General features: G+C 36.8%; 3 protein-coding genes across 11 annotated transcripts in view; 1 reads left to right on the top strand and 2 right to left on the bottom strand.

The window, feature by feature from the left end:
• Positions 1-4,804: 4,804 nt before the first annotated feature.
• sowahaa (sosondowah ankyrin repeat domain family member Aa) lies at positions 4,805-7,401 on the bottom strand. The gene is made up of 2 exons (XM_068216140.2): positions 6,108-7,401; positions 4,805-4,954 (listed from the first exon to the last, which is right to left on the bottom strand). The coding sequence occupies exons 1-2, from the start codon at positions 7,330-7,332 to the stop codon at positions 4,944-4,946; spliced, it is 1,236 nt and encodes a 411-aa protein (XP_068072241.1). The 5' UTR covers positions 7,333-7,401; the 3' UTR covers positions 4,805-4,943.
• Positions 7,402-8,007: 606 nt separating this feature from the next.
• On the top strand, positions 8,008-54,169 carry septin8a (septin 8a). Its single transcript, NM_001115117.1, is given in 10 exon segments — positions 8,008-8,110; positions 30,157-30,271; positions 33,506-33,701; positions 36,584-36,770; positions 42,178-42,339; positions 43,207-43,303; positions 45,333-45,501; positions 49,114-49,246; positions 50,559-50,728; positions 53,528-54,169. Coding segments are annotated over 10 exon segments (1,263 nt in total). The 5' UTR covers positions 8,008-8,080; the 3' UTR covers positions 53,532-54,169.
• A 1,328-nt stretch (positions 54,170-55,497) lies between these two features.
• The window catches only part of ccni2 (cyclin I family, member 2), a 21,927-nt gene continuing 5,335 nt past the window's right edge, over positions 55,498-72,089 (bottom strand). For 2 of the 9 annotated variants that reach the window (XR_012396968.1, XR_012396971.1), the window contains exons 7-10: positions 61,030-61,248; positions 58,529-59,402; positions 57,115-57,952; positions 55,498-56,784 (exon numbers count right to left, since the gene is read on the bottom strand). Coding sequence is in view for 3 of the 9 variants with exons in the window: in XM_003200904.7 (XP_003200952.1) it covers positions 59,154-59,402; positions 61,030-61,248 (468 nt within the window). In the remaining 6 variants the exon portion in view is untranslated. Of the gene's footprint in view, positions 59,403-60,993; positions 61,249-72,089 lie in introns of those variants that run through there. The other 7 variants (XR_012396967.1, XR_012396970.1, XR_012396966.1 and 4 more) reach the window with 4 other exon arrangements.

Consider the following 72,089-nt stretch of genomic DNA (forward strand, 5'->3'; position numbering starts at 1 on the left):
GCCTTAATCCACCAGAACCATCTTTCGGGACATTTTATTGCAAGTGTAATAATTTTTTTTATTTGGGCTCAAGTGTCCTTAATTAACACGGAGGAGGCGGGCTTTGTGACTTGTACTGCAGCCAGCCCCCAGGGGGCGATCTAACGGCCGAGACCTTCACTCAAACGCAGGCTTGCGGCACACTTGTATTAGACATCAAATTGACGTTGGTTTGAGATGTTGGCTAGACGTTGAATATTGGTTAGACAATGCCACAACCCAAAACCAACCAATCTATGTCTACTGAAGTAAGACGTTGATGTTGTATGGACGTTTGGTTCATATTGCCGGCAATAAGTCAGACTTGTTTCCAGTGCATGTTGGTTGGGCTGCCCTTTGTCACCAATTCTGTTCATAATTTTTATTGACAGAACTTAAAAGTGCAGCCTTAGGCTGGAGGGGGTCCAGTTTGGGGACAGTATCTTATCTCGGCTTATCGTCGGCTATTCGCAGACGATGTTGTTCTGTTGGCCTCATCGAACATGGGCCTTCAGCATGCACTGGGGTGGTTTGCTGCCGTGTTACGTGGCTGGGTTGAGAACCAGCACCTCCAAGACCAAGGCCTTGGTGCTCCACTGGAAAAAAAGGTGGTTTGCCATCTCCAGGTTGGAGGAAAGTCCTTACTCCGGGTGGAGGAGTTCAAAAGTCTTGGGGTTGTGTTTACGAGTGAGGGAAGGATGGAGCGTGAGGTTGACAGGCGGATTGGTGCAGCGGCAGCAGTAATGTCGTCGATGTATTGGTCAGTTGTGGTAAAAAAGGAGCTAAGCCGAAAGGCAAAGCTCTCGATTTACCGGTCAATCTACATTCCTACTCTCACCTATGGTCATGAGCTTTGGGTCATGACTGAAAGGAAAAGATCTCCAATACAAGCAGCCCAAATGAGTTTCCTTCGCAGAGTGGCAGGGTGTGCACTCTTATATATTGGGTGAGGAGCTCAGAGTAGAGCTGCTGTTCCTCCACATCGAGAGAAGCCAGCTGAGGTGACTCGGGCATCTGTTTCGGCTGCCTCCTGGATGCCTACCTAGGGAGGTGTTCCAGGCATGTCCCACCGGGAGGAGGCCTCAGTGAAGACCCAGGACATGCTGAAGGGACCATGTCTCTCGGCTGGACTGGGAACGCCTCAGGATCTTCCTGGAGGAGCTGGAGAAAGTGTCTGTGGACAGGGAAGTTTGGGATTCTCTCCTAAGACTGCTGCCACCACGACCCGGCCCCGGAAAATTAGTTGAAACTGAATGAATGAATGCCACAACCTAAAACCAACCAAAAATCAACGTCAACTGACATCAGTATCAGACGTCAAACTGATGTTGGTTTGAGATGTTGGCCAGATGTTGAATTTTAGTTAATGCCACAACCTAAAACCAACCAAAAATCTTTGTTTACTAAAGTAAGACTTTGGTGTTGTGTAGACGTCAAATTATGATGTTAAGATAATGTTGAGGTTAGTGGCACAACCAGGGCCGGAGCAAGCTAAACTGCCGCCCTAGGCAGAGGTCACGCCGCCCTCAACCCCAATGTGCAAACGAAAGTGACCGGTTATGAAAATGAAGTGAGGTGTCGCGGACCTCTTTTCTGCCGCCCTATGCGTGGATATAACTGAGGATGCGCGGGTGCTGAGGGAGGGAGGTGTTGTGGACACCGCGCTCTTTATTCTGCCGCCCTATGTGTGGATATAACTGAGGACGCGCGGGTGCTGAGGTAGGGAGGGAGGTGTCGCGGACACCGCGCTCTCTATTCTGCCGCCCTATGCATGGATATAAGTGAGGACGCGCGGGTGCTGAGGTAGGGAGGGAGGTGTCGCGGACACTGCACTCTATTCTGCCGCCCTATGCGCGGATATAACTGAAGACGCGCGGGTGTCGCGGACCTCTATTCTGCCACCCTATGCGCGGATATATCTGAGGACACGGGTGGTGAGGGAGGTGTTGCGAACATAACTGAGGATGCGGGTGGTAAAGGAGGTATCACGGACGTCGCCCTCTCTATACTGGCGGCCGCCTAGGTCACCTTAATGGACGCGCCGGCCCTGGCCACAACTTAAAACCAACCAAAAATTTAAACGTCAGCTGATATCAGTATTAGACATTAAATTGACGTTGGTTTGAGATGTTGGCTAGATGTTGAATTTGGGTTAATTAACACCACAACCTAAAACCAACCAAAAATCAACATCTAGACTTTGATATTGTATGGACGTCACATGTTGTGTTAAGATGATGTTGGGTTTTGGTTAGTGTCACAACCTAAAACCAACCAAATAACTCCTCAGCAGAACAAGAGTGAGCTTTATACGGGCAGAATCTTTTTAGGAGCTTAAATAAAACTCTAAATAGTTTGTACGTTTTTAGTCAAGGCTTAAAATGCAAATTTGATGCATTAGAGTCACTGGTTTTGTAAACAGATACGGCCTCTTATATAATACATCCACTATAAGACAGAGAAAATATAAATTTTCAAACCATATAAACATCCCTTCCCGGAGATGGGTTGCAGCTGGAAGGGCAACCGCTGTGTAAAACATATGCTGGATAAGTTGGCGGTTCATTCCGCTGTGGTGACCCGCGATTAATAAAGGGACTAAGCCGAAAAGAAAATGAATGAATGAATGAATAAACATCCTAACATTTATATATTAATTAATAATATAACCAACGGGGGGGCGACACGGTGACTTAGTGGTTAGTACTGTCGCTTCACAGCAAGAAGATCGCTGGTTCGAGTCTCAACTGGATCAGTTGGCATTTCTGTGTGGAGTTTGCATGTTCTCCCCGTGTTGGTGTGGGTTTCCTCCGGGTGCTCCGGTTTCCCTCACAGTCCAAACACATGCGCTGTAGGGGAACTGATGAACTAAATTGGCTGTAGTGTATGTGTGTGTAAATGAATGTGTATGGGTGTTTCCCAATACTGGGTTGCAGCTGGAAGGGCATCCGCTTTGTAAAACGTGCTGGAGAAGTTGGCGGTTCATTCCAATGTGGTGACCCCTTATGAATAAAGGGACTACGCCGAAGGAAAATGAATGAATGAATATAACCAACACTTATAAAAATGACAGGGTCAACAATTTGTGTAAATCTGCTGAGTTCTCAGCGAGCACAGATTCTGTGTGAGCCTACAAACACAAGACTAACCACATCTGCACAGCTCACATGACCACACACACACACACACACATTCAGTTCTTCTTCAAACAGCCTCACACACACACACACACACACACACACACACACACACACACACACACACACACACACACACACAGTGCAATTCAGTACAAGCACAAGATCAAGAGTAATTCATTTATCAATGTGTTTATTGTGACAAGAAACAGCGGATTTGACATATACATGTATTGTGCATGAATAAAAAAAATAAGCTGTTTATGATTATAAAACTTGACAGAAAGGACGACAGATATTTATTAATTTTAATATCTACTGTACATCAACACTTAATTCAGTCATAACACAATACACTGCAGCCACTGGTGTTCGTTAAGGCTGCGTTTATTTGTAAAACAATACTGAAATATTATTACAGTTCACCATTTTTAATAGCTATTCTATATTTTCATTATACACTCATCGACCACTTTATTAGGTACACCTGTTCAACTGCTCATTAATGCAAATTTCTAATCAGCCAATCACATGGCAGCAGCTCAATGCATTTAGGCATGCAGACATGATCAAGACGATCTGCTGCAGTTCAAACTGAGCATCAGAATGGGGAAGAAAGGGGATTTAAGTGGCTTTGAACGTGGCATGGTTGTTGCTGCCAGATGGGCTGGTCTGAGTATTTCAGAAACTGCTGATCTACTGGGATTTTCACGCACAGCCATCTCTAGGGTTTACAGAGAATGGCCTGAAAAAGAGGAAAAATCCAATGAGCGGCAGTTCTGTGGGCGCAAATGCTTAGATAGAAAGGCAACAGTAACTCAAATAAGCACTCGTTATAACCGAGGTCTGCAGAAGAGCATCTCTGAACACACAACACCTACTAGTAAGGTGTACCTAATAAAGTGGCCAGCGAGTGTATAACACTGTATTGTCCAGAAATGGTGACTGAACGTGTGCAGATGTTCGTTTTTAACATCTACATCAACACTTTTATCACACACATTTACAAATTACGCATCTGATGCATAAACAGTTGGAAATTTTGGCCTCTCTTGATGATTTAAATTCCTATAAATAACACACAGATTTCAACATATACCCCATGACTTACAATATTACATAATTATTCAGTTTCACGGGGAAAAAGCAGAACATCTTATTCAGTTATTATACACACTTTATATATATATATATATATATATATATATATATATATATATATATATATATATATATTCATATTTCTATTTAAAATCTTCTCATGTGTTGAGTAAAGACATTCCTGTAGCCCACTGAGAAGAAGCGTTCAATTAGATCAGTTAATCAGTTAACCATATTCATTCAATTACTATTGGCTTATAAATATTAACGCAGATGCTCCAAAATATTCCAGTCAGGTCACTTAATTAATATTCATGATCAAGCCTTCAATGAGGAAAACATTCAGTCTTCCAGCCAATTGGCATAGAATTTTACGTTGCATCATTAAAATGAATAATCATGATTAATTAATAAATCAAGACCCTCACCATAGTAACATTTGCAATTTCTCCACTAATTGTGGAAAACTATTCATTTACTGAAATCTTTAAAATGTAAATCAAATCAACTCATTAATATTTAATATATTAATTGATCAATATACTCAATAATATATTCATATTTATTCTATTTTGGAAGAAGCCATATTGAACACACTCCAATTACTATCATCCTATGAATATTCATTTCCATAATCATCCTAATTAATATTCATGGTCAAACCTTCATTGAAGAAATCGCTCGGTCTTACAGCCAATCTGGACACAGAATGTCACATTGTCTCATTAAAATTAATAATCAAGACCTACACCATAGTAACATTCTCAAATTTTCTAATTATAGAAAAACTGGTTATTTACTGAAATCTTCATAGTGTAAATCAAATCAACTCATTAATATTTAGTCTCATATTTTGTCATTTAAACAATGGTCATGTCTTGAGAAAAGAACATTTCTGGAGCCCAGTGGGAGTGTCCCGGAGGAAGCCTTATTGAACGCATCATCTTATGAATATTAATGAGGACTCTCCATAATCATCCAATCAGGTCACTAAATTAATATTCATGATCAAGCCTTTAATGAGGAAACAATTCAGCCAATCAGCATAGAATTTTACGTTGCATCATTAAAATGAATAATCATGACCTTCACCTTAGTAACATTCTCAAACTCTCCAGTAATTATGAAAAACTGTTCATTTACTGATTAATAAATTAAACTCATTAATATTTAATATATAAATTATATGCTCATTAATTTTTAATATATTTAGGAAGAATCTATACTGAACACACTCGTGAAATTACTATCGACTTATGAATATTAATGCGGATGCTCCATAATCATCCTAATTAATATTCATGATCAAGCTTCAGAGGAAAACGTAGTCTTCCAGCCAATCAGCACAGAATTTTATGTTGCGTCATAAAAATGAGTAATCACCTTCACCATAGTAACGTTTGCAAATTCTCCACTAATTATGGAATTCTATTCATTTACTGAAATCTTTATAATGCAAATCAAATCAGCTCATTCATTTTTAATATATTAATTTATCATTAATATATTAATATTTCATATATTTTAGAAAAAGAAAAACATATTAAACACACTCATGCAATTACCATGATCTCATGAATATTAATCTCCATAATCCATATTAATTAATATTCATGATCAAGCCCTCATTGAAGAAATCGCTCCGTCTTTCAGCCAATCAGGACACAGAATGTCACATTGCTTCATTAAAATTGATAAATCCTAACATACACCATAGTAACATGTATAAATTCCCTACTCAAATATGAAAAATTATTGATTTAACGATCTTATTTTTACAAAGTATGCTCATTTAAGGAAATACATTTGATGTCAATCGATGTCTATGTGGCACTGGCTCGTCCCTCTCACCTCTGCCATCTTCACCCATAGAAATAAACCTCCCTTTGGTCTTTTTCTTCATCCCCAGCACTGGATTTGCAGGAAAAAGACGACCTTTCAGGTGTTTATGCGGGTCAGAGTCATCCCTGACCTGAAGTGGCTCCTTGAAATTAGCTTTGGGGTCTCCGAGAAGCTCCCTCAGCTTTCCCGAAACCCCTTTTTGCAGGTAATGATAGGGTTTTTTCCCATAGTTGTCTCTTAGGTTCCTATTGGCGCCATATTTATGGAGTAGAAGGTCAATTATTGAGAGCTGATTGTGGATGGCGGCGATGTGCAGTGGCGTGTAGCCACCGTTAGACTTCCCATTGACATCCACAGCATGCCCACCTTTCCTGGAGAGCTCAATAATCCTGCAGACCATGTCAGCGTTTCCACATTTGACAGCCCAATGGAGAGCCGTGAATCCAGACATGAAGTCTTTCTTCTCCGCTAACTGAGCGTCCCTCAGGAGGAGACCGTACACTTGGCTCCAATGTCCGGCGGCGGTTTTTACTAGCCACTCATGGTCAGTGGAGTCAAGTAGACCATGATCAAGATCCCTTAACTCACTGGCTGGTTTGTGTCTTCTCACCTGTGGAGAGCTGGATATCAAGCCCGTATTTGTCTTTCTCGTGAATTGAGGTGAAGGTTGAAGCTCTTGTATGGAGTCAGGAACTGCTAAACGCTCCGGTGATGGCTTCTTGTTATGTGAGATCTCTATTTGAGGCATTCGTAAAGGAAGAGCGAAGGGTTTGCTTTGCTTAGGTGCCTCAGGGTCAGACTTCAGCGGTATGGTGAATTGCTTCGGTTTAAAGTCCACACTCCTTGATCTTTCCAGAGCATTTTCAATGGGAGAACGTGGTGTGGTGGTGTCTAAAGCCTTTGGTGAAGATCTGCTCGATGCTAACTCAGCATTTTGAGTAGTTTCTTCTTCCTCAAGAAGCAATCCTCCTTCTTCTCTTGGTGAGTTCTCATCATCTCTAGCTTTTAGTATATGACTGTAGACTTTCCTGAGGACTATATACTTGGTGTTCTCGATTTCTTTCACGACAGCGATGTTGTTGACAAACGCCTTGAAGAGATCTCGATTCTGCTTCTTTTCTGCTGGATCACTGCAGTTCAGTGTCTCTTTAAAATTGCTCAGGAGCTCAGTGTTTTTCAGCTTGCCTCCATTTTCTAACAAGGTGTTTAAAATCGCCTCTTGTGTCAAAGCCATTTCTTAATGCGTCCCAGATGTAAACATACCTTGACACGACGTCTCTCTCGGATTTTCTCGACGACACCTGGACTGCAGACACGCCCTCACCTGTTTTCCGGAATCTGTTCTCATTTACATAACAAACAAACTCAGACGTGGGTGTGGGCGGAGCTAATATGTGGAATATTTACTCCATTTTAGAATCATTCGTGAGGAAAAAATATTAGTTTACTAATTATATACAAAATAAGACTCACTCAACATAATTATATGAATGACAATAAAACACAATGCGTGTACAAACCATTTACACGTATGTTTGCCTCATTAAATCAAATCACTATCATTAAATCAAATAATTATTATTTGAACTTACATGTTTTTCTTTATTAACAAGATTTTTACGTCTTGAAAGAAAAACATTCCTTAAACCCAGTGGGAGTTTCCAGGAAGAAACCATATTCAGAGCGTCCACGCAATTATGAATCCTAGTACGACGAACGACATATTATGAAAATTAATCCTGACGAGTCAAGCTGAACCAATCAGGTTGCCTAATTAATATTCATGATTAAGAAACGTTCTGCCTTACGGCCAATCAGGCGCAGATTTCCATGCTGCGTCGTTAATATTAATAAATAAGGCCTTCGCCATAGTAACGTTCGTAAATTCTCCAGCCACAGTGAGCGAGTGTGTGTATGTGTGGACGGTGAGTGAAACGAAGGCAGCTCCCTTTCGCCTTATAAAAACACATACATTCCTCATCATGGCGGCCACGGATGTAGACATATTTTCTGTGAGTACCATTTTAACTCAATTCTCCCTTCCGGAAAGCCGTTTTCTCATAAACGTCCATAGGGTTTGTGTGTGTAATGAAAGACTAGCACGAGCGCTACGTTACTCCGGTTTAGCCCAACAGACTCTCCTTATTGAGCAGCACACAATTTATTTACTGATTTATTATGTGTACTACACATCAGATCAGCTGTGTTTTTGTCTTGATGAGTTTATTCTGACTTTACAGTAATGGCTTTCTTGTATGTTGTTTGTTGTGAACATCTCTTTATTTACAGTCGTGCACCACATTGCGTTTTACTATTGGTGTATTTCAGTAGTATGCAGATTTGCAGGACATGATAGCCTCTGAAATCACTAATTTATCACTTTGTTTTGATATTTTTTAGTGTTTTACACTTTTACTGTCCAAATTTCCTTTGAAACATCATTAGAATGGAGATATGTGATCCTAAACCTCAAAACCAGTCATTAAATATAAATTTTTTTAAAGAAATTGAGAGATATGTACACACACATCACCTGAAAGCTGTATAAATATATTTGTTTTTCTGATGAATATTTTGGAATATTTAGTTGAGATATCACCTTTAAAGTTGAACAAACTAGATTGTGGTAATGTTGGTTTTATATTTCGCACATTCGTTCTGTTTATTTACAGCTTTATTATGTGTACTACACATTAGGTCAGATTTGTTTTTGTCTTTCTGAGTTTATTCTCAGTTTACTTAATGTTTAATGGCTTTCTTTTATTTTAATGGCTTTTTCTCTTTATTTGCAGCCGTATACTAAATATTGCGTTTTACTATTGGAGTATTTCAGTAGTATGCAGATTTGTAGGACATTATAGCCTCTGAAATCACTCATTTATCACTTTGCTTTGAGATTTTTAGTGTTTTACTCTCCAAATCCCCTTTGAAACATTACTAGAATAGAGATATGTGACCCTGAACTGCAAAAACTAGCCATCAAGTGTCATCAAATGTACACAAGCATCACCTGAAAACTGTATAAATATATTTGTATTTCTGATGAATATTTTGGAATATTTGGCTGAGATGCAGCTTTCACCTTCAAGTTTGAACAAACTAGATTGAGGCAAAGTTGGTTTTATATTTCGCACATTCGTTCTGTTTATTTACTGCTTTAAAATGTGTACTACACATCAGGTCAGATTTGTTTTTGTCTTTTTGAGTTTACAGTAATGTTTAACAGCTTTCTTGCTTGTTGTGTACATCTCTTTATTTACAGTCGTACACTACACATTGCGTTTTATTGTTGTAGTATTTCAGTAGTATGCAGATTTGCAGGACATGATAGCCTCTGAAATCACTCATTTATTACTCTCCAAATCCCCTTTGAAACATCACTAGAATAGAGATATGTGACCCTGAACCGCAAAAAAACAGTCATCAAGTGTCCATTTTTTGGAAATCGAGAGATACACACATCACCTGAAAGCTGTATAAATATATTTGTATTTCTGATGAATATTTTGGAATATTTGGCTGAAATACAGCTGTCACCTTTAAAATTGAACAAACTTAACGTTTAATGGCTTTTTTGCTTGTTGTGAACATCTCTTTATTTGCAGCCGTATACTACACATTGCTTTTTACTGTTGGAGTATTTGCGTAGTATGCAGATTTGCAGGACATGATAGCCTCTGAAATCACTCATTTATCACTTTGCTTCGACATTTGTTGTGTTTACTCTCCAAATCCCATTTGAAACATCACTAGGATAGAAATATGTGACCCTAAACCACAAAACCAGTCATCTTAATTTGCCAATGGATATTTGATGTATACAAACATCACCTGAAAGCTGTATGTATCCATTTGGTCTTCTGATCTACACTATGGCTGAGATACAACTATTGAAACCTCTGACATCTGAGGTTTAAAATAAATCAAAATACAGAAAAAATGACCATTAAATTTCAACAAAGTATATTGAGGTGAAGTTGGTTATTTCGCACATTCATTCTGTGACAACTTGTGACAGTCTCCCTATATTGTTTACCATGGTACTTTGAATATTCGGTCTGAAATCACATGCAAATATAACTTGAAAACAACGTTATCACTATTTGACTGTGCAATGTTTGATAGTCATTGGCTGCTAATAAGATTTCACTATTTAGAATTTGCAAAGAATACATACTGAAATTATATTATTAAGAAGAAAGTCCAAATGTGTGAATGTAAAACCAACTTTTAGGTGCTTGCCAATGGGGTTGTAACAATATGACGGTCTACCACGATTTGAACGTGCACGATTATCATACCATGAACAATTGCATATCAACGGTTTTAACCCTTAAAGACCGAGACAGCCGCCCGCGGCTATAAATAAGTATTGCTCTTAAATGTTTAATAACTTTTGATCCGCTGATCTGATTCATACAATTCAAAGATTGGCATAAAGAAGAGAATTGTGCTGTATCACATAACATTCGCGGACTTTCAGAGGCTCCGGAATCAGTGCGGTTACGTCATCAAAATTTGACAACGCTGATTTGACAAAGAAACGCTCGTCACTGTGTCTCCGGACAAACCAGACATGATACATTGATGCATTGTCCCTCCTCCATGCCCAGATTGGTTCAAACTCGCTATATCACAACCAATAAGCATAGGTTTCGCTTTTGTTTGTGGACCAACACTGAGCTTTTTGAACAACACGGAATGAGAGATAGGCATACATTTATGCGCGGCTAAATAAAACCAAAAAAAAAGTTTTGCATGAAATAATTCTCATACTAAGTACTTTTGCATGCACAGCAGCACAGAAACATGACAAAACAGTGACACAGCAAAGACGAACTGCTGCTCTTGCTGTTTTCAAAAGACGCAAATGAAGGTGCAGCTGTTTGTCTGCATTGCATACAACCACATCCAAATCCATATCCACAGACAACCATATCCATGCTGGCACATAAAACCTAAGGATGTTCCATATTGAATCTAGTTTCGTTATGTAACTATTTATAGTATAGTAAATATTTATATCTATTTTTTTACTGAGGATTTGCACCATGTTTATTTGGACTTTATTTGGACTTTGACACATTATTTTTTTTTTCTTATTTTTTTATTTGTTCATTGTAAGTTGTGTTGTTTATAGTAACTAAAAATATATTATTTGGAAAAAGTCAAATTTGCTTCACTGTTCTATTATTTTGTAACATACCGTATACCGCGAAACCGTCAAACCGTGGTATTGTTTTAGACGATTATCATACCGTAAAAAATTCATACCGTTACAACCCTACTTGCCAATGCATATTACTAATCAAAAGTTAGAAAATTTTGAACATTTACAAAATATCTTTACGAAACATGATCTTTACTTAGATATTTTGGCATAAAATAATAATTTTGACCCATATAATGTATTTATTACTAATTTCTACAAATGTATACGTGCAACTTAATACAAATTTTGTGATTTAGTATCACATATATGTGTGCTATGAAAAGATACCTTCATCCATGCTATGTTTAGTAAAATTTGGGGCCAACATGAGGCTTCTCAGTCTATTGAGGTAAAGTTGGTTTTATATTCACACATTCAAACTTTCTCCTTAATATAATTTCAGAAAAATCATCATAAATCATATTAGCAGCCAATGACTGTCAAATTACATTGTTTAGAGTCAAATAAATAGTGCTAATGTTGTTTTCAAGTCATACTTGCATGTGATTTCTGACAGAATATTCAAAGCATGATATAGGGAGTGTGTCGCAAGTTGTCACTGAACGAATGTGCGACAATACAAACCAACTTTACCTCAGTTCTCAGTCTGAGATCACAGATAAGTGTGACCAAAATACTGATGATGGTCCCACAGTCTCAGCAAGACATTATTTGCTAATTATGACATCTTTGGTGTCGTTGAAAATTAGGATGATTGCATGAAGAGGTATTTTAGTTTGTTTTACATAAAGGGTGTTTTAAGTGCTGGTAATCTGATTCTGCTGTCCACCCCAGCAGGCTTCTTAACTTCCTTGATCTTTCTTAATGTCCTTAAGCATGACTTCCTTGGTCAACAAGCTTGACCAGAAAGACTGTGCTCTTTCTGTGTGACTTCAAGCAGATCTATACACACTCAAATGCATTTTTTTTGCTGCTTGTTCAAACTACTTATCAATAATGAGCTGAAACAGCACAATTCTTAAGCTTTTTTTTGGACAACCTAATTGTTTTATGTTCAATCTACTAATATTACAAAGATTTAATTGATTTATGTTGGGTCAACATGAAGGAAGTGTGTGGAACCCTGCATTTTTTTTACTTTGCACTAGTGTTTTCATGATTACCGGTATAAAACAACTACGGTAGATATTTTTGAATGTTATTAGTAGGGCTGGGCCAATAAATTATAAAATTTATGTCAATAACAATGATTAGCTCTGGGCTGTTGTACTCTATATTGATCTAAGAGCCAATCACACAGCAGAAATGTGCAACAATGGGCATCTAGAAGTGTATTGGTATTAGAGATGCCTTAACGTGCGTGTGATTTATTTTATAACAAAGCCACACAATAATATTGATAAATGCAATAAATATTTTATTTATATACCTAGTGTAAAACTCTACTATAGCAAATGTCGATCTTGGTATGAAAAAAATAATGTACTTTTCATTAAAGTAGTGTAACCCTTTCTAGTTTTTGTGTGTAGACTTGTATATTAGGGTACTGTAAAAATACTAAGAAAATGTCTCTGAGTGTTTTTAAACTATTATATTTGACTCACCAAAGTCACACTATGGCCAATTTCACATCTGTCACATCCAGGGCTTGACATTAACTTTTTTGATCACCAGCCACTGTGGCTAGTAGATTTCCAACATTACTAGCCACTCGCCATTTTCACTAGCCACACTTTTCTTGTTGGGAAAATATATTTTATATGCATAAATTTGACTTTCACATGCTAAAATTACTTGACTTAGATGTTGTGTTATGTCCACATGTCTTCTCATTCATTTAACTTCTTGGGCCCTATCATACACCCGGCACAGTGTGGCGCATGGCGTGGTAGTAGTCTTTTTGTAGTCTTTTTGTAGTTTCAGCTTGGCGCAAGAGTCCTTTTGAGGCGTTGCGCTAAGCTGTTTAAATAGCAAATGCATTAGCGCTCATTTGTGCGTCCATAGGCTTTCTGGTCTAAAAAGGAAGGCGTTCTGAGGCGGACCACTGGCGCGTTGCTATTTTGAGAAACTATAATAGATTTTTCATTAGACCAAAACAAACCCGGTCTAAACTCCAGCGCAGAGTTGCGCCTCGCTTACACACTGCTAAATATGCACAAGAGAGTAATAGGCAAATGTCTTTACATATGAAAATTTTTAAATATTAAGGGAATATATATAGGATATAATAAGAATAGATATAGAATATAAATATAAAGGATTAAAATATTACAAAACATATCATTTTCTAGCCTACATAAATATGAAAATTCACTGCTTTTATGTCTTCTTCATCTCGGGAGGCTTTTTCAGTTCATTCATAACAAATTTGGTTTTGTATAATGTTATTATTATTAGCAGTATTATTTATTACATCCATATTTATATTTGTTTTATTAAAAACAAGCTTAGATTTGCCCACCTGCCAGGTTTTAGATCATATGGGGCATGGCAGGTGTATTTGGAAATAACTCAGTATTTTGACCACACTTGGTCATTATTGTTCATTTATTCGTTGGCTAGAAATTAGAAATGAATTTAGAAATAGTTTTGAAACAAATCTTTGCGCTTAACAAACGAAATTAATTATTTATAGGCTAATCGATGTCTGTGCGTAAAGGTTTCCCTATCCAAGAGTGAATGTGAAAGTAGATCCATTATCTCTCATTCTCACGCAGTAGATGCTCTGTTAAAAAACTGCTAACTGTGAACTGTTTGCTTGTGAAATGCTCATTTTTTCCACTTAGACTTACTTTGCGTCCTGTAAATAGCGAATGCGCTCTTGGCGCAACGCAGCTGGGTCTTAAAGGGAATGGGAGATGAGACTCTAATTGGTTTATTCTCAAAACACACCTATAACTCATTAAGAAAATAAACTCAACCCTTTTAGCCCATGCGCCTAGGCGCAAAGCGGATTTTCTCGTCCGTAAATTAGCAAAATTGCGTTCTGACACGCCCTGAAAGCGTTTGCGCCCTGCGTTTTGCGCTCTGCGCATGGAGCGTCAAAATAGAGCCCCTTGTGTGTATTTTAACTTCTTGTGTGTATCGTGTATTAGCTTGCTCAGTGTACATAAACAAATGGGTTGTGTCGCAATGCAATCAGTTTTTATTTCACGACTTTTCAGGGCTCAAAATTAAGGATTTACCACATTTATCTCTGACCACACCAAATAAGAATTTCTTTGCCACAAATTTTTAATGTCATTTTTAATGTTTTTAATGTCAAATCAAATCAAGGAAAATATAGCGTTATAGGTGCACTTCTTAATTCAACAAAACTTTTCTTTAAAAAACATTCAATTTAAAAAAAGAATGATTGTCATAAATCTAAAATATGCACAGTAATCTGTCCAGGATAAAAGTCCCAGATCAGCAGTTAACAACACAAAAACGGGGAGTAAATCTCCCATTAAAGCAATGCTGTTGTAAAAAATATAATTAAACCATATTAACAAGAATAACTGTGAGCGAAAGAAAGCAGGTGAAACATACCGTGTTTATTAATGAAAGGATGTTCACGTGCACACAGTTAATATAAGCATTTTAATAATCTGTTTTATTTAATATAATAATAATTTAATTTAATTAAATAATTTAATTGTATATAATATAATATTTTTTATTTAATATATCTGTTTAAATTTTTTTTATCTTGAGCTCTTGAAAGCAGCAGGACTGTCTGTGGATGAACGATCAACGCTCTTTGTCCAGTCTATTTCAAAGAGAACAGATCGCACTAGTTGCTCTTCTTCTAGGCATGGTTGCTTTGCTTAAGTAAACGGGACGTGCGCATTTTAACAGTCATGCGCATCACATCACATCACCTATGTGCGCGAGTGATCATCCTCTCGTTCGTTATTTACCATCTTTTTTGCTGTTTTGCTCGCGCGAACACAGTTATTTTTGTCAGTCGTGCTGCTTATCGATTCTAAGATCTCATTTGCATGAATATTGGGTCATGCTTATTGTCGAACCCTGCTTTTAAGAAAACTACACTTTGTAGCAGATTTCCAACCAGCCAAAGTGGCTAGTGGAGGTGTCTGTCTTACCCGCCACAGCTGAACTCTACCCGCATTTGGCGGGTTGGCGGCTGTTAATGTAAAGCCCTGGTCACATCCATAACGGAAAGCTGTCACATCCATAACGCAGCTTTTTCCTCGTATATAAAAATGTCTAATAAGATAATATCAATCATGTTTGTTCTATAGAAAGCAACTCTTCTTCTTTTAATTACATTTTCATTTTGGGTTGTGCAGTTTAATTCACAGAAGTATGTTGTATTACTGTAAACTCTCGAATCTAAAACGCTTGTTTATATTCTTCATTTATAATATAAAATATGCTTATGGATTAATATTTTTCTGATCCCAGAACTCTGTGGTTAGATGTTTTGGAAATATAAGCAGATGTTTCAGTAAAATGTTAGCATATGCTTTCTCTGTGCATTTATGTTTTAAGTTTTCACTGCAAAAGTCACATCCATAACGCTGGAATTGCTCTATACACTTACATCTCTAAAGTTCCAGCATCTTCTCTGACGTAGCTGTGTCGTGAGTACTGTGCCTTCATTTTTGCAGCATAGATTCTTGAGAAATGCTTTGGGAATTCTTTTCCCATTCCTTAGTTTGATGAAGCCTTCTTGATTTGAGGGAAACTAGTTTGGGTTGGAGGAGGATTAGCTGATCATGCTTTGTAGGGCAGGCTATAGTAGATCATTAAATAACGCGTTGCTTTAATAAGTCACGTTTAGACTTTGAAAGTTTGAAGCCTGTCGTTTATTGTGTCAGGCTGAATGAAATGCAAAGCGTGCTTTCATAGTCGATGCCTTTCGCTTAGAGGTTTGTGTGGTTTTAGCTGCCATATTGATCAGCTGCATTGAGCTGTGGAGGTTCAATGTTAATTCTAATTACATGGACCAAGCTTTAAGGGGTAGTTCACCCAAAAAATTTCATTTAAGTGCCCTCATATTAATCAAGTGACTTTTTTTGTGAAATTTAATGGGCCATCCAGCTCAAAAAAATCCCATAGAAGGGCTGTATGTCCAGTAAAATAGTTGGCGTATTTCATTTACGCTTGGGATTGGGATTGGAATGCGAGTGGATAAAGGGTTGGTCATTGGTCAACTTCATTATTATATATTCAGCATATTTACTTTACTACACCTTCCACACTGAAAAAAGTGATTAGTTACTTAAAGCGAGTGCATTTTAAAGAAACAAATTGACTTTACAAAAATACTGTAAGTAAACCCATTGTAAGTTGGAACTGTTAATTTGACTTATTTTTTTTATAATTATGCAAATTGTATTTACTTTTTTTTTTTATTAAAGTAAACTAATCACTTTTTTCCGATACACATTTATTATACTTGTTTTTTTTCTTCAGCTTTTCTGTACCTTGCAAAATGACACTAACAAAACTAAATCTGCTCTTCCAGACTCCAGTGTGTCTTCTAAATTTAATACAGGCTATAATTGTAGATTTTATAGACTTAATGAAGAACCAAATATGTAATATTGTGATAATTACAGTAATTATTTGAAAACAGATGTGCTAAAATAGTCTGACACTGTAAAAAGCGATTAGTTGACTTTAAAAATGTACAGTTAGCATAATTATAAAAAGTCAACTTAACAGTTCCAAGTTTCAATGGGTTTATTTTCTTTTTGTAAAGTGTTTTTGTAACGACTTGTATTTCAGGATATTGGTTTACTCGTTTTAATTAACTAATCACTTTTTACAGTGCACAATACCTGAGATCCAGTGATTGGCTGACAACATTTTCAAATTCATTCATTCATTCATTCATTCATTTTCTTGTCGGCTTAGTCCCTTTAATAATCCGGGGTCGCCACAGTGGAATGAACCGCCAACTTATCCAGCAAGTTTTTACGCAGCGGATGCCCTTCCAGCCGCAACCCATCTCTGGGAAACATTTTCAAATTCCGAAAAAAAAAGTTTTACCCCTGCAATTCCTCACATTTTGAATCAGTGACTTACTCTTAGTAATTTTTACCATCTCATCTGTGCATTTTAATAAGATTTTTACCTATTTAAGAGTGATTTTAAGTGTTTGGAGGCCCGCCTTTTTAAAAATTGTATATTTTCATACAAATAAAATTGTATGAATGTTAATATTGTATTTATAAGATCAGGCTGTCCACTTCATAATTCATAGCTGAGATTGCAATATTTAGTTTTCTTCAACGCATTAATGTGCTTTGACATGGTGTGTGTGTGTGTGTGTGTGTGTGTGTGCGTGCGTGCAGGCGTGCGTGCGTGCGTGCGTGCGTGCGTGTGCGTGCGTGCGTGCGTGAGTGTGCGTGTGTGCGTGCGTGCGTGCGTGAGTGTGTGTGTGTATATTTATTATCTATATGTAAATACACACATGCTGGCATATATTTGTGAACATGTTTATTTATATCTAGGTATAAAATATACAGTAGAAGTCTAGGTTAGCCCCCCTGTTTATTTTTTCCTCAATTTCTGTTTAATGGAAAGCAGATTTTTTCAGCACATTTCTAAATATAAAAGTTTTAATAACTCATTTCTAATAACTGATTTCTTTTATCTTTGCTTTGATGACAGTAAATAATATTTTGCTAGATATTTTCAAGACACTTCTATACAGCTTAAAGGCTTAGCTTGGTTAATAATGGTTTGTTCTGTAGATTATCGAGAAAAAAGTCTAGCGTAAAGGGGCTAATAATATTGACCTTTAAAATGTTTTTTTTAATTAAAAGCTGCTTTTATTCTAGCTGAAATAAAACAAATAAGACTTTCTCCAGTAGAAAAAATATAATCAGGCATACTGGGAAAATTTCCTTGCTCTGTTAAACATCATTTTAAATCTATACAAGAAAATTGTTTTGTATAGTTTTATTTCTATCACCTATAAATAATATATATAATAAGGCTGTGAACCTGCACTGTTCTCACGGTTCGCTTTGGTTACGATTGTTATCGATTTGGTTCATTTCGAGTTCTCTGTGCATCGCCATGCATTGACCATGCTTTCCATACACAATTGTATTTTTTTGTTCTTCACAGCAATTCTTGAAGTAAAAATTGTAAATATATTTATATTTGTACAGTATATTATTTGCAATAAAATGTTATCTTAAACCTTTTTATCTTTTACCTTCTGTTTTTATACTGTTAACATGTACAGAGTATTGTATGACCTGTTCCTAAAACAAACAAGCCTGCTGTAGTCTGGTTAAGGGGTAGTTCACCCAAAAACGAAAATGGTGCTCACTATTTACTCTCTCTTAATGATTGTAAATCAAGTAATTTCTTTCTTCTGTGGAACAGAAAACAAGATATTTTGAGGAATGTTGGAAACAAAGCAGCCATTAGATATTCAGAGACCACAGAAGTCAACGGCTGTTTATTTCTCCAACATTCTTCTTGTTTTTAGTTCAACAAGTTTATTTTGGGTTCAAATTTCTGACCTTTTCATCATTCAGCCAAAACCCGATAATCCTGTTTTACTACTTATATATCTGATGCATTTCGCGAGAGGAGACATTGAGATGCACCCAATAAGTCCACTCTCTTTAAACAGTTGCTATTAGTGTACACTAAATCTCTTTTAGCAGTAGATGTAACATTGCACGTCTCTTTATTATAGTGTGAGTTTAGTTTGCTAAGCGCTGGACTAAAACAAGACAGTCCTGTCTAACATTAATTGAATTTATTGTATCATGCTCTAGTTTCAGGGCAGGGCTAATGTAGTTACTGTTAAATACAGCTATATGAGTTTCAGCATGAGTCAACATCCTGTTCATCTTGAGTGTCCTGCACATAACCACTGACATTAATACACACATACGTATTACAAGATTCGACATATGAAACTCGCTGTTTGTGACCAAGACTTTCAGGCTGTGACATTAATGGTGTGAGTTTTCTCATGCCTATTTATACGTTTTATAAGCTAAACTTGACACCTGTCTACTCGGACATCAAGTTTAAAGGTCTCGGGAAGTTACTTGTTTTATTCAATGCTTGATGTAATCTGAAACTCAAAGAGAGGGTGGGACAAAGAGTTGCTCCTCCCCTTTACAAAAACAGCCAATAGTGTTTCGTTTTAATCATAGTTTTGCTAGTGAAAAGCCAATGAGAAGAAGTCAGATACTAGAAAGCATTTGATTGGTCAAGAATTGATTAGAAACTGTATTGAGTATGAGGTGATGTGAATTAGAGCTGCACGATTCTGGCTAAAATGAGAATCGCGATTTTTATTTTTTTTTGCTTAAAATAAAGATCACAATTTTCTCACGATTCTCTATATGTAAAATAAAGGTATGGTAAAAACAAACATATGGCACAACATCGATAGTTATATTATGTGTAGGTCTACTGGTTTCATTAAATAATTCTATTCTACTTATAATAATTCTGATGTTGAATTATTATGTTTGAGATATATGCTTGAAATCTGTCAAATTAGACAAATTTATTCACTGGTAAAATCAGACATTTACCATTATCAGATTATATTCAACATTATATAGGCTAGAGTAGTTTTACTGACACTGTAAACATTTATTTTTATGCACTGTGGGTTCACTATGAAAGAAAAAACATATCAAACGCTTGCCGTAATCATAACTTTAATATGCGATATGATCATTTAAATGAAGTGCACACTTTCGGTTTCATTTTGACTGCTAAGTGCTTGTTCAGACTTCGCACGCGGCTCCCAAACGATCTCTCTGTGCCACAAACTGAATATTATTTACAACTGTATTACCTGTTACTCGCAACATATGCAGGTTCTGTTCACTGAAGTAGAGCGCGCGTGCACCCTCTCTGAGATAACAGCTCACGGTCAGCAGCTCATGTCACGTGTGATTTCCCGGTCGCGAAAACATCATTATATGGAGATAAAAAGGACATTTTTAGGTGAATTATACCTTATAAATACATTATGTGACTCTTTCAACATCATTTGGAGGTGTCACTGTCACTGAGCAACGTATGTGGAACAATGAAAAGACTCGTGCAGCCGCCTTTTCTTCTCTCCTGAACTTGAAAATATGATTGGCAGAATCGTAGAAATGCTGGATTAAGATCGTCTAGGGCTGGGGTGTCCACCCTCGGTCCTGGAGGGCCGGTGTCCTGGAGAGTTTAGCTCCAACCCTAATCAAACACACCTGAACCAGCTAATCAAGCTCTAACTAGATATTCTAGAAACTTCCTGGCAGGTGTGTTGAAGCAAGTTGGAGCTAAACTCAGCAGGACACCGGCCATCCAGGACCGAGTTTGGACACCCCTGGTCTAGGGCACAGGTGTCAAACTCAGTTCCAAAAGGGCCGCAACTCTGCACAGTTTAGTTCCAACCCTAATTAAACACACCTGATCAAACTAATTGAGTCCTTCAGGCTTGTTTGAAACCTACAGGAAAGTGTGTTGGAGCCGGGTTGGAACTAAACTGTGCAGGGCTTCGGCCCTTTTGGAACTGAGTTTGACACCCCTGGTCTAAGGAGTCGAATTGAGATTGCGATCTTTTAACGATTAATTGTGCAGCTCTAATGTGAATAAATATTGTTGAAACATTTACAACCCTAATTCAGAAAAAGCTGGGACAGTATGGAAAACGCAAATAAAAAAAGAAAGTAGTAATTCACTTCGACTTGTATTTCATTGCAGAGTGTACGAACACTAAATATTTCAGGTTTTGTCTGGTCAACTTTATTTTTTTTGTAAATATACATTAGAGTTGGGATCAATAGATGATGCCATCACGATGCTGAGCCGACAACCCCCTCATGCAAAACACACACTTAGCCCCGTTTACACTAATATGTCTTAGTTTTAATATGGCATTTTTGAACGAAAACGGTCCGCATCCACACTGTGTTTTACCTAGCATTTTTGAACAGCTCTCAGTCCACACTATACCACTGAAAACGCACATCATGTGACCACACACACACATAAACACACTCTGGCTTGCGCTTCAGCAGTTATATACGCACGTCTGAGCTTCAAGCAGTCAGTATGAGGTGCTTTGATCACTAAACCCCAGAGAGCAGTGCACGTCGGACAGTTTATCAAGGATGTACCGCTGGATGGGATTTCGATTTCCCTCTTGTACTTAATCATTTTAGAGAAAACCTCAGATACTGTTGGTTGCTTTTGGTTGTGCACCTTTTTTGGTGCAACCAAGTTTGTCAGCGCCATTATAACGACACAGATCATGCTGCCTATTTATGCCAGAGTCCCGCGGAAAAAGTGATTGACGGGGGGTGACTTGTTTGTAACTTATCTTTATTTATTTACGATTTGGTTATGGGTAGGCCCACACGGAATCTGCACGCAGATTACCACAGATTTCCGCAAATTTTTAGCCCATCAATAATTCTGTTTATTTACTTGAGTAAATGTGTGTAAATCTATATTGATTCAGTTTATCTGATTTATGTACAGTGCAGTCTTTTAGTAGATATATTATATGAGACTGGCTTTGTTTACCAAGTAAAGTGAATCTAATTGTATTTGCATTTTAAACATTAAATAAAAGTTAAAAAAGGTATTATTTTTTATTTCACATATTAAGGTTTTAGTTATGATACTCCCAAAATAATTACGCAGAGATCCTCAGATTTTTATCAAAATTCTCAGCAGAAATGGCAAAAAACATCCGCAGATTCCGTCTGGCCCTAGTTACAGATGATACAAAGACCATGCAGGTCAGGTAGTTGAAACGGTAGGCTACAAATAATAAATTCGTTATGATTTAATTAATTATTTATAAATGCCATCGCATTTTACATTAGCCCAACCCTATTCTACAACTTTTGCTGTCAGACTGGCAACACACTCCAAAAAAAAAAAGTTGCGACAGGAGCAGTTTAGGCCTCGTAATCAGGTAAATTGGTTAAATGATGTTATTTGGAACGGGTGAGGTCAACAGGTGATTGTAAGCTCTTTAGGAGCAAATATGGGCCGTGGATCGGCAGTTTACCATCAAATACATCAAAATATGGCCTGCCTGCAGTCCTGACCAGAGAATGTGTAGCGCATTTTGAAGCACAAAATGCAACATTGAAGACCCCGTACTGTTGCCCACCTTAAGACTTGTTTGCAGGAAAAATGAGACAAAATTACACCTGAAACACTTCATCACTTGGCATCTTCAGTCCCTAAATGTCTTTTTAAGTGTTGTGAAAAGGAACGGCAACATTACAAGTGTTAAATGCTTTACCATTGCAAAAACAACCATTAGAATATGTGTTTATTTTAAAAGAAAATCATGCGGAACAAATTAAATAACGTGTGTTTTATTGTCTGCAGCGAAATACAAGTCAAAGTAAGTTTAGAAATCACTACTTTCTTTTCATATTTCCGTTTTCCATTCCATTTGCTTTTTTCTGATTTGGGCTTGTGGGCAGAAGTGACAAACTGCAAGCTTTGGATGTCTATATTAATTTTAGATCTTCTAAATGCAAAATTGTGGAACACACTAGCTAAAATAGACATCCTTAAAACTAACAGACTGAAATTAACATCTACATTTTTAACTTAATGTCATGGGACTAGTGTTTTCACGAAAACTGGAATTCGATACCAGTCTACTGACATCTTAATAACGTCCATTCATTCATTCATTTTCTTGTCGGCTTGGTCCCTTTATTTACCCGGGGTCGCCACAGCGGAATGAACCGCCAACTTATCCAGCAAGTTTATACGTAGCGGATGCCCTTCCAGCCGCAACCCATCTCTGGGAAACATCCTCACACATTCACACACCTGTACCGCATGTCTTTGGAATGTGGGGGAAACCGGAGCACCCGGAGGAAACCCACGCGAAGGCAGGGAGAACATGCAAACTCCACACAGAAATGCCAACTGAGCCGAGGCTTGAACCAGCAACCTTCTTGCTGTGAGGCGACAGCACTACCTACTGGGCCTCTGCCTCGCCACAGAAACGCCCAACGTGTGGCTCGAACCCACGATCCTGAGATTAAGAGTCTCATGCTTTACCGATTGAACTAGAGGGGCTTTGATAACGTCCATTTCCTGCTAATGTTTGAGTGCTTTTGAGCTTGTTTTTAAACAGTGCTGATTGGCCATTGTGTTCACATGCTCAACAGGAATAACTGTGATTGGCCGTGAAGGTCATCAGTTCACTGAACTCACCGGACACTGAAGCATTTTAAAGCCCCGATTCATCAGCGGATCGCTCGTATTTCACCTTTTAGACAAACCAGCTAATCGATAAGACTTTAAAACACTCCAGTGTCCCTGTATCTGTGGTTACACTCTGTAAACAGAGGTGAGTTCGGTGAACTGATGACCTTCACAGCCAATCACAGTCATTTCTATTGAGCATGTGAACACAATGGCAAATCAGCGCTGTTTAAGAACGCACTCGGACGTTAGCGGGAAATGGACATTTTTAACATTTCAATATCGATTGGTACCGAATTCCAGTATAGTGACAACCCTACATAGGACCTTCAAGAATGCATCCAAGGAATGGCAGGTAGACAGTGTGTACATGCTTGAAGATCTCCAATAGAAATAGCAGATAAAGCTCAGTCTGCTTGTCGTTCTTGCACAGATGCCACGCTGAGCTCAAATCTAGACCATCTGCATTCTTCTTCATGTCGGCCCCTCCTCCTGCCGTATCAGATGGGATGCCAGCAACATTTCCGATGAGGCTTGTTGTTGTTTCAGTGTGCTGGAACGGGCACACACATAAACTCAGGTGTATGTAGGGGGCGAGAATGGAGCCGTCCCAGTTTGGCTGTTCTCCACTGTCATCCGGAGTGCCCATCTGCCTTTAACAATCTGTGTTGTGCTGAACTCCATTATGGATTGTCCTTTGGAAAGCATCATTGCTCCCCGCAGAGCTGTAGTTTTAAAGGATGCGCTTTCTTGTTAGCCCTCTGGTGTCTAATGAAAGCGTTCACCTGGAAACAGTAGACAGTACACTACCTGACAAAAGTCTTGCCTTGGATCCCATTTGTAAGAGCAACAAATAATAACTTCTAGTTGATCATTTGGAAAAGTGACAGAAGGTTCCAGACCTACTGGAACCCACATAAACCCAAGATTCTCACAGAAAACTGTTAAGTTTGGTGAAGGAAAAATCATGGTTTGGGGTTACATTCAGTATGGGGGCATGCGAGAGATCTGCAGAGTGGATGGCAACATCACCAGCCTGAGGCATCAAGACATCTGTGCTGCCCATTACATTACATTAGCTCCTTCTCATACTTCAGCCTCCACATCAAAGCTCCTGAAAGCAAAGAAGGTCAAGCTGCTCCAGGATTGGCCAGCCCAGTCACCAGACATGATCATTATTGAGCATGTCTGTGGTAAGATGAAGAAAGAGGCGTTGAAGATAACTCAAAGAATCTTGATGAGCTCTGGGAGTCCTGCAGGAACGTTTCTTTGTCACTCCAGATGACTTTATTTATAAGTGATTGCAGAGGTGTAAGGATGCAGTCGTCCAAGCTTATGGGAGTCATACACAAACTGAAGTACGGGATGACTTTAATAAAACCGTTGATGAATTTAGGTGGAAGTGACAAACTAAATATCTTCTATATTTTGTCGCTGTTTTGTACCACACTTGCTTATTGCTATTCTTGAAGACTAACATACTTATACTAACATCTAAAAAAAACTTTGTTAATTTCACTGGACCTATTAACACTAGCCTAGAATGCCATGTGGTGGTGATAAACTAGCCTAGAGCACTCAAACTGATCTCAGAATCAATTTAAGAGAGAGCAGCGACTGCATTTTACAAATCGCAGAAGCAATTTCTCTCCACAGCTATAATTCTTTGTCACAGGTAGGCCTGTCACGATGTCTATTTCTTGTTGTATGATATATCACACCAAAATATATTGCGATTAAACAATATTATTGTCATTTTAAGACCGTTTCATGCCACTTATATAATACCAGAATAACCATATAATATCATCACGATGCAAGTACACTCTTCCAAAGACATGGTTTCCGCTACAATCATTCTTCCATGGCGGAGTGCCACAACTACATTACAGCTTCTCATGCAAAACATTCAGTCGTTGTTTTTTTTTTTTTTTTTTTCAATAGTAGGTGATAATCGCACCAAAACGTATTAAAAGGTATGCGAACTTTCCTAAAATCAATGTAGTGCTGTGCGTTATTTGCTTAACCATTTAAGGTGACATGCAATGACTTTATTTTGGTGGAGTTTATAGCCGTTTCGCTTCACTTCAGGTCGCATTAATGCCGCTCTGTAGGTCTATTGGAGACATTTATAAATATTCCTAGCAAATCTAATAAATACTGGAGACATACTCACTACATAAACACACTAAATCACACTTCAGCAGCGTTTAATTGAAAGCCTACAAGAAAATCTGCGCTTGAGCATCGTATATTTGAGGGCGTGTGCAAGAGGTTTAGTGCACGAACAGAGGAAATCGGCATGCAAGCAAAGAGATGCATGCTCATATTAGATAAATGCGATTTCTAGTTGTAATACTGCGCGCACGACATTTGTCATTGAAATAACGCCGTAGATAGTTGGTAGATCTGAGTAAAAGGCCTGCCGCCACAGCTGGAAAAATCCTAGAGGAAACACTGAAAGAACACAATCATATTTTACTCTCAAGAATATTTAATTTATTATGGTCAGTTTGATAATGAGGCACTGGAATCAGAATGTGAAAACGCATATCCTAAATAAATAATAATAAATGTTAACAGAAAGTGCGAGGTAAAAGAGAGTAAAAGAGTGATATCTGCTATCGGATCTGTTTTCAGCCTGTCGGGCACCCACATGTAATTATACTATAGTAATTTATACTAAATACTACAGTGTGTTTAACTATACTGACACTGACACCTTCTATAGAGATAGAGATTGGTTTTTATGTATGGGCGATCACCAAAAATGATTGATTGGCAATTTATACAATAGTTCTGTCTGGTTCTTAAATCTGATTGGCTGTTAGCCGTGCGATATGTTGCCAGTAACATCACACAAAGGCCTCTTCACCTCTGTGTATTACTCCGCCCACAAGCAGCAAGCAAAAAGCAGGCTACAGTTTGACAAATATTACTGTTGCTTAGACAGCAAAATGTACTTTTGAGGCTTTTTTAGTGGAGAATGTAGTTGTTTAGATTGCAACTATGCAGTTTATTTGTAAGAATAGTGCCTATTTTAAAATATTTACAATTTCTGAGAGCTCGTCTTCGGCGAATGACATTTTCTATCCACAAGATGGCGCCAGAAACGCATAATAAGCCCTTGCACAATGTGTTCTCGAGCGCGAACAAAAAGCTGAAAAACGTAAGTCTCGTGGTTTTTAAGGTGGACCGGATAGAGTCAAGAAGAAGCAGCGAATAAGAAGCTGGATTCAGCCTCGTCCCTCCTTATCGCAAACACAACAGCAGTCTGGTGAGAAATCTTTGTAGACTGATGGCATTTCATGTCACATTCAGCCTCATAATCTTAAAATGTGAGCAAAATTTGCTGTCATCACCTTAAGGCGGTCACACACCAGAAGCGCTGCTTCACATTACGCTATAGAGAATCATTCAAACACTAGCTCTAAAGTGACGTTGGTGAATTAGTAACGGCTTCTGCTGTTCTGACGTCAGCTGCAGATGTGAATGAATGGCGGAAGAAAGTAGTTCCTAATACAAAAGGGTTTTAGACTCTGTTTTTAATTTTATTTTTTATGTACAAGATTGTGGCGTTGAACTGTTGTATAAACGCAATATCACACTGGTAGCAGTGTGCTATGGCTGTATATCAGCACTGGTGGGGCGCTAAGTGCTGATATACAGCCATGGCACACTGCTACTCGTGTGAAATTGCTTTATATATTGATTATTGTGACGGGCCTACTCACAGATGAAGCTACAGTAGTTTTAGATCCAAGTTTGAAGCTCGAGAGCAAATTCTATTAAAGTTTCATCATAATGAAATGGAAGATTGTGACGAGCTCATAATTCATAATATTGTTTGCATCCTGAGGAGGAATGTGGTGGTGTTAGCATTGAGGGAAGTGTTTTCAGATGGGCTCACTCTCTCTCTCTTTCTCTCTCTCTGAGTAATGTGTGGAATGTTGAGCGATTTGCACACACACAGCTCTCAGTGTTCTGTCAGCGTGTGTGAATTGGGCCTGTCACTGTGAAGGGCGGCTTGAGAAAATATTGTTCTGTGGGCTAAACGCTGCTCCATTTCCTCTTGATCTACTGCCCCCTGAGGGGAAATGTTTCCCCTGCGGCGGCGGCGGGGGGGCATTTGCTTATATCAGCCCGTATATGGCCATTGTTCAAGCCTTCCCAAATTTTTTTTGTAGTTATTTTCTGTATTTTCCCCTCCCTCCAGACTGCATGTTTTCCAGAAACGTTTTCAGCCGATTCTCCTTCAGCTCCTAATGTCGGAGCTCCCCTTTAGTGCCTCTGTTTGTGAAATGCCACAGGGGTCCGTGCAGGTTTTCCAGACAGAATTTCTTTTGTGCTCTGCTTGTTGCGCCGGCTGATCTGCTGCTTCCCTCGGTTGCTCAGCGATCGTCTCGGTGACATCATCCACCAAATATGTGCCTGCATTGGGGAAACAGACAAACCCAGACGAGGGAGGAGCACTTTGATTTTTCGGGCACTCGATAGTGTGATAAATGCATTTTGGTGGGGTTTTAGATTTGTGTAGTTCTGAAATATGGAGTTATTAAAATATTATTATTATTACTAATAATAAACAAGGGCAGCAAGGTAGCTCAGTGGTTAGCACTGTCACCTCAGCAAGGAGGTCACAGGTTCGAGTCACAGCTGGGTCAGTTGTTTTTTTTGTGTGGAGTTTGCATGTTCTCCCTGTGCTGCCGTAGGTGCGAGTGCTCTCGTTTTCCCCACAGTCCAAACATATGCGCTATAGGTTAATTGGGTAAACAAAATTGTCCGTAGTGTGCGTGAAGTATATGGGTGTTTTCCAGTGGTTTGCTGGCATGGCTGAAAGGGCAAATGCCAGAAGATAAAAAATGCCAGAATAGTTCATTTCGCTGTGGACTAAGCTGAAGCAAAATGAATGAATGAATGAATGAATGAATAATAAACAAAAAGGTTCATGCTAAAGTTTTACAGTTCTATATTTTTTCATAAACAATTAAATATATTTTAAACGAATTTTGATGGGATCTATAGATTTGTGTAGTTCTGAATTATGTTATTTTCATCCACAATATAAGCACAATTATTTTAATGCAAATTTGTGTTTTTATATATTTATAGCACTATAATAATAATAATAAACCAAAAAGGTCAAATTAAAGCATTACAGTTTATAATTATAGCTTAATCAAAATATAAAGATTTAAATGATCAACATAAAACAAAATCTTTAAAAAGCACTTTGATTTTGGTGCACTTATTAGTGTGTACTTTATACACAATATAAGTACAATTTTATTTTTGATGCAAATTTGTGATTTTTATATATTTATATTGCTATAATAATAATAATAATAATAATAATAATAAGAAGAAGAAGAATATGAAGAAAAAATCAAAAAAGGTAGTGTTAAAGTATTACAGTTTATTTTTATTTTCTCTGTAAACATAAAACAATCTAAAAAACATTTTTAAGGTAGGATAAAAGCATTTTGGTGGGATATGTAGTTCTGAATTATGGATTTTTTTTTTCAACAAAAATCACAAATTTGCATGCAAAGTAATCATGGTTATATTATGTTTTTATCATGGTATAATAATGATAATATTAATAATATTAATAATAATAAGCAAAAACATGTTTATGTTAAATGTGTTGTTAAATGTTATATTATAGTTACTAGTAAAAATGTAAAGGAAAAGCTTTTAAAATAAGCATTTTGATTTTAAGGCACTCATTAGTGTGATAAGCATTGTGGTGGGATTTAGATTTTTGTAGTTCTGAATTAAGTTATTATATTTTTATTCACAATAGAACCACAATAGTTTTGCATTCATATTTGTGACTTATTTGTTTATTTTGCTATAAAATAACAATAGTAATAGTAATAATAAAAATAGTAATAAAAAAAATAATAATAAAATAATAATAATAAAATAATGGTAACAAATAAACAAAAAGTTAATGTTAAAGCTTAACGCTATATCTTTTTTTTCCCTTTAAATTGTCATAAAATATTAGGCTTGTTTTTTATTTAAATTAGGGAATTTTTAGTAATAATAATAATAATAGTAATACCTTTTTATTTATAGGTGCCTTCCAAAGCACTCAAGGACACCTTACAATATGTCACAGGCACATTATAAAACCAAGACAGAAGAGTAATAAACATCATATTAATCCAGAAAGTCATTAAAAGCAATCCTGAACAGAAAGGTTTTAACCTGGGATTTAAAATTGGAGAGAGTCCACCTGACGAATTTTTATCCACAAAATAACCACAAGGATTCTTACAGTCCAAACACATGCTCTATAGGTGAATTGAATTAACTCATTTGGCCGTGTGTGGGTGTTTCCCAGTGCTGATATGCAGCTGGAAAGCCATACCCTGTGTAAAACGTATGTTAGAATAGTTGGCGGTTCATTCCGCTGTGGTGACACCTGATAAATAAGGGACTACGCTGAAGGAAAATAATTGAATCAATGTGGTCAATGTCTATATATAAACTATTAGTACTATATCGTAATTATATATATCGTTATTAGAATTACTCATGTGATTTGATATGATTACCTGATATGGTTTTGCCCTGCTTACTATTACATTTAATGTACTTATTTTATTTTTGTTGCCTTGTCTTTTACATGTGCCTGATTTCAGAGCCAGTTTTTTTACGCCAGCCTAAAGAAAGAAATGTCTTGTTTCTCTGCAGAATGAAGAAAAGCGTAACCTCAGCCTCGGCGGTCATGTTGGCTTTGACAGTCTGCCCGATCAGCTGGTCAGTAAATCGGTGACTCAGGGTTTCTGCTTCAACATCCTCTGTGTGGGTAAGCAACATTAACAACCCATCGCAACACTGTGTCAGTGGAAGGAGAATTCAGCTCTCGCTAGAACTGATCAGTTTACACACTGCGTAGCCTATGGGTTGCATATTTTAAATGACAGGGAGACATGCTACATTTATTTCCTCTTCAGTATCAAATATGGTATGGAATATTGATATTTTTCAAGGTGTCGTATTGAAGTTAGAAAGTCCAGTATTGTAACAACACTAATACAGGGCTCGAAATTAACTTTTTTACTCGGTACCAGCTTCAAATATTTAGGAGCACCAGCAAAAAATTTCGGAGCATGTATTTTAATGGATTTATTGTATTTTAAAAACAACATTAATTAGGACTAACAAAACCCAGAAACAACTATCTAATGCTTAGATGAACATGATATTTGTGTGCAATAATTCCAAATTGTATAATAATAATTATAGAATATTAATGATGATGAAAATGGCAATAATAGTAACAATGAATTACATTTCTCGTTATGATGCTGCTTTGAATGTGCTTTAATTTGAGTTATCTGCTATAAAAGCTCTGTTACTTTATGAAAAATAAATTTATGGTTTGCATCTGACAAAAATAAAGCATTACAGTAAGAAATATTTATTTCGCACTATTGTTTTTATATGCATGTCAATTTAATGAATAATATTTTTGCTACAAAACAAACAAAAGACTATAAAAAATCATTAAATTCAAGGCTGAGAGCTGCAAAGCAGTCATCAGTAACTAAATAGCAAAATAATATATATCTTAAAGGGTCACGAAACACCAAAACACATGTGTTGAGCTGTTGACAGTCGTATATGTGTCCCACACTGCTAAAAACACTATTAGGACACCTATATTTCACTAAAAAGTGTAAATTGGTTGTTTTTGCGTTATTTCAAGCAAATTCGTACTTCCTGTTTGAAACTAATTTTTGAAGCTGCATCACGGTCGTGAGATAATAGCGTGTATTCCAGCGTGCAGACTGGACGTCTGTGCCAGAGTGAGTCTTATTACGTCTTACAGTGTGCTGCATTAATGCATGAGTAAGGCTTGGTTCAAACCAATCAGCGCGCTCTATTGTGCAACTTCATTAATATTCATTAGTGTCACCGTATTTACACGACAGAGACGCCACGTTGTGTTGGCAAAACAAGCGTGAAGTGTTGCTTTTATAGTTTGCTGCCATTAAGTTTAGTTTTCATTTTCTCTCTGTGAGAGCTCAGACTCACGTGTGGATTAACAGTGTACGCGACGCTCGACAACAATAACTTACGTGTCTAAGGAGGATTATTGTTTACCTGAGAGCTGTTCTCATCTGCAAACGCTGAGATCCGGATTCGCTTGTAACGTTAGTCTTCTCTTCATAATGACGCGGCTCTAGTTGCTGGTGATTGTCCTGTCTCTACAGATTTGGTAAGTGAGCGACCAGTGCTCTTTGTTTATTCAGTTTGTTCGTATCGAATTAAGTTAACTATTGCACTGAGTGCAAACATAGCACCGCATTTTGTGACCGGAATAACACACGCGGCTTTCTGACGCTACCTGCCGTGTGCATCTAAGTTTCCGGGAAATGCAGAGTTTTTTTTTCTCTCATTCGCCGTGCGGTATCAAACATTGCATGAAAAATACACGCTTAGAGCAGATCCCCGAATCAAATATCTCGTTTGTCGCGAGGGGCATGAATGAATTCCCTGAATGAAAGAGCCAAACTGCAATTAAAGTCCAGCATTTAATAATTTGGCAAATAATTCGACTACAGATGTCCATGTAGGTTAAACACCATCACTTTCTCCTGTCTGTGTATTTTGACTGAAACTCGCGCGTGCCCAAATAGACACTCCCACACCATCCCACTTTAGTTCCTCCGACACTCCCCCCTAAACAGAGCTGGACACGCCCACTTTTCTGACTTTTTCCAAAGTAGAAGTGTGAAAACACCCTGCTGAAACGAGGGGGTTTCATGGCCCTTTAAGAAAGAACGGACAAAAGAAAGTCTCACTTCTATCTTTAAAAGTTTTGATTTCGGTTTGTGTCATTTTTAAATGCTCAGTCTCATTATGAGTTAGCCCGGATTGGCCAATCAGGAGGACCGGGAGTATTAATTTTAAAGTATTAAATCGCTTCGTAAACGTTTATTAATACCATTTCATGAATCTCCCCATTCAGTTGAATAGAGCGCTTGGACCCGGAAGCTGCTCCGCATGATGTCACACTTAACAAGCGGACAGCTCCGTCTTCTTTCCTTGTCTTTGGTTAGGCAGAACTTCGGTTTTCAGCACTACAAAGTTTTGAATCTGGTCATCACAGAACATTATTTCTTGCACGTGAACACACAGAACAAAATTGTAGGCATCCAAATACTTGTAGGCCTTTAACTGCTCTCTTGTAAAATCACATGGAGGTTCATTGAGGTAGTTGTATATTTCGGGCTGGATGCTCGGCCATTTCGTCTTATCTAATATCCATTGGGAGAGTTCTATTGCAAGGAGACCTGTCAGACGAACGCCGCTTACTTTAACGCTAATTTTGCAGAATAACTGTGCTTATTACTGGGTGATGAGCTGTTATACACTGAAAGCATTATGGAAATAATATACATAATATGTAATCAATTTAACTTCTTTCTACTACAAGAACAAACTCTGTACCGCATCGGTTGTCATTCCCTCGCTGTAAATGCTAGCACTCCTGTTTTTTTTCTGCCACCTCACTGCGTGCGCATCCTGAATGTTTACAAACCGGTAATTCGTCTATAGGGGCGAAGCAGTGGTGCAGTAGGTAGTGCTGTCGCCTCACAGTAAGAAGGTCGCTGGGTCGAACCTCGGCTCAGTTGGCGTTTCTGTGTGGAGTTTGCATGTTCTCCCTGCATTCGCGTAGGTTTCCTCTGGGTGCTCCGGTTTCCCCCACAGTCCAAAGACATGCGGTACAGGGGAATTGGGTTGGCTAAATTGTCCATAGTGTATGAGTGTGTGTGAATGTGTGTGTGGATGTTTCCCAGACATGGGTTGCGGCTGGAAGGGCATCTGCTGCGTAAAAACTTGCTGGATAAGTTGGCGGTTCATTCCGCTGTGGCGACCCCGGGTTAATAAAGGGACTAAGCCGACAAGAAAATGAATGAATGAATGAATAATTAGTCTATAATTTAGACATCAACTAAATATGGCAGAAAAACTAAATATATCGCAATGTCAGATTCTCGCTGTTGCTAACCACATGTTCTCTCCTCATTAGGTGAGACGGGCATCGGCAAGTCTACATTAATGAACACGCTTTTTAACACCATGTTTGAAAACGAGGAGGCCAGCCATTACCAAAACGGCGTCTACCTGCGGCCCAGAACGTACGACTTGCAAGAGAGCAACGTCCACCTGAAGCTGACTATCGTCGACACAGTGGGCTTTGGGGACCAAATCAACAAAGAAGAAAGGTAAGACTTTCGTACTAGATACCAGAGAGCATTTGTTTGATGAGAAACTGAAGAATGAGGTGACGTCAGAAAAATCACACTAGCTTCTAGATAAACTTAAGAACAACATACTGATACTAACATTTTAAAAACTACTTTAATTTCACGGGAACTATTTGAAAATAGGACGAAGATCACAACGTGTGAGAAAATTTCTGACTGAAATCATGTAAACTTGATGGGTTTATAAAAACAAATTAGATTAATTCACCTCATTCACTTTTTCACTTGGTATTTTATTTAGTTTTCTGACCATTGAAGGAGGTTTTAATTGTGTGAATTACAGCCAAATTGATACCTCAAAGGCTTGGTTAGAGACTAGTTCGGGATGTGTTTGTTAATGGGTTGAAGTATTGATTCTGTACAGAGATACTGTATTTTATTCGCTAATTTGGTTAAGAATGAATGAAGCTTTTCATCACAAAAAAATGAGCATTGACCGTTTAATCTAAGACTAAATTGTTTAATTCGCAATTATCAAAATAATAATTAAGCAAAACAGCTTCTTATATTATTCATGACTTTCTTAAAAAACTGCCTTCTTTTATTGACCATTTGTTGAGGGGGAATATATATATATAATATTATAATATTTAGACGCTTCTACTCTTCAATTGTTTCTTCTTGGACCATCTGTATTATATTGAGTGTGTAAAACTGGACACACAAGCAGCTTATTCATTCATTCATTCATTCATTCAATCATTCATTCTTTTTCTTTTGGCTTAGTTCCTTTATTTATCAGGGGTCGCCACTGCGAATTGAACCGGCAACTTATCCAGCATATGTTTTACACTGCAGATGCCCTTCCAACTGCAACCCAATCTTAGGAAAAACCCATACACTCTTATGTTTTCTCATACACTACGGCCAATATAGCTAATCCAGTTCCCCTATAGCGCATGTGTTTGGACTGTGGGAGAAACCGTAGCACCCAAAAGGAAACCCACGCCAACATGGGGAGAACATGCAAACTCCACACAGAAATGCCAACTGGCCCAGCCTGGACTCGAACCAGCAACCTTCTTGCTGGGAGGTGACAGTGCTAACCACTGAGCCACAGCGCTGCCTGGACCAGCTGATTATCTAACATTTTTGGGAACAGTTCCAGACATCTTTTCGTTTGGGAAAAATGCGCTCAGAATAAGATTTTTTTTTAGGCTATGACTGCTTGCTTTCAGGGGAAAATGCTCAAGAAGTCAAAGGACAGAGTAAACATGCTCCAGTCAAGTCCACACAGCTGCATCTTCTGCATTCTCACACACACCATCTTAACTTTTACCAGAGAAGATAAATGATAGATAATGTTTATGAATTAAAGCCTCAGTGAGCTGTTGCTGAGGCGTTTATTTTAGTATGATTATGTACTGCCAACCAGGGGCGCCTGCAGGTTTTCATTTAAAGGTACGCACATATCCAGCACCACCCGCCCCATTATCCCTTATTCTTATTTCAATCTCAAAAACACTGAGGCTTGCTGTCAAAGGCTAGATTGTTTAAGGGCATTGCTACGAATGCGACAGAGAAAATGAAAGCACATTACTGTATCTAAAATTTTAATATGTTTTGTAGGTCAGTCATCTACTAGATAAACAAGAATAACAAATAAATTCTGAGGTGAAGTGCTTTAAAATAAGTCTCAAACTCTTTTGGAAGGGTGAGAGAACTCAGAAACTTGTTGTGAGAATGAAGATGTCTGCTTATTTGTGCTAGTCTGTCAGATAAAATAGTTTAAAGCACCTTGAATCGTATAGCGGTTTCATGCGAGGAGACCTCAGGATAGGGCTGGGTCTGGAGTTCGCCCGGCTCAAGTGCTAATGAGACTGTGGTCTCCACCCTGTGTGGGGAAGCAATATTCGTCTCATTAGTTTTAGGCATTTTGGCTAATGTCTCAGAGCGTTTACTCATTTTGAACCTTGTTTTAATCAATAGCTAGCTTGTGAATTTTAGTGTGTGGAAAAACCGCCAGCAAAACTAAAGCCAATAGATTTCAATACCCATCTCCCACCATGCAAGTACATACACACTTTAAAACACATAAACCCACACTTTAATTAATTCCCATGAATTAAAGTGCATTGTCTGTCTTGCATTGTCAATATATCACAGTGTATACTGTTTAATAATCAAAATAAATTATGTAATAAATAAATAAATAAAAAGCTGTATCAGTTCGCGCCCTCTCTTGCCCTGTATGGCTGCAGGCACCATTGCTTTCAACTGAAACTGAATATTGGGTAGGGGGTGGGGCTTTCTTTTTGAGAATCATTCCCTGGTAGAAAACTAATGGTAAGAGGGGCGTGGCTTAAATTATTGTGGCTGAAGCGTCAAACTGACATCATCAGGGGAGGACCGCCCACTCCAAACGCGAAATAATAATAATAATAATACATTTTATTTATAGTGCACTTTTCTCAGACCCAAAGTGCTACAGGCATACAAGGCAAACAAAGCAGAACAATAAAAACAGTAAAAAAAAGACCACAATGAAACAATAAAATATGAACAATTCAATACAATTAGATGATAAAACTAACAAAAATAATCAATCCAAGTTAAAAGCAACGGTAAAAAGGTGAGAAACGGCATCCCTTATGCTGATGGGTAAGCCATTCCATAGCTTATACACATACCCAGAAGCAGATACTCAGACTTTGATTGAAGATTACCAAAACAAATTCATATTTTCCTTTAGTGGATTAACTTGGACATTAAGTGTTAACAATGTGTGCTAGCTAAACAAACATAGTACAATTTTGAAGCCTGTAACGTTAAGAAGTTAGTATGTGATTTGTAGGCATATCAGAGTTAATTGCTGATCACATCACGTTTGTTTCCCTCAGCTATAAACCCATTGTGGACTATATCGACACACAGTTTGAAAACTACCTGCAGGAAGAGCTGAAAATAAAGCGTTCTCTCTTCAACTACCACGACACCAGAATCCACATCTGCCTCTACTTCATCTCTCCGACGGGACACTCGCTCAAATCCCTGGATTTAGTCACTATGAAGAAGCTGGACAGCAAGGTGGGTGTGTGTTTTATGTTAGGAATAACTGATGACGTCTTGAGATGTTGGCTAGATGTTGAATTTTGGTAAGTTAATGCCACAATTTGTAACCAACCAAATATCAACATCAGCTGACTTCAGTATTAGATGTTAAATTGACGTTGGTTTGAGATGTTGGGTAGCGTTGAATTTTGGTTGGTTAATTCCATAACCTAAAACCAACCAAATATCAACGTCAGCTGACATCAGTGTTAGACATTAAATTGCCGTTGGTTTGAGATGTTGACTAGACGTTGAATTTTGGTAAGTTATTGCCACAACCGAAAACCAATCAATTATTAGCATAAGCTGACATAAGTATTAGACGGCAACTTTCCATACTCTTCTGCTTGACGCCAGTGAAAAGCGCTTTGGTTTAAATGAGAAAATAATCTCGTAAAACGCTGATGATAACCGCAAACGAAAATCGCCCGGTGTTTAGGAGCCATTAGACGTTAAATTGACGTTGGTTTGAGATGTTAGCCAGATGTTGAATTTTGGTATGTTATTGCCACAACCAAAAATTAACCAAATATCAACGTTAGCTGACATCAGTATTTGTTGTCAAATTGATGTTGGTTTGAGATGTTGACTAGGTGTTGAATTTGGTTTAGTTAATTTCACAACCTAAAACCAACCAAATATCAACATCAGCTGACATCAGTATTAAGGCCCGTGTACACCGAGATATTTTTTGCTCGCGTTTTCCATCAACTTTTAACGCCTCATGACTATATAAAGGGCGTCAATGTGATCGTGCACAGCAACGCGCAAACTGCCAGGTGCAAAAGCGTCATTTAAAAAAAAAAACGTCTCATGCTCGTTTTTTTTTTTCATTTGATGTGCCGCGTTAAAACCTCCACCAATCAGGTTTCCACTTTTGTTCACGTGCACGGAGCAGCTGAAGTTACAGTAAACAACACTTGGAGGCGCTCAAGCGCAAAACTGAAGAAGACAACCAGAGGCTATATGAACGTGGAGCTGCTTATTGCACTGGTGAACAATAATAATTTCTTCATCGCTAGAGCTGGAGCTGCTACTTGACCCATCTATGCTTGTTCAAGTCACCAGTAACTTTAACAAGCGTGTGAACTTCCTCTCTTCCTCTTCTATGTTACAAGCGGGTGTCGGAAGCTTTAAGTTGTGTAGCGCCATCTAACGTCAAGGAGTGATTTCGCATACTCTTCTGCTTGACGCCAGTGAAAAGCGCTTGGGTTTGAATGCAGAAAAACATCTCGTAAAACGCTGACGATAAATGCAAACGAAAAGCGTCCCGGAGTTTAGGAGCCTTTAGACGTTAAATTGATGTTGGTTTGAGCTGTTGGCCAGATGTTGAATTTTGGTATGTTATTGCCACAACCTAAAACCAATCAAATATCAATGTCAGCTGACATCAGTATTTGACGTTAAATTGACGTTGGCTTGATGTTGGGTGGCGTTGAATTTTGGTTGGTTAATTCCACAACCTAAAACTAACCAAATGTCAGCATCAGCTAACATCAGTATTTCACGTTAAATTGACGTTGGTTTGAGATGTTGGCCAGATGTTGAATTTTGGTTGGTTAATTCCAGAACTTAAAACCAACCAAATATCAACGTCAGTTGACATCGGTATTTGACGTCAAATTCACGTTGGTTTGAGGTGTTGGCCAGATGTTGAATTTTGGTATGTTATTGCCACAGCCTAAAACCAATCAAATATCATCGTCAGCTGACATCAGTATTTGACGTTAAATTGACGTTGGCTTGATGTTGGGTGGCGTTGAATTTTGGTTGGTTAATTTAACAACCTAAAACTAACCAAATATCAGCATCAGCTAACATCAGTATTTCACGTTTAATTGACGTTGGTTTGAGATGTTGGCCAGATGTTGAATTTTGGTTGGTTAATTCCAGAACTTAAAACCAACCAAATATCAACGTCAGTTGACATCGGTATTTGACGTCAAATTCACGTTGTTTTGAGATGTTAGCTAGATGTTGAATTTTTGGTTGGGTAATGCCACAACCTAAAACCAACCAAATTTCAGCTGACATCAGTATTAGATTAGATTAGATATTATTATGGAACTGCAATGAGCTCAACCTGCCTGGCTCTACTCTAGCTGTGTGCTTATATAATAAATATCTGCACACTTTAGAATGTACGCCAGCCAATCAGAATCAAGCATTCATCAGCTCCTGTAGTATACCAGTAAATAATAATCATTGTATTTTGATACAATGTAGTTTACTTCAGATAGTGACCAATAGCATGTGCACTAACCACTAGACTAGTTGCTGATTATAGAATAATGTCGGTAATATAATAATACACGAACGTTTAACATTTTCTCATTATTTAATATTTTATGTGGGTTGGTTTTCTTGGATTATTAACAGTGTGCAGTATATCACTAGTTTAGTCAAAAGTCATGATATTTAAAATCATTAATGAACTAATAAAAGTATTTATAGACATTTATCAGAAAATGATTTAATTTAAAATTAATTAAAATACAAAAAGTACACTAAATGGTTTTAAATATTTCTGCAATTAAATGGATTAATTATTATTTTTTTAATGCATCAAATTATTTAATATGAAATAAATGAAGCATAAAATAAATAAATAAATAAATTAGTGCATTTAAAGAATAAAGAAAATGTATATATATATTTAGAATATTTAGAAATTATTTAAATAAATATATATATATGTATGTATTTTATATATTGTTTTATTTATGTATACACAATATTTTTACACATACATTATGTAAATGAAACTTTTATTTTGAATTATTAGTTAATCAAACATAAATAGGTAATTAAGGGTATTGGTATTATTAAAGAACTTTTTTATATCCAGCTATTGTTAGATTTCAGATTTTTTTTTTGCTGCAAACATCATGAATGAGCATCTTCTGGTGATGATTGTGTGTGAGTGTATGTACGAGACGTCATTATAGCTGCACTGATGTGTGTATTGATAATCCTCAAACGTGTGGAAAATGTAGGACAGTGGACAGGGGCTTTTATCTGCCCGCCGGTGGAAATCAATTTGTCATTTCATCAGAAAATAAGCCAGAGGTGAGCTGGGGGTTTGTGTTTTTCACAGATGCTCCATAATGGTGTGCCTCAGGGCCGCGTGAACACAAATGCACATCAAACTTGAGGAAGGTTTTGGGTTTTATTCAACCTGCTGATAGGTTTGCTGGTGTCAATTGGATTTTGTAAGCATGTGTGGTTTGTAAAAAGAATTCTGCTCACATCAAGACACTGAGCTCACTTTGAACTTTGCCACTTGATTGGTAACTTTCATAACACTCTGGTTCACCTCGGACAAAAAACTTCAATTTTTAAAACTTACAGCTTCAACAGAATGGTCAGAAAATTGGCGAATTTGTTAAAATCTGGAGTTTAAACATACAAAAAAACTGAGGGCTGGATTCGAGCAGGCAAAGTGATCGTAAAGAAAAGAGTCACACTTGTTAACTTTCGGTCAAAAGTGACCGAGCCATACGAAATGAATGGGAAGTTTACAAAAACACAAAATATCTGAGAATTTTTGTCTTTACATTCTACAAATCAGCAATAATGCTGAAAAAAAGTATACAGCAGTGAGTATTGAGTTGACACACCCAGACACACACACACACACACACATACACACACACACACACACACACACATCTATAAACACTGTATCTTTAATACAGAGCAAAGTTATAAGTGTGAAACACAATCAATAACGGAAATAGAATGCATGAACAACACTTCAAATTACTATTTCTAACAAATAACTTGGCGCAAAATAGTCTTTAAGCTTTCAATACTTCCATCAAATAACAACAATTGTCTGTAAACATCTATGGAATTACCAAGCAGCCCCATAGAAAGCTATGCATGCATCCTGGTAGTTACACTATGTAATTACACATTTTTATAAGCAGAAGGCGCAAAATTTAGATTTGGCAGAGACTCTATTCTAACTAGAAATACTGCATTAATAAAAATCTAAATAAATTTCACTGGTTTTAATGATGAATAAAATGGATAGAGGTTACTGCATAAATATTATTTTTCAAAGCAAAATTCGCTCAATATGCTAAGTAAGAAAGATAAAATATTATTAAACGCAAATAAATTCGATTGATTATCCGGAACGGGAAAAAATAAAGTGTTACGTTGCAAAAGTGGTCACTTCTGACCAGAAATTGTGAGGAACCCAGCATTTTCTGTTTACAGTGTAATACGCACATGAATATTCTTTAATTAATGTCCGTGAGATGTGTAAATATTAAAGTTTTTTTTGTATATTTTGATATTTCATTATGTAATTACTGCAGCTTACTGGAGGTTAAAGATACCGCAACATTCAAAATTAACACATGTAAATGAATGCTTGTAAATCAATGTCAAAATGTGATATGTAATTTAATTTTGCAATGTAATTTCGAGCACAGTTTTGACTACAGGATTCTGTTTTACATTTTTTTTAAACATAATATAATGTTAGAGCTCATTAAGTTAGTCAGATTCAGTGAAGAGTTGTGTTTAGAGCTTTTTGAAATGACCAAAATAGTGTGATTATACTGTAATATTTCTGCTTTTGCTCTGTTAACATTTAGTTTGACAGTTGCGAACTGTTTGTTTGAGTGTTGTAAGGGTCATGTTGATGTATTTCAGCTGTTTCGTTTCTTTCTTTTCTTTTTGTCCCTGTGGCCAGTGAAAGGTCAGCTGAATGAAGGAACTATAAAGATGAAATAGTCATACATGCAGCACTCAAATATTGCTAAAAAGGGAAAACGCTTCATGCAAAACCGGTTTTAATTAGTTTTTTTAATTCGATTTTTAGGCTGCTCGTGTCATCTTTCAGACTAGTGGAAAAAAACATCATAAGAACAAATTGATACAATACAATATTACAATATTTCTCACGATATAACGAGATATTTTCTATCCCTTATTTTCACATGCAAATGTGGACAGGTATGAAACCTAACATTTTTGACAGTGTAAAAATGTTTTGTTATTGTTTTAATTTAAGTGTAACCCCTCATGCATGTTGTTGTTGTTGCATCTTTTTATATTTCATCCATTTCTCCAACTGAATGTAAAAAAAAGGGGCCAAACTTGGGGACAATGCAAGAAAATCTACGGCTGTTTGCAAGTCAAGTGTAGAGAGTGAGGAGAATTGGGCTGATAATGATGATATTAGTGTTTATGTAAAAGCTGAAGGGTATTTTGGGCTCAAGATCACACCTACACTCGCAGACAGACCTACCCACAGCATATTCCATGCGCTTACGCACTGTTAAAAGTGGTGGAGATCTACTTTTCATGATTGTGAATGCAAAACACAAACATGCTATACGTGTTTTAGTGATGTACTGATTTTCAGGTGAACATCATACCCATTATCGCCAAAGCTGACACGATTTCCAAGAGCGAGCTGCACAAGTTCAAGATCAAGATCATGAGCGAGCTGGTCAGCAACGGCGTTCAGATCTACCAGTTTCCCACAGACGATGAAGCCGTCACAGAAATCAACTCCTCTATGAACGTGAGTCATTACTGTATATGTCATTACTCAACCTCTGCTTTATATTGTAACATTGACTTCCAAATAATTTTTCTTCCTTCTATATCCTACTTTACAAAAGTCTTGTCATTGATCTCAGTTTTAAGAGTCTTTAAGTTTAAGTCTGGTGAAGAAAAAATCATGGTTTGGGGTTACATTCAGTATGGGGGCGTGGGACAGATCTGCAGAGTGGATGATCAACATCTCCAGCCTGAGGTATCAAGACATTTGTGCTGCACATTACATTACAAACCACAGGAGAGGGACAATTCTCCAGCAGGATAGCGCTCCTTCTCATACTTCAGCCTCCACATCAAAGCTCCTGAAAGCAAAGTAGGTCAAGGTGCTCCAGGATTGGCCAGCCCAGTCACCAGACATAAACATTATTGAGCATGTCTTGGGTAAGATGAAGGAGGAGGCATTGAAGATGAATCCAAAGAGTCTTGTTAACTCTGGGAGTCCTGCACGGCTTTCTTCTTCATTCCAGATGACTTTATTAATCAGTGATTTGAGTCATGTCAGAGATGTATGGATGCAGTCCTCCAAGCTCATGATGGAGTCAGACACAATATTCATTCTGTCTCCACTGCAGCAGGACTTTATATTCTATACTGGACATTATTTCTGTTCAGTGATGAGACTTTTGTCTGAGCAGAGTCAGACCTTACTGTCCTAATTACATAAATGAATCAATACATCTAAAAAAAACATCTAATTTATTTTAATTAACAAGACCTATTATTTACTTTGAATTTAAAATAGTGGATCTGAATGAATGAAAACCAGATATAGTTTGAGTAATTAGTGTTTTAATTGAGGCATTAATGTGTTGGATTGTCCTTCTTGTAGGCCCATCTACCGTTTGCTGTGGTGGGGAGTGTTGAGGAGGTGAAGGTGGGCAATAAGACAGTGAGGGCCAGGCAGTACCCATGGGGCGTCGTTCAAGGTAAGCTGGAATTGAAAATAAAAAGTGTGTGGCTCTCTTAGTGTATATTTGCAGCACTTTTATTTTTTTCCAAGAAGCTCAAGTGTGATTTTGAGGCTTAATATGGCCACAACTTTCAGCAAATGGACTGATTTTAGTCACCGATCTTATTTTGACACATATTTTGGGTAAATACTTTTCACTATATGCAAAATGACTACCCTTTCGTTATGTTGGGGGCTGTTTCTTACCCCATTGACTTTCATTATAATCACATTTTTTTTTTTAATCACAAAGCCATGACACATTATAACCATGCATTCTGGATTGTTGCTCGTTTTCCCTGTTGATTTTTACTTCTGATCATCAGATTCATCATCATTATTTATTTATTTTTTTTAAGCTTAAGCAGATCTGTAATGGATGAGAATATCATGCCGGTGTTTGTCAGACAGTCTGGGACTTTAATTTACATTTATAATTTGTATATTTTTACATACAATAATACAATAAACATTACATTAATTTTAGTTATTATTCCTGGTGTCTGTCAGACACACTGGGACCCTGTTGTTGAGCTAAAGCAGATCTGTAATAAATGAGAATATCATGCTGGAATCTGTCAGACACACTGGGACTTTTATTTGAAAGTTTTTTGAAGTTTTTTATTTAATTGTATTTTTTATAAAATTTTATTTATTTTTTAAAATTTTATATTTTTATTTGTTTTTATTATTATTATTATTTATTCATAGATTTTTAATTTAATGTATCTTATTTTATAAGCAGATCTGTAATGAATGAGAATATCATGCCGCGTCTGTCAGACACACTAGGACTTTTATTTTAACTTTTTTATTTAATTACATTTTTAATTAAATTTTAATATTTTATTTTATTTTTATTATTCTTTTTTTGTTTACTATTTATTAATTCATATATTTATTTTATTTTATAAGCAGATCTGTAATTTATGAGCTTATCATGACTGTCTCTGTCAGACACATTGGGACTTTTATTTTAACTTGTTTTTTTATTTAATTACATTTTTTATTAAATTTTATTTTTGATTTAATTTAATATTTGTTATTTATTTTTTTATTTTATCTTATACACTGTTGAGCTTAAGCAGATCAGGAATGAATGAGAACATCATGCTGAAGTCTTGTCGGACACACTGGGACCTTTATTTGAACTCGTTTTTATTTAATTAATTGTTTTATTAAACATTATTTTTAATTTAATAAAAAAATTGTTTATGTAATTTATTTTATTTGTTTTTAATAATTTTATTTTATTTTAATTCATTTTATTCTATACACTGTTGAGCTTAAGCAGATTTGTAATGAATGAAAATGTCATGCTGAAGTCTTGCCTGACACACTGGGACCTTTATTTGAACTTGTTTTACCCTTTATTTTATTTATTATATTATATATATACACTGTTGAGTTCAAACAGATCTGCAATGAATAAGAATATCTGGCGTCTGTCAGACACACTGGGACTCTTATTTGACCCCTGCTCTTGGTTTTTCTTAAGCTTTTCCCTGTGGATCCTGCTGCTTGAGGCGTATTTTTACTACGCCTTTCATGTGAAAACAATCCTATCAATCAAAGCGGAGATAAATGCCACTCTGGACGAGAGCTAATTACTGTGTTTTCTCAGATGAGAGAGAGGGAGAGAGGGTTTGCTCTGCACAGATAAGGTCACGTCATTAGCAGTGACTGTGTTTCTGTTTAATTAAATGTGCTTCATCAAAGAGGCGAGAGCAGAACAGCAGCCGGCTTTGGGAAGTCTCGTTTTTTGTAGCGTACACTTAAAATAAAATAAAAGGCAGATGAGCTCAGTTCAGTGTTTTTCAGAATTAACATAGCTGTATTACAATTATTAGCCCTCTGAATTATAAACCCGCCCCCCGCCTGTATTTTTGCCCCAATTTCTGTTAAACGGAGAGAAGATTTAACACATTTCCAAACATAATAGTTTTAGTGAGCGTATGCTGATCTGTATTGACTGCAGTTGTGTTCATGTGTGTGTGCGTTTGCAGTGGAGAACGAGAGTCACTGTGATTTCGTGAAGCTGAGGGAGATGTTGATCCGGGTGAACATGGAAGATCTGAGAGAGCAGACTCACGCCAGACACTACGAGCTCTACAGGCGCTGTAAACTGGAGGAAATGGGCTTCAAAGACACCGACCCTGACAGCCAGCCCTTCAGGTGAACGATAAACTCCTCACACACTGCCTGAGACACCGAAGCCCCATTCACACGGGGCTTCAGCGTCAACGCTTGACTGAAGGCGTGTCTGAAGTTGGGGCTGAAGCGATCGTCATAGAAGCGTCAGCCAATGAAATTCAGTCAGCAATAGGCCACTGTCTAGCTGGTGTATTTGCATACAGCGATCTGATTGGCTGACGCTTCCATCGGCGCTTTAAGTTGAGCTGTTCCCAACTTCTGCAGCGAGTAACACCTCTGAAGCGGCGCTGACGGATCCACAATGCAGTTCAGCAACGCCTGACGTCACCCATTCAAAGTGAATGGGAAGCATTGACGCTGACGCCCCGTGTGAATATGGGCCGTTACTGTCAGAACATCAAGAGCGTACAATGCATTTACGCGACTAGAGCTGTGCTAAACAGAGAAATCTGCATCGATTTTCAAATGCAATGATATTCTCTCTTAAATCAGGTCTGGGGGGGATGGGGGTGTTCATTTTTTATTTTGGTTGGTTAGGTGTTGTCAAGTATGTAAGTGAATTTACACCTACAGGGGTTAGACTAACTGAAACACAGGCCAATTTAGTGTTTAAGGTTTCATGGCTAATGTTGAGCTGCCTGGTGGTCAATCTTCATTGAGTGCACACTCCACCAGTAAGAACAGAGTGCGAAGGTTTAATCAGCAGAGTAATAGCGCCGTTTTGCTTACAATATTGCAATGCACACAGCATTATTGGTGACATATCAGAGTTTAAAAGAGGACAAATTGTTGACAAATCATCTCGCTGGCCCATCTGTTCATCAAGACAGCAAGTCTTTGTGATCATCAAGAGCCACGGTATCCAGAGTTATGTCAGTCAGCAAACCATCAAGAAGAAGAAACACATCCAACTGAAGTAACTGTGGACGCAAGGGAAACCCCGGTTGCATTCAAAAACACAAAACCATAGCTGACCAACTCACTGCAGAATTGAAGCTGTAGCTCAACTCTCCGGTTTCCACCAAAACTGTTGGTCTGGAGCTCCACAGGGTCAATAGACATGGCCGGCTGCTTTGGTCTATAGTGCCAATGCCAAACACCAGTTTCAATGGTGCCAGCAGTGAAATTCTCTGTCCACCTTCGCTGTTTTTCCCACATCCGAGAGAGTTATGGTGTGGAGAAGCCCCAAAGATGTGTACCACCTTGACTGTTGCCTACTCGGAATGAAGCATGGGGGTGGTTTGAGCTGCAATATCATGGCATTCCCTATAGGTCCAATACTTGTGCTAGATGGGCGCATCACTGCCAAGGACAACGTGTCACTCGTATCTTTTTGAATGGGGAAAAGTGTAATGGTGAATAAAGCCCCTCCCACTAGTCCAGGAACCAATCATTGATTGCTATATGGTGAATAAAGCCCGCCTTCTTGTACAGGAGCGAATCATCAATTGCTTTAGATACTCCGGGCGAGGGGCTCGAACCAGATGTGAGTTTCTGCAGATTTTGCGTAATTCAAATGTATAGAAATGAAACTAAAGAGACGATTGTTTCATTTTATTGGTGATTCCTAATATGAAATTCAATCTTAAGCTCGGCAAGCAGTTTTGGAGAATTTTATGTTTCAGTCTTTATGCATACTGCCCGAGAGGCGTTTTAAAGATGTCCATCAAGTAAAAGGACTTTCTTTAAAGGGACTTTGGGACAACCTAGCCATTCTGGAGGACCATGTGCATCCATGGGCGTAAATCTGATTTAACAGTAGGGGGGGACAATAAATATAACATTTCTTTCGAGAATTTTTTTTGAAGGTGACACAAATAATACAGCCGAATTGTACTGATAATGCTCTCGCGGTTAAAATGGTGTCATCATTATTATTATAGCATGGAAACTACGTCATTATGATTATTTTCAAAGTTTTTCGCAGGTTCAATGACAGCAAATTTTTCTTTAAAACTATTTATTGCATTGTTTGTTGTTTTTGTTTACAGTCAACAGACTGACTCCTGAAGCAGAATAAATGCAGGAAAAGACATTTTCCATACTCATAATAACTAACTTGTTTACATTACACTTGCAAAAATAACCAATCATCGGATGGGAGGGGACATGCCCCCCGTCCCCCGCGGGATTTACTCCTGTGTGTGCACCCAATAGGTCAAACATTGTATCCTGAAGGTGGCGTCATGTATCGGGATGATAATGCACCTATACACACAGCAAGACTAGTGACAGAGTGGTTTGATGAACATAAAACTGCAGTTGAACATTTCCCATGGCCTGCACAGTCACCCGATCCAAATATTATTGAGCCAGTTTGGGCTGTTTTGGTGGAGCGAATCAGGAAATGTTTTCCTCCACCAGCATCACATAGTGACCTGAACACTATTCTGCGAGATCTTCTTCTTCGCCAATTTTAATGCGTTCCTGCGCTCACACTTCTGTAGCGTCTGTCGTTGCTAAGCAACAATCATCCGTTTTCTCCAATTACAAGTTTTATTTATGGAAGAAATACAAAAACACTTCAGTGCTCTGCGCTTGTCTGAGGTAATTAGTCTACCGTTGTTATGGAAATGTGCATATTCCATACAAAGCGAAACTAATGTGTTAGGGTGCTTTCACATCTGTAGTTCGCTTCGTTTGGTCCGGACCAAGAGTAATAAATGATACATTGTTGCATCTTCTGCCGTCTTTGGGTCGTTTTCACACCACACTGCTGGCTTTGGTCCGAACCAGTTGAAACGAACCAAAATGCAGTCACCTGACAAAATCCACATCTCTCATTGGCCAGATGTTGTTGAACATATTTCCTAAACTGCTTATCGATTGGTCAGAATTCACGTGCGGGAAAATGGCAATGAACTCCCGCTAGTAAACAAAACCTTTTACTCTGGAGAGACGACTGTGCTGACTGATTGTATTCCTGCTATAGACGAACTATACATTACGAGAATGAAGCGCGGCCGCGGCTGGAAAACAGTGTTTTAATGCATCGCTCGTCACTTCAGGAGGAGGCGTGAATTAATTTAGCTAAACTGCGACATGCTCATCTTGCGGAAATATTACCAACGATCTATCAGGTAATGTTTCCCCTCTCTCTCTCTCTGTTGGTGAAGCGCTGTCAACAAATATTTTTCCTTCATATCCCATAATGCACAGCGCATCGGCCTACGGCAGCTGGATTAGTCCAAAAGGCGCAGTACTTTTTGCTGTTGGACCTGTTTTAGTACGGATCATATTGTCACCACAAACGAACCGCTCCAGGGTTCGTTTGAAAGCGTACCGAGACCACCTCTTCAAGCAGGTCTCGGTACGCTTATTTGGTCCGCTTTTGGTGCGCACTCGAGTACGATCGCTGCATTCTCACCTGCCCAAACGAACCGCACCAAAAGGGAAAACGAACTCTAGTGCGATTCAGCCTAACTAAATAAGCACCCTTAGTTCTAGTCACATGACTCGCAGTGTGCTTGCAGCATTCTGAAAATTGAGATGTTTTTGCACCTGGAAAATGCGAAAAGATAAAATATGTGAACATCTTTTTGATTGATGGATGAAGTATGTATTTAAATCCTTTATAAAATGTGCATCTTAATGAAAACGTGTTTAAAAACGTTAGACGTGTGTTCGCTACAGTCTGCAGGAGACGTATGAAGCCAAGAGGAAGGAGTTTCTCGGAGACCTGCAGAAGAAGGAGGAGGAGATGAGGCAGATGTTCGTCAATAAAGTGAAGGAGACGGAGGCCGAGCTGAAGGAGAAGGAGAGAGAGGTCAGTCCTGCATCTTCAGCATACGATTCCTATATAGCATTTTGTATGGAAGGTAAATCCTGCCAACTTTAAATAAATCAAATAAAAAATGGAAATTAAAATTAAAATCAGATTAACAATTTTATTTTAAAACACTGTTCGCAAAATATCGGCCAAAGTTGAAAACAAAATGAAATTATTTAATTTTTTTTCATTTTCACTTTGACAACACATCGTCCCTGTCAAATTGATAATTAAAATGAAGTTGCCGATTTAACATTACATTTTCACTGCATTTCCACGTCAAGACTGCCAATATTAAAATAAAAAGCCAAACTGAAAAATAAAATGCAACACAATTTTTACAAAGCGTGTTATTAATATTCACGCTATAATAGTGACACAATTCAAATTAAAATGTAAATTTAAGCTTTCCTTTTATTGACACTTTTTCATTTCAATTTTCATTTTCGATTTCATTTTCAACCTCAACCTGTATGCAAAGCCTGTGCTAATCAGAAACTAGAACTGCCACTGACCAGCATGGTGTGATTTGTGGGAAGGTGTGATAAAAATACCATGTTAAACTCTTCCAACCAATCTCCCTCCAATTCTGCGAGCATTTGCATTGATTCCTCCATATTATTGTCCAATCCTCTTCTGCTATACCCTTCTCCCCTTCTTTCTCCCACTTAGTTTTAATACAAATCGTCAAGTGTGTATGTACACTGCAAAAAAAGCCTTTCTATTGCTTTTCTAAATTGTATATTTCTATTATTTATGCAAAAAAACTCTTGTTTTTAGTCTTGATGTCAGATGCTCACCCCATTAGCAGATCATTTAGCTTGTTTAGAGGAAAAACTCGCTTTATTATCTTCAACAAGATAATAATTTTTCTTCTTTATTTAAGATTTTTTTTGTACCAGAAACAAATCAAAGTAAAATATACAAGAGTATAAAATGTGTGAATGCGACAGTGTATGGGTGTTTCCCAGTACTGGGTTGCAGCTGAAAGGGCATCCGCTGCGTAAAACATATGCTAGTTGACTGTTAGTTGACCTCTAATAAATAAGAAACTAAGCTGGAGGAAAATTAATGAATATGGTTGCAAACAATTTATGTGGGCAATTTATAAACAATTTATGAAAACAAATTTAATTAGTAATGTTCAATCTAATTTGTTTGTTCAATTAAATTCAGCCCATGTAAATTATTTGCGACCACCTTAAAACAAATCAAATGATGATTTTTTTTTTACGTTCAGTGTTGGCTTGTCCAGTGTACTTGTGATGTCCATGACAAATAAATCAATAAATATCTGTAATCTGCTCAGTTACATGAGAAGTTCGAGCAGCTGAAGCGAATGCACCAGGAGGAGAAGAGGAAAGTGGAGGAGAAGAGACGCGAGCTGGAGGAGGAGATGAACGCTTTCAATAGGAGGAAAGTGGCCGCCGAGACCCTCTCGCTCTCACAGCCCCTCAAGAAGGACAAGGACAAGAAAAAGTGAGTTCGCTTGTCTTCTTATTCCTCTTTTTCTTTAATGTAGAGTGTATTAATTCTATTGTTTATAATCAGACTTGATAAAAACAGTCTGCAGAAACGCTTTGAATGTCATTCTCCCTTTGTACGTGTCATCAGAGGGGGAAAGTCCCACCCAATAGTGACCATCTCTTCCTCATTAGCATAGGGTGTTAGTCTTTTTCCTAAACATCGTTTATTTTTACCACAAAACAGCAGGTTGAGGTTTTGAGCTCGTTCTGCTGTCAGGCCTGTGCTTCATGGGCGCCATCTTGTGGTTACTCGCATGTTTACACGGCGTCCATTTTGTGGTTTAAACCTGACGCGGTCCAGCATCTGAAGGAAAGCTGATCATATTCGACTCAAAACAACTAACACTCGGTCAGAATATAAAACAAATCCTCTGATTGTGATATATTTTTAATTATCTATATCACAAACTAATTTTAAAGGCACAATGTGTACGTTTTTGTCATTGATGCCTCTGAAAAAACACTAGAACACAATGTGTTATTGCTGATTTATTCATCCCAAATGTTTTAAGGAATGATCAAATCCAGAGAAATAATCACTTTTAACAAGTGTTAAACTAATTCTTTGATTGAATTTTAAAATACCTTTATCACAATCTGAGTTAAAGGCAAGTGTTTTTGTCATTCAAACCACTAGAACAGTGTTATTTGGCTGATTTATTCACTTATGTTATCCCAGTAAAGGGATACAGGATGTAAAGGCACAATGTGTACGGATTTTTCATCCAAATACCTAAAAATCACTAGAACCGTTTGTATTTAGCTGATTTATGTACTTATATTATCCCAAATGATTCAAAGAATGACCAAATCCAGAGAAATCTCACTTTTAACAAGTGTTAAACAAACTCTTTAAGTCATTTTGAAAACACCTTTATCATTTTTAAGACACAATATGTACATTTTTATCATTCAAACATCTAAAAGTCTATAGAACAATGTTATTTTGCTGATTTATTCGCTTATATTATCCCAAATGTTTAAAAGAAAGATCGAATCCAGAGAAATAATCACGTTTAAAGTGTTATGGACTGTGTGCTGTGTGTTCATGCTAATGACGTCACACACCCTCAATATTCACTGTGGTTTTCTAGAAAACATGGAAATACTTCAGTGTTTTTCTTCACGGTTATCTTACTTCATGTTACCATGATTATAAGTGTTGAATTTTTTACTCATTTATCAACATGATTTCTGCTGGAATCTGTAGAATGATCCCATAAATCCACACTCAGCAAAATACACGTTTGTTTGTTGTGAATACGCGCCCCCTAGTGGCCAAAACTACATACTGTGCCTTTAAGCTAAATAAACTGCCAGCTATCAGCCTTAAAATGATAGTACACACAAAAATAAAAATGTTGTCATCAATTTGACATCGCCTGCAGTCCCATTTAGCAATTTGATAGCAACTGTCTTTTATATAGAAGCGTAATTGATTTTTAAAAACGAGGAGTGTGTTTGATGTAACTGATGTGTTTTATCTTTTAGAATAAAATGTGAAAGTATCTTGAGTTTGTGGTTACCACAAACCTTACTTAAGCAATTTAACCAAAATCCCATTAAAAAAAAAAAAAAAAAAAAACATTGGCTTTAGGTCACGGGAACCGCAACTGCTAAAATGCTAACTTGCTTCTGGGTTTTTGCATACAAATTGCCGTCCTCATCCACTCTATAAGTGTTAAATATTTTACTCATCCATCTACATGATTTCTGCTAGAGTTGTGTAGGATGATGAAGACCACAACTCCCATGAATCCACACTCCTCAAAATACATCTTTGTTTGTTGTGAATACGCCCCCCCTAGTGGCCAAAACTACATACTGCGCCTTTAAGCTTAGCAAACTGCCAGATATTGACCTTAAAGTGATCGTACACACACAAAAAAAAATTCTGTCATCATTTACTCATCATTACAAACCTGTTTGTGTTTGTTTTGTCTGTTAAACACTAAAGAAGATATTTTGAAAAATGTTGAAAACCGGTAACCATTAACTTGGTAATTAAAGGGAATTACTTCAGTCTTACTCTGCTTCATAATATCATGGTGTAAGTGTTAAATACTTCACACAGATGATAAAGACCACAACTCCCATGAATTCACACACATTAAAAATACACCTTTGTTTGTTGTGAATACGCCCCCCCCAGTGGCCAAAACTACATACTGCGCCTTTAAGCTGAACAAACTGCCAGATATTGACCTTAAAGTGATCGTACACACAAAAATAAAACTTCTGTCATCATTTACTCATCATTACAAACCTGTTTGTGTTTGTTTTGTCTGTTAAACACCAAAGAAGATATTTTGAAACATGTTGAAAACCGGTAACCATTGACTTCTGTTGTATTTTTTGTTCATACAATGAAAGTCAGTGGCTGTATTTTCCAACATTCTTCAAAAAATATTGTTTTGTGTTCAACAGAAGAAAGAAACGAATTCATTTAGAGCCACTTGAGTGTAGGTAAATGGTGAGGAAATGTTCATTGTTGTGTGAACTGACCCTTCAGCTGCATTATAGACTCGGCGGATGCTTCAGTTCTGGACAATATGACTCAAAATTCCTGCAGTAATTTTCAGTGAATGTTTAGTTTTCATCCCAATATGACAGCATGCTTGTATTTCTGTATTTCTCAGTGCTTTTATGATCATATTCATGTGTTCATTTGCATGTTTCCACCTTTTTTTGTTCCTCATTTTTCCGTTGATACTCATTTTCCTGTTTTGTGTTTGTTTGTTTTTTCTTTCAGTTAATTTATGAGCACATCGCAGGCCATCCATGGACTTTCCTTCATTACATTTGCAGCGTCGCCTTTTGATTTGTTTAGTTTTTTTGACATGTTCCTTGTGTTAAAGGACCAAAAGCTCCTGATTGGACGGCAGAGAGGTGCATTATGGGGACTGAACAGATTCCTGTGTTGTATTTTTGTCTCTTGTTTTCCTTCATGTGTGTTTCTGGTGTGGATGAAGGTCATTTTTAACATCCCTCATCAGCTGTGTTATTTTACTCTTATGTTTCCGAGCGCGAGTGTGTGTGTTTTCTTTTATAGCACACCGTGTGTTTTGGTACTAAACCATCTGCTCATTCGTCTCGCTGTCAGTTTTTTTTTGTGACGCGTGTATTGAGAAGTGCACGTTTCCCTTGCCAATGTACAGTAGTATTTAAGATCTGAGCCAAACTCATGATTACAGCGCAGTGATGATTTTATTATTACACCAGCCTGGCCGAATAAAGCTATTTTTGATGCTGTTTTTAAGAGCACACGACAACAGATATGCAAATGATATCTATTTTTTTGTATCGCGAGGTGTATAAGGCTGTATTCAGGTTATATTGTTTCACATTTAAAGCCATAGCCGATGCTGAAATAAACACTCCCCCATTTACATCATCTGCTGTGTGCTGTTCGCTCTTTTAATCAGACTAATTGCGTGATACGAGAAATAAAGCCGACGTTGGGTGTGATTAGTTACTGTAGATTACTCTTCTGCTGAGAGAGTAATGTCAGAGATTACTTTTTGTTTTTATGTTAGTTACTTATACAGGGATCACCAAAGTTTATCCTGGAGGGCCGGTGTCCTGCTGGTTTTAGCTCCAACCCCAATCAAACACACCTGAACAAGCTAATCAAGCTCTTACTGGGTATACTTGAAACACCCAGACAGGTGTGTTGAGGCAAGTTAGAGCTAAACCCTGCAGGGCACTGGACCTCCAGGACCGAGATTGGTTGGAGATCACTATATGTCATTTTTGTTGTACAACATATTGCACTGAAATGTATTACGATAAACTATATTATTGTCATTTTAAGACTCAGACTTATTGTCATTTTTAATGCCAGAATGACAATATTAAAAATATTTTATATTCCTAAGAATATTTAAAATATATTATTTGAACAATTATATTTTATAAATATATATATTTACATATATTTATAAATATAAATACACACACACATATATATATATATATATATATATATATATATATATATATATATATATATATATATATATATATATATATATATATATATATATATATATTTTTTTTTTTTTTTTTTTAAATATTTATATATATATATTATAATAATAAGGCATTGGAATCAGAATGTGAAAATATCCCTATACAAATAAATATTCTTTGGCATATACATACATCTACACTCACTAGTCACATTATTAGATACACCTGTCCAACTGCTCGTTAACACAAATTTCCTTAAGAAAGTTCTGAAGGCAAAAGTACTAACCTGGTATTAGTAAGGTGTACCTAAAAGAATGGTTGGTGAGTGTATAAACAGACACACACACACAGCTGAATCTACACCAGGGGTCACCAATCCTGGTCCTGGAGGGCCGGTGTCCCTGCAGTGTTTAGCCCCAACTTGCCTCAACACACCTGCCTGGATGTTTCAAGTATACCTAGTAAGACCTTGATTAGCTTGTTCAGGTGTGTTTGATTAGGGTTGGAGCTAAAATCTGCAGGACACCGGTCCTACAGGAACAAGTTTGGTGACCCCTGATCTACACAGTAGTAAACACTGGAATTTATTTATTTTTTTTATTCACTAACTGCAGACTAGAAAGGGTGTCCAATAGTTTTAAGAACGTCGATGAAGGGTTTTGATCAACTTCCGATGTTGACTATGTAGATATATATTAATGAACTATATTATAATTTTAAATAAGCATAAAAAAACTCAAATGACAGCTGTCAAAATACAGGTTTTTTTTTATTGCATAGAACAAAAGAATCTCCTGTTTGTACAAAATAAATGCAGGCTCCCATTCAGAACAGAAAACTCCTATTAGTTTCATTTCAGAGGAGTTTAATACCTGTAGCTGCCTTCTAAGGGTCCATTTTTAGTTGAAATCAGGACAAAAAAAAAACTGCATACTAGCTTAACAAATGTTATTTCTTCTTCACATTAATCAGAAACACAAAATATAAAAAAATAAATTGTGTCAAGCATCAAAAACCTGACAACTGCATAATACTATATAGCATAACTCCATTACAGAGACAGCTCACCTAAATATAACAATCCTGTCACTGTGGAAGCACTTATAATAGTTCAATTTCTGTTGAACACAAAGAAAGATATTTTGAAGAATGTAGAAAATCGGTAACCATTGACTTCCATAGCATTTTTGTTCCTACTATGAATGTCAAAGGCTGCCTTTTCCAACATTCTTCAGAATATCTTCCTTTGCGTTCAACAAAACAAAACACTTTTGGGGAAACTCACTGAAAGAACAATCCACTTTTTGGGGGAAATTGTTTTACAGCTCTCCTGGAGGAAAACATGAGTTTTAACATTTTAGTCTATTCAGTCGATCTCTGGTTGTGGCGTGAGCACTATTAGCTTAGCTTAGCATAAATCATTGAGTCAGATTAGACCATTAGCATCTCGCTCTAAAATAAATACGTTTTCATTCCAACGTAATAATCAAGGAAATTTGCTGCCATACCATGCGTAATGATATTACGCAATGCCTAAAAGAAGTCCCCAACTAAAGGGACTATATTACAATGTGTTATAATATCATCACATCTGCTCAAGGTGTGGTATGGCAACAAGTCTCATTATTACACCAGAATGACAGTAGAGTTCACAGCCATATCAGCCTAGAGAACAGAACATTTTCTGTCAGTCTTAGTACACAATGTAACTACAGAAGAGTCGAGCTTTATCGAAACTTTTTTTTTTTAATCCAGTGAAATGCTAATGGTCTAATCCAATTCAATGATCTATGCTAAGCTAAGCTAAAAGTGCTTCCGCCAGGCTCCGATTATGATTGAATGGATTAGAAGTATACAGTTGAGTCTTACCCTTTTTAATCCATTCAGTTGATCTCAGGGTTTGGCAGAAGCACTTTTAGGTTAGCATAGCATGGATCATTAAAGTGGATTAGACCATTAGCATCTCACTTAATAAAAAGTTCTGATAAAGCTTGACTCATTTTCCTTTAAAAATTGGTAAGACTAAACTGTACACCTCTAAAAAAAATAAGTCAAGCTTTATCAAAACTTTTTTTAATAATCTATGAGATGCTAATGGTCTAATCAGATTCAATGATCTATGCTAAGCTAAGCTAAAAGTGCTCTGCCAGGCTCCGAGAACGATTGAATGATTTAGAAGTATACAGTTGAGTCTTACCCTTTTTAATCCATTCAGTTGATCTCAGGGTTTGGCAGAAGCACTTTTAGGTTAGCATAGCATGGATCATTGAAGTGGATTAGACCATTAGCATCTCACTTGATAAAAAATATGTTCTGATAAAGCTTGACTTATTTTCCTTTAATAAATAGTAAGACTCAACTGTACACCTCAAAAAAAAAAAAAATAAGTCAAGCTTTATCAAAACTTCTTTTAATAATCTATGAGATGCTAATGGTCTAATCAGATACAATGATCTATGCTAAGCTACGCTAAAAGTGCTCTGCCAGGCACTGAGATCGACTGAACGGATTTAAAAAAAAAAATGGCAAGACATAACTGTTAACTATTTAAAAATAAAAAGGTGGAGTGTTCCTTTAACAAATCGACGCGATTCAAAAAGATTAACCAGTTAAATCAAAAGATTTCCATAAAAGCACCGTGAAAAAAAGAATTATGTAGAAATTATACTTCCAAATAGCTCATTTGAGGATACAAAAATATAAAAGTATAAAAAAATAAACCATATAAAAACAAACAAATATCAGAAAAACATCAGTAATGTGTGGAAAGTGCAGCTTTAGAGCAGTGGCTCCCAAATCCAGTCCACATTTTGTATGTTGCTCTGTTATTTAACAAGTATCAGTTCATGGATCTTTCTGCTGATGATCAGGGGTGTTAAGGAAGACAAAGTAATTTAATAATTAAGGAATTAAGTAAAGAATATACTGAGGAAAATGTAATAAAAAACAGTTCCTTTGAGATATTGGCTTAAAATAACAAGATTAACCAGTTACATCAAAAGATCTGTTAAAGCACCTTGAAAAAGTATGTAAAACATGTTTGTTCCTATGAGTAGCGCATATGAGGATACAAAAATATAAAATTATAAAAATAAACTATATAAAAAAAGACAAACAAAAAAATAAACATCAGTAATGTGTTGAAAGTGCTGCGTTAGAGCAGTCTCACAATTCCAGTCCACGTTTTGTGTCTCACTTAGCACACCTGACTCAGATCATCAGCTCATTAGAAAAGATCCATGAACTGATTCTTATGCATCAAATAACAGAGACACATACAAAATGTGGACTGGAATAGGAAACCACTGCTCTGCCTCTATTACTCAATACACAAGTATCAGCTCATGGATCTTTCTGTTGAGGAGCTGATGATCTGAATCAGGTGTGTTAAGACAGACATAGGATGTCATGGAGTAATTAAGAAATTAATTGACTAAGGAAAATGTCATTTAAAAAAAAATAAAAAAAGTGGAGTTTTCCTTTAGGAAACGGACTTAATAAAAAAAGATTAACCAGTTAAATCAAAAGATCTGGTTAAAGTACCTTGAAAAACCATGAACAAAATGTTGGACTTCCCAATAACTCATATGAGGATGGACAAATAATAAAAAAAGCAAAAAAATAAATATGAAAAAAGTATAAAATATAGTAAAAAGTATAAAAATAAACTAAATAAAAAAACAAACAAACAAAAAAACAATAGTAATGTGTGGAAAGTGCTGCGTTAGATCAGTGGCTCCCAAATCCAGTCCACATTTGGCATCTCTCTCACTTAACACACCTGACTCAGATCATCAGCTGCTCAACAAAAAGATCCATGAACTGATTCTTATCCATCACATAACAGAGAGAAATACAAAATGTGGACCGGAATTGGCAACCGCAAAACTGATCATCTGAATCTGATGTGTTCAGGAAGACATTGGATGTAAAGGAGTAATTAATTGAGTAAGGAAAATAATTTTAAAAAGTGGAGCGTTCCTTTAAGAAATTGACTTCATAAAAAAATAAAAAGATCCGAATAGCTCATATGAGGATAGAAAAATATTTAAAAAAGTATAAAAATAAACAATATAAAAAGCAAACATTAGTAATGTGTGGAAAGTGCTGTGTTAGAGCAGTGGCTCCCAAATCCAGTCCATATTTTGTATCTTTCTCACTTAACAGCTTCTGAACAGAAAGATCCACCAACGGATTCCCATGCATTAAATAACAGCGAGACATACAAAATGTGGACTGGAGTTTTAAACCACTGCTCTATTGTTTGACAAGTATCTGTTCATGGATCTTTCTGTTAAACAGCTGATGGTCTGAGTCTGACGTGTGACGTGAGAAAGATGCAAAATGTGGACTGGAATTGGGAACCGCTGAGTTAAAGGATCAGGAAAGTGCATTATGTGTGTGTTCTAGATGAGCGCAGGACAGGCCGAAGTCTGCTCATCATACAGACAGCAGAATCCGTCATAGAAATCGTCCATGTCCTGCGCTGTGTGTGCTCGTCTGGCCTGCCGTTTGCGCTGCTCTCCTTCAGGTCCTCTTAACACCAGCACGCCGCTGCCTAAAATATAGACGGCATTTGTTGGGATGGAGAAGCGAAGGCTGGAGAGATACTCGTCCACAGTCTCCCTGCAGCAGATCAACTCTGTGCTTTCAATCTGAAACACACACATAACCAAACTACAGTCTTCACTCAACAAGCATTTTCTAGAAGACGAGTAATAAATCTTGGTGTGTTTTCAGAAATCATGTTTAAGGGAGTTATTTTTTTCTTAAATCAAGCAAAAGAGTCTTGTTTTCGCTTTGAAATAACATGGTTTTGCTTGTTTTAAGTAAAACATTTCATTTTGACTTGTTTTTGAAAAAGATTCTTAAATCAAAAAGCATTTAAAAGACTTTGATCAATATTTTTTAAAGACATTTGCACTTGAAACTACAACAGTTTTTTGCAGCGTTTAAGCAAAACAGTCACCGAAAAACACACAGACACATTTAATATTGATCTTAGCAAAATATAAATGAAATAAATAATAATACAAACTGATTAAAAATTTAATAAATATAAAAAAAAAAATTATAATAAAATTAAAAGAATATCCACATTAATGAAAGGATAAAAAAATCATAAATCAAAATAATAAATACAAAATAAATAAAAAATAATTTTAAAAAATAAACAAAAACTTAATAAATAAAACAAAAAATAAAAAAATAAAAATGTAATTATTACTAAATTAAAATTATCATTAATTAAAAATAAATAAATAAAATACAAATAATAAATAAAAATAAATTCAAAATAAGAAATAAAATAAACAAATAAAGACTTAAAATAAATTATAAATAATTAGAATATATTAAAAGAAATAAAAAAAAGACATAAGAAAAAAAATAACAAAATAAGAAAAACATTTATAAAAAGAAATACAAATTTAAAAATTGGAAATAAAAATAAAATACAAAATAATAATAAACAAATACAAAATAAGAAATAAAAATAAATAAACGAAAAAAATACTATAATAACAATAATCATAATAAATAAAATAATAAGAAGAAATTAAAGAAATAAAAATAAATAATTAAAAATAAATAAATAAAAACAAAAAAATTATAAAAATAACAAAAACTTAAAATAAATAAATAATAACGACTAAAAATACAAAAAAATAGAAAATTAAAATAGAAAATTAAAAATAAATAAAAAGGCTGCACGGTGACAGTGGTTAGCACGTTCGCCTCATAGTAAGAAGTCAGTTGTCATTTCTGTGTGGAGTTTGCATTGTGGGTTTCCACTGGGTACTCCGGTTTCTCCCACAAGTCCAAAGACATGCAATAAAGGTGAATTGGGTATGCTAAATTGTCCATAATGTGTGTGTGTGAATGAGTGTGCATGGGTGTTTCCCAGTGATGGGTTGCAGCTGGAAGAGCATCCGCTGCGTAAAAAAACATGTGCTGGATAAATTGGCAGTTCATTCTGCTGTGGCGACCCCAGATTAATAAAGGGACTAAGCCGAAAAGAAAATGAATGAATAAAATAAATAAAAATAATAATAATAGACAGACAATCAATATTACTGGCTTATTTAAGAAATATAACTCCAGCCAAGCTAAAGGAATTGGACTTTCTCCAGAAGAAGAGCAAATATAATAGGAAACACTGTGAACAATATCCTTGCTGTCAAACAACACATGGGGAAATATTTAAAAAGGAATTAATTTCACAGCAGGCTGAAATAAAGCAGTATTTTCATCTATTTTTAATCAATGTATGCGCTTCACTACCTGTGCTTTCCTCAGCAGGCCGGTAAAAACGGAGAACCAGTCCGGCGTCAGTCTCTCCAGCTCTAAAGTGATGATGGCCAAAGCCAATATGGAGCCCTTGAACTGCCAGAGCTGGTGGCAGGCCATACAGTGCTGCAGCTGCCTGCTCCACAGCGCCGCCTGCAGGCAGAGCCTCTTCTGAGTCTGATCAACACATCCGGACATCAGCAGGCCGTGAAACTGAGGGGGAAAACACACACGACAATACTCAGCATTTCTACTGACACGCGGTTTGTGCGTTTACCTCTGTGGTGAAAAGTACTGTGTTCAGTAATCTACATGTTTAACACGTTACAGCTCTCCGGCTCAGACTTTCAGCATCACTGATTGACCATATGCATTTAAAAGGGATCGTTCACGCAAATATTCATTTACACACAGTTTCTGTTAAACACATAGGAGGAATAAACTATGACAATTTTTTTTTGGGAGGGGGGGGCTTTCTCTTTATGCCAGCTGCAAAATGTCTTATTAAATTGTTTTAAATGGTCAATTTGTGACAAGACAAGGGATAAAAAAGGGGTAGTTCAGGCAAAAAAAAAATTAATTTGCTGACTTATTTCTCCACCTCAAGTGTTTTAAAAGCTTTATGAGATTTTTTTTCAATGAAAATCTCAGATTTGTCAACACACATGGGCTGAAACTAGCTTAAAAACTCCTGCGTCGCAGCTGATGCCGCATTCTGCTAGCTGTACGATTTATAATTCACTTCAAATGTCCAGACTGGCTAATCAGCATCCATGCATATGGTCAATTCAAGTGTTTTGAATGCAAGCCATTATGTTAACAGACGAGGCATGCAAAACCATCGTACTTCTGTCCATCGCATTTTTAACAGCAGAGCTGAGTTTGCGGGTTTGTTATTTGGAGGAATTCACCAAGAGCTCCAGCAGAAAGCAGGTAACCGAGTTCCGCAGGTCTTATCAAGGTCAATTTAAGACGGAGGATTTTTTTTTTTTAAGTTTACAAAGAGGATCATCATGCATCTGTGTGTTCTCCAAATGTCATTTATAGAGAGCACGTGATGAGCTTTATTAGCAACAACTCACAGCTTGAAAATACAACGTATAACAAATATCAAATTACCTTGACTAATTTTACAAAACAAACAAATAAACAAAAAGTTGAAGGTTTGAATAACAGCACTAGATTTAACCCAGTCAGCTGTTCAATTCACTTGCAAAACTAAACTTACAGAGTAAATGTTCGTATGGAAAACAAAAAGGACGTTCATTTTTGCAGGGCATGCAACATTTATAGATTTAAAATTAGTTTTTTCCTTAGAAAAAAGAAAAGAAGTGTTAAACTGAGTACAGATATTGACGTCTTAAGGCCTTTTTAAGACCTGCAGGAGTTTTTAGCATTGATGAATCAGGAGAATAGTTTAATAATGAGCACTTTTAAGTTATGAAACCAGAAATGCTAAATGAATGAAAAGTACAGGCGTCCAATTCTGATTTCACACTGACTTGTATATGATTATGTTATGACCTATAGCAGTGGTCCAAACTCAAATCCTGGAGGGCCACAGCTCTTTTAGCTCTTAAGGGTCTACTCACACTATGCCATCCGTACCGTGTCCAGGCCCGTTTCCCGGATCGTTTGAGAAGTGTGAGTGCGCTGAATTGGGCTCAGGCACGGTTTACTTGGCCGGCCCTGGTTGGAAGAGGTGTGCCTGAGCGCGGTTCAATTTGTGCTTTTAAGTCTCAGAATGCTACGTTTTCTGTAAAGTCGTAAACCCCATATTGCTTTTTGGTTCCTTTTATCTGATTGGTTGGTGTGAGCACGTTTTTTTTTCCACAACCTGGTAAAAACCAGAACAGTGAAGAGACGACAACATCAAATTATAAGGCTAAAGAAAAACGTCTGTTTCCAACGTTGTGGAAAAAGATATTTACATGGGTACAACACAACGAAAAAAATGAAGTGATGTTTTGCATAGTTTTCCATCACTTTTAAGTCAGCCACCTTTTGTTTAGCAATAAAATACCTGCACATTTTCCATACTGCTGTATTTTACTGCTAAATATTTTAACATTTTAAAAATATTTAAATTCTAGATTCAAAGACATTATTTTTTTACACATTATTTAAAATATGTGGCTAAAAAAATAGCTATTTTTTATTTATTTATTAGTTATTTTGGTGGGGCCAGTGAAAGTTTTGGCAGGGCCAGTAAAAATCTGAACTGCTGGTCCAGTCGGGCCAGTGGAAAATGTCCTTAGCGTTGAACCCTGTTACTGTTCAGTGAACGCAAACTGCTGTAGATTATTAAATACGCAAACCCCTCACTGCACGACAGCTGCACCTTCAGCAGACCTCCTCATTCCTGCAGCACGAGGGCTTTATGATTGTTTATGAGCGGCAAAAGTGGCGGATCTGTACAGCGAAATATCTGACTGCGTGTCACCGCATCCCTTTGGTGAAATATTTGACTGCATGTCACTGCATATCAAACCACTGAAACGATATAACTAGAGAAATCTCCACTGTGCTGAGTGAGAGCGCTTACTGAACAGCGCAGCAGCGATGACGTAAGCGTGCCCAGGCCCGATTGTAATGTGAGTGCGGGCCGTCGGGGGAGACGGGAGGGGGAACAAGCGTTCTTTGGCCCGGTTAGAGGCAACTGTACATAGTGTGAGTACGGCCTTAGTCTCGAACACCTTGATTAGTTGAATCAGCTGTGTTTGATTAGGGTTGGAGCAAAGCTGTGCAGAGCTGCGGCCCTCCAGGAATCCAGTTTGAGAGCCATGACCTATAGAGACCAAATCATCATTTACTCGTTCCAAAACTACAAGACTTTAGTCAATCTACAGACTGAATTAGATTTTAAATCAAATCCAAGATATTTCTAATCCTCCACTGAAAGGTTTGAGTGAATACACTTTTTATTTTCTTAAATAGATGGACGGAAAAGTCTTCTTTTGATCAAAAAGATCTTAAAATATGACTATTTTAATTTCAGGGCAATCCATGCCTTTTAAATGCACATTTTTTTAGGATTATTTTCGGGAAAAGAAATAAGCCATCTTTGATTGAGGTTTCATGAGTTCAGGGGAGATCTTCTATCATTGCCTTGTGGAACGTGCTGTTAAATGTTTACCGTGACTTTCCTTTGTATTTGTGGCTGTGTGTGAGCATGTCTTATCACATGGACCTTGTATGCTTATATATTCAAAAAGGTATTTGAAATATGTGGAAATTTATTTATTTACTTATGCAAAGTTATTTTTCTATGCTATTAGAAATTATTTTTTAATTTCACAGCCAGTTCATTAGATTTCATTATTGTACATGACATCTAGATAGCTATAATAGGACATTAAATGGGAAGTTCTCAGTAAAACACGGTCAAATTTCACCCCAAAATCAAAAGAAAACATTTTTCAGTGGTAAAAAATGGTTTACATAAAAGAAAACAATAGTTAAGAATTATTAAGAGTTTAATTATTTTTATAATTATTAATATTATTTTTATTTTTAATATTATTTTTGTTTTAATAATTATTAATATTAACATTATAATATTTTTTTTATTTATTATAGTTCTAAAACAGCAAATGTATTATTAGTAGTTTTCAGTACAATTTGAGTAATGTGTAATAAGTACATTGTTTTGGTTTCACCAATATTTTGTGTTGCATAAACAAAGGGGGGAAAAGTGATTGGGGTTAAAATAAAATAAGATTGCACCAGTGTTTTCACTATTAACTCATTGCCATTTGGACTTATGGACTGCTGACATACCCATTGCAAAATTACTTTACTTGAAAAATACAAAAACATTGAATGGTTTACACTAAAAAATAAAGAAATAATAATAATAATAATTACCTTTGCTGTTTTGTTCAAACAACTTAATTAAAATGAGCTGAAACAGCACAATTCCTACGATTTTAGGACAATTTAATAGTTTAGGTTCAATCAATATAAATTTGTAAATTCTAATAAGTTAACTTAATACCTTCGTGTTGTCGCAATATAAATCAGTTGTGTGAAATCCAACATTTTTTACTTCATTTGCACACTTCTATGGGCAGCACGGTGACTCAATGGTAGTACTTTGGCCTCACAGCAAGAAGGTCGCCAGTTCAAGTCCCGGCTGGGTCAGTTGGTATTTCTGTGTGGAGTTTGCATGTTCTCCCCATGTTGGTGCGATTTCCTCCAGGTGCTCCGCTTTCCCCCAGTCCAGACACATGCGCTATAGGTGAATTGAATGGACTAAATTGGCTTTAGTGTATAAGTGTGAGTCATACCTGCCAACATTGGGATGTGAAAATAAGGGATATGCCCAATCATAATAAGGGATTCCATTAGTTGTGTTTGAAAAAAAAAAAAAAAAAAACCTTCAAAATCGACATCTTTATATGTTATTATTATTATTATTAATTGTGTGTGTATGTTTTCAAACACGCACGCAAAAGCCAGACTTTCCCTCCGCTTCAAATCGCGTGTACAGAATTAGTTTGGAAAACAGCGTCTGTTTATCACTATAGAGCTTGTCAGCTGACAGTCATGCACCATTATATGACTGTTTTGAGGATTGCATAGGATGGGCGATGGCACCTGTAATCAAAAGGAAAGGGAATTGCGCCGTTTTCATATTTATTTATAAGTGTTTTCATTCCTAAACAAAGCGAAAGCACAGAACAGACTCATGTTTAAGAGCAAGGGACGACCCCTGGTGGTTCGGCGGTATGGGTTGTGTATAAGGAGGCTCGGCTGTTCAGAGAAATACTTTACGGTATGATAGCAGGATAGAACTGTAAAATATGGGAGAATCCCGGGAAAAACAGGACGGTTGACAGATACGGTGTGAATGAGTGTGTATGGGTGTTTCCCAGTACTGGGTTGCGGCTGAAGAGCATCCGCTGTGTAAAATATATGCCGGAACAGTTGTGGCGCCCCCTGATAATTAAGGGACTAAGCCAAAGGAAACTGCATGAATACTCTCGATGTTGAGAAATGTATTCCTTGTGGTATCAAAAACAGTATTGAATTTTGATATTTTTCAAAGTATTGTATCAGAGTTGGAAATTCCAGTATTGCGACGACAATAAATTGTAACGTTGTTCAGTAAAGTGCTAAAAATCGAAAATACAACTTTACAAACAAATCCTGCTCTAAAATTCAGACCGTAAAATGATCAACTTTTGAAAAATATTTTGATTTGGGGTAAAATAAGACCAAGTTTCAAGAGTTTCTCCCTTTATGATCTAAGAAATTAATATTATTTTATTTTTCATAAGTTCTTTTAAAAAGCTGAGGTATTTTTAATGGGGTCTTGTTACATTTCTAATGGCTGTTTTATGACTGTCTGTGTGTTGTGCCAAAACAGCAGATCTACACACTCAAGCCACTGTTCCACTGTTGGTCTGTTTGTGGCTCAGTCAACTCAATGCTACACAAACACCCCAAAATATCAATGTTTCCTTGTTTAAAGGGGTAGTTCACCCTAAAAATGAAAACTTACTCACTCTAATTCCAAACCTTTATGAGTTCCTTCTCTGTTGAACACTTAAGATTGTATTTTGGAGAAAGCTGACAAACTGTAACCATTGACTTCCATTGAAAACCAAATACTATTTAAGTCAATGGTTGCAAGTTTACAGCATTCCTTAAAACATCTACTTTTGTGTTTTAAAAGGTTTGAAACAATTAAAGGATGAGTAAATTATATTTATTTTAAAAAGTGAACTGTCTCTTTTAGTAAACCCCTCTATGGTTGAATGATGGAGTGTGAAGAGAGATCTTATTTCAGAGAGTATATTTGTACTGGAGATGTTTTGCAGGGTGATCGATCTGCTTTACTGCTGAAGTGACAGTCAGATTAGTGCCTTGGCTGAATATGCAGCATGCAATATACAGTTGGAGTCAGAATTATAAACCCTCCTGTTTTTAAATCTTTCCCAAATGATGTTGAACAGAGCCAGACATTTTTCACAGTATTTCCTATAATATTTTTTTCTTCTGGAGAAGGTTTGTTTTATTTCAGCTAGAAGAAAGGCAGCTTTAAAATTATTTAAACACCATTTTAAGGTCAATATTATTATCCCACTTTAAGCAATATTTTTTTTCGATTGTCTACAGAATAAATCGCTGTTATACAATGACTTGCCGAAATACCCTAATTAACCATGTTAAAGGTGCTGTAGGTGATTGTCTTCAGATACATTTTTTGTTGTGCTGGTTGAAAGTCTCTTCACAGTCCAAAAGTAATGATTACAGTAAATGATCTGAATGTGTTTATATGTATTTTTATATTCTGGGTAAAGCATAAAACTAAAAAATGTTCATCCAATTAAATAGAGTCGGACCGTCATCTCCCTTAATAGGGTAAATGTAGAGCTAGTGCTGTTCCCATGCTGATACACTTCCGGTGACCTGTTATTGTGAACTTTTTTCCATTTTATACGATTCCTTAAATAGCGTCGATGTTGTAATGTCGAATGTAGAATCGGCAGACTAACGCAGAAGCTCCATTGAATATACTGGGGTAAAATAAATGCTCATATTATAAAGAAATGTCGGGGGAAATGTAATGTAATGCAGTGCTTCTTGTACAAACTGAGACCCACTTTAATTTGGATATCACCCAGCAAGTGGAGATCGCTGACTTTTAAAGAAAACAGACCTTAAACGCACCGGATTTTGCATTGGCATTCAATTCAAAGCGCTTAACCCAGGTTAATGGCAAATTAAAAGTCCTATTAGCATGCTTCGGCATATACCCCATTCCGATAAGCAGGTCAGACTGTCTGTCAGCAAATGTAGATTCCGACTTCTGCGCATCTGTTCACGCAGATCTGCCATTAGCGTGTGCCCGTCTGCATCACAAACGAATGCGGGCGAGCAAGCTGCGGGCCACTTGCCGATGCCGAGTCGGAGCCGGAGGTGCTGAAGGACAGCCGAGCTTTGGCCGATTACTGTAAAGCCAGGCGTGGGTATAATTCGCCCGTAAAGCGGCCGCGCGGTCACGAGACGGACAGGGAGAAATCAAAAGCTGAATTGAAACTTTTAAAAAATTGGGGGAAAAATATATACATAGGGAGTAATAATTCTGACTTCAACTGTATATATAAAAATCGCCACTCTATTAGCCATGTTTCCATCCAAAGCATCCAAAATTAAAATAGTGCAAAAAACATCTGCCAACAATACACCGTTTCCCTCCAATGTGTTTAAAAGGGAAAAAAGTCACTTTCTAAAAAACTGAATCAGTGTTTCTGTGAACTGAGAAAAAGTTAACAGCTATGTTTCCATCCAAAAAACTGTAATATTGCATAAAAGACATGCAAATAATTAACGTTTCCATCCAATGAGTCAAAGAGAACAAAATTGGGCACTTCCTAATTATCAAATATCATGAGTAAACACAGAATTTGCTGCAGTAGGAGAAGCTGTGCGAATCTTTTCTTTATTTAATAAATGACTTGCGCCTCAGAAAACAGTATGCGGTCATACAATGAACGAGTGCTGGCATTTGAAGCTATGAGACGCAGATGCTCTTGACAGTTCTGGAGGTAATTAATAATATACAGTTTTTCTCAGTCGCTTTGGTGCATTCCTCACTACACTATTTACATTTGCACAACAGTTAATGCATTTCTCAAAACAATTAGTCATTTGTGCACATCCTAGTAGCAGTTTCTCATTCTTTTCAACAAATTGTGAACGCTTTTGGACATGCATCAATTGCTTTCATACAACTCTCTGCGGTTTATAACATTATCATCTGCTTCAGTCATGTCAGTCAAAATGAACTGAACTTGTAAATGCTGAATAGTCATTCCATATAAAACTAATAGTCCTCATTTCATTACTTGAGTCATTACAGATAAAAATGGTGAACTAGTTGTCAAAATCTGTCAAACAAATGTTATAAAACAAATTTAAATCTTTATTTTCCTGAAAATGTCTTTAAAGTTGAACAATTTGATGTATGATTTACAGACCTGTGTATGTTGTAGGCTCAGTTCCAATATGTACTGCAATATTGTTTACAGTTGTGCACAGCTCTACCTAAAGGGAGTTCATGTTTGTTGTAAATAAGGGTGTGTTTATTCTTTTGCACAATGCTGTGAGTAAATTAGGATTGCAAAGAGCAAATGCAGTAAAAATGTGAAACATACATATTTAGTGTCTTGTACTCAAATAACTCACTCAATGCAGTGATGTCTCACTTTACTGTAGTTTTCAAATGGCTGTGCTAATAGTCTATGCTGCTGTCTTGAGCATTTTCAGGAAGTGTCACCAACATTTGACTTTTTTTTGCATTGAAAAAATGTACTGAGTAAACTGACATAATGAAAACATGACTAAGCCATTTGACTATCTTGTTCATAAACAATGCTGTCAGGACTTTTCATTTTGACGATACCGACTCTTTGATTGACATGAATACTTACTTTTGAGGAATGAACTATCCATTTTGAGCATGTGACGCGCTTTTGCAGGTTATCAGCTAGGTTTTGCAGTTTGCACTAATTGTTTTGAGAATTGCATTAACTGTTGTGCAAATGTAAATAGTGTAGTGAGAAATGCACCAACTCTGTGTGGAGTTTGCATGTTTTCTTCCCATGTTGGCGTGGGTTTCCTCCAGGTGCTCCGGTTTCCCCCACAGTCTAAACACATGCGCTATAGGGGAATTGAATAATCTAAATTGACCGTAGTGTACTAGCGCGTGTGAATGGGTGTTTCCCAATACTGGTTTGAAGCTGGAAGGGCATTCGCTGCATAAAACATATGCTAGAACAGTTGGCGGTTCATTCCGCTGTGGTGACCCTTGATAATTAAGAGACTAAGCCGAAAGAAAATGAATGAATCCTGAGAATCACTGTCTGATGTCTGTGAAAAGCATGGTCTATGATGGATGTGGAAGGTAACGGTGGCGCAGTGGTTAGCACTGTCGCCTCACAGCAAGAAGGCCACTGGTTTGAGTCCCGGCTCGGTTAGTTGGCATTTCTGTGTGGAGTTTGCATGTTTTCCCCACAAGTCCAAACCAGGGGCGTTGCGAGGGGGGGGCTTTGGGGGCTTAAGCCCCTGATGTATTGTCAAAAGCCCCTGATCTCTTGGAATATATTGCACTTAAATAAAAATATGTTGTTTAACATTTATTTTGTTATCTAAGTACTGAAAATGACCACATACATCACGAACATTCCACTTAACGCAGCGTTTGTGTTAGGTAATTAAATCGTCAGCTGTTTAGCAGTACCTGTTTCTACCGGCAGGTGGGAGTGGCTCTGTTGTCACATGGTGTTAAAAAAATCCCGCCACTGCACTTCATTCATTCATTATTTTGAGGAGCTGAAGCTAATGAGGTAATAATACAACTCTTTCGCGAAACTGAATAGTTTTAACTACTGATGAAACTTGTTTCCCCAGTATAAAATGTGTGTAATTCTGATGATTTTAAAATAACTATAATCAGTAAAATGGGCATCATATTAATGTAAATACATGCGAGTAAGTACAAAAAAAAACGTAAATTGTTCTAGCTTTCTAGATATAATATATATATGAGATAGCAAGTCACATCTGTTTCTGTAATAGTTAAATCACAGTGAGTTTATTCATCTAGCTTATTGTTATATAGCTATATTCTAGTGTAACATGCTATGTCAATTTGCATCATATTATAAATCGACTTTCTTATGAAAATACATAAAATGGTTGGAAGAGCACATACAGTTGAAGTCTGAATTATTAGCCCCCGTTTATTTTTTTCCCCAAATTCTGTTTAACGGAGAGAAATTTGTTTTCAGCACATTTCTAATCATAATAGTTTTAATAACTCAACTCTAATAACTGATTTATTTTATCTTTGCCATGATTACAGTCATATTTGACAAGACATTTTTAAAAACACTTCTATACAGCTTAAAGTGACATTTAAAGGCTTTAAAGGCAGGTTAGGGTAATTAGGCAAGTTATTGTATAACGATGGTTTGTTCTGTAGACTATCGAAAAAAATATAGCTTAAAAGGGCTAATAATTTTGACCCTAAAATGTTTTTTTTTAATGTAAAACTGCTTTTATTCTAGCTGAAATAAATCAAATAAGACTTTCTTCAAAAGGAAAATATTATCAGACATAGGCTACAGTGAAAATTTCCTTGCTCTGTTAAACAAAATTTGGGAAATATTTAAAAAACAAAATAAAATTCAAAGGAGGGCTAATAATTCAACTGTATAAAACATTTATTGTTGCAGTCGTGTAAATGATCAGTTAAAGCCTTTTTATTTTTATTCAGATCTTATTTTCATTCTACTACAGCAACAGCTGGTTGCCTTCATCCATATTAGGGATTTCCTGAATGTTCTACTTTTGTGAAGAATATATATGGAATTTCTGCTCAAGTATGATTAAAACAGGCATTACATGCATTTAAAGTGCTACAATGCCCACATCACCCTATTTTGAGGAAAACTGAAAAAAAATTCCCTGTAGAAATTTAAAGTAAACATATTTCTAGCATATAGATCTTTATTTTTATTTTTTGTAGCCTACTACTTTTGATAGAATTGTTATTATATAAAAAAAATAGTAGCCTATTGAATATCAATATTTTGCAAGGTATTGAATTTAGAAATTCCATTATCTTGACAACACTACACCTCAGTTAATCACTCTGAACATGTTTGTAGCTTTGTATCACATTGGATAACAACTCACACTATAAAATAAATCATATTTTCAGATTTGAAGACATGCAGAAAATTACATTTTCAAAAAACAAACAGAAAGTTCAAATCAGGAGGAGATAGGAGGCTCAAGAGGATTGATATAGCTCATAACAGACTATTAAATGAGAAGTGGGTTAATTTATCAATGTTTTTTTTCCTATTTGGATTTTACAAGTCTTAAAAACCCCTTATTTATTATTAACCATTTTTAATCCTGTTAATAAGATTAGAGTAGGTATATTAGTTTGGTAAATTAAAACTTCTTTTTTTATATAATTCTTTATTTTGGGTGGTGGGGGGGATTTCTTTGGGGCTAAGCCCCTTATCCCTTTC

The sequence above is a fragment of the Danio rerio genome, chromosome 21 (assembly GCF_049306965.1).
Source record: "Danio rerio strain Tuebingen ecotype United States chromosome 21, GRCz12tu, whole genome shotgun sequence".
NCBI classification, from domain to species: domain Eukaryota; kingdom Metazoa; phylum Chordata; class Actinopteri; order Cypriniformes; family Danionidae; genus Danio; species Danio rerio.

What these genes read in the sequence shown, in the direction of transcription:
- sowahaa (XM_068216140.2), bottom strand. Translation starts at nt 7,332, where the DNA reads ATGGCTTTGACACAAGAGGCGATTTTAAACACCTTGTTAGAAAATGGA.